The sequence below is a fragment of the Crocuta crocuta genome, unplaced genomic scaffold (genome assembly GCF_008692635.1).
Source record: "Crocuta crocuta isolate KB4526 unplaced genomic scaffold, BGI_CrCroc_1.0 scaffold211, whole genome shotgun sequence".
Taxonomy (NCBI): Eukaryota; Metazoa; Chordata; class Mammalia; order Carnivora; family Hyaenidae; genus Crocuta; species Crocuta crocuta.
The window spans coordinates 1,659,542-1,731,630 of NW_027527939.1; the positions used below are offsets into that span (position 1 = coordinate 1,659,542).

Consider the following 72,089-nt stretch of genomic DNA (forward strand, 5'->3'; position numbering starts at 1 on the left):
CTCCATGGATTAATCTCTTGTTGAACACAGAAATGTATGTCAAATCACAAGAGAGTATATGCTAGCTTTAAATATTCTAATAATGGTATTTTTGAAGTCATTTAATAGCCTAAGTAGGAGACAGGTGTCAGATAATATCTATTAATTATAATGAAAATAAAGAAGGAAAAAACTTGGAATTTCAACTGAAATAGGCTTAAGTTGACTTACTTTGAGTGGTGATAAAAATGTAGCTGAGTTGAAGATATATCCAGGAGATGTGTAATGAGGAGGATATAAATTTGGGGCCAGTGTATGTTGGTGAGAGACTAATAATCGTTATTATTTCAATACATATATATTAGGCATACACTATATGGTATAACCTAAGAACTAGTAACTAGTGACACAAAAATGAAGAAAAGAGATAAAAATTCCCCTTTGTGGATCTTGTGTTCTATTGGGACCTATGGAGAAAAGTTGTGTGTAAGAAGATTTTGTAGTTGAGTGCTGACAAAGCAGGCATACAGTAAAATGGAAACAGTACTATGGATTCATTGAATTATGGAAACAGTACTATGAACCAGAGAATTTTAAATTAATTTGGTAATCTTAACAGGAAGTACAGGAAAAGATAGTGTAGAGTCTGTTTGCAAACACCTAACAAAAAGGTAAGAAAACAATGAAAAACATTTGATACACTCAAACTACCATTTTTCTTTCACACATAACATTAAAATCTTCCCTCAGGGTATAAGAGCATTTTGATGGTATTATTGAAAAATTGAAATAATTCTAATTGTAATGAGTATTTTTTTTTTTGTCTGCAGGTCTGTATACTAACAAAATGTTTGAGAAGTCATGTAGAGAATTAAACTAATTTATAAATGCTCTAGTCAGTAGGAAAAAAAATAAAAATTAGGTCTCAACTTCTAGAGAAAATTCTCACACTACATAAATATGTCATGTATATTCTCTTTACACACTATTTTAATATTTTATGTATAGAATGAAAAATCTAGTATTTTCAGCAAAAATAAATTCATTTTACAAATATGAACTAGAAAAAACACAACTCTGAAATAATAAGACATCTGTTATACTATTTGTTTTCTCATTACATTCCTTTTTAAAAAGTTAACTGCAAAATTTTACATATTTGATACAACAAAATTCATCATGTGTAATTACTTTAATATTTTACTGAATTCTACTACAGCTTTAGTATGGATGCTAACTTTTGAACTTGAGAACAGGGTAAGTGAATCATTGGTATTTTATAAAAATAAACAACTATTATTTACCTATATTCAATCTACTTTTTCATCTTTGAATAAAGATGTGCTAAACACGTATTCATACCAACCCTTATATTCATATCAATCATTCTCTGCTGTGTAATACTATTTCTTACACTTTATTTTTTTTTTAAGTTTATTTATTTATTGAGAGAGAGTGAGCATGGGTGAGGAAGAGGGAGAATCCCAAGCAGGTTCTACGTGTTCAGCCCAATGTGGGGCTCAATCCCATGAAACATGAGATCATGACCAGAGCCATGATCAAGAGTCTAATGCTTAACTGACTGAGTGACCTAGGCACCCCAACTATGGCTTACACTTTAAGTTACAAACATATTGATATATTTATTTTTATGTACAGACTATCATCTTCCAGAGGGCAAAAAGCATATCTTTTTTTTTTTTTTAATGTTTTATTTATTTCTAGGAGAGAGAAAGACAGCGTGAGCAGGGCTGGGTCAGAGAGAGAGGGAGTAACAGGCTGAAACAGGCTCCAGGCTCTGAGCTGGCAGTCAGCACAGAGCCCGATGCGGGGCTCGAACCCACGAACCGCAAGATCATGACCTAAGCGAAAGCCAGACGCTCAACCGACTAAGCCACCCAGGCGCCCCAAAAAAGCTTATCTTTTAAGTCATTTTTTATTAGTTGAACTTTTTATTGGTTGAACGTTTGAACGTTCTTCCTTTAAAATTGCTATAAATTTGTTTTGGCATCTTTTGAAAATGAACAAAATATTTGAGAAAACCTCAGCTACTCTCCTGTGAGTGCAGGGAAGCAACTGCTAGATTTTGTTGTTACGAAGGATCAGATTTTTATTTTTTTTTTATTTATTTTTTTTTGCAGAGCATAATGCACCTTTTTAATTTTTTTAAATTAATTATTTTTTTATTTACTTTTGAGAGAGAGAGAGAGAGACAGCATGAACAGGGGAGGGTCAGAGAGAAAGGGAGACACAGAATCTGAAGACAGACTCCAGGCTCTGAGTTGTCAGCACAGAGCCCGACGCAGGGCTCGAACCCACAAACCGCAAGATCGTGACCTGAGCCTATGTCAGATGTTCAGCCAACTGAGCTACCCAGGTACCCAATTTTCTTTAAATTGAAATTTAAGTTAGTTAACATACAGTGTAGTCTTGGCTTCAGTGATTCATCTCTTACATATGATACCCAGTGCTCATTCCAAAAAGTACCCTCCTTAATGCCCATCATCCTTTTAAAGCATCCCCAGACCTACTTCTCCTCTAGCAATCCTCAATTTGTTCTCTGTATTTAAGAGTCTCTTATGGTTTGTCTCCCTCTCTATTTTTATCTTATGTTTCCTTCCATTCCCTTATGTTCATCTGTTGAATTTCTCAAATTCCACACGAGTGAAATCACATATTTGACTTTCTCTGACTGAAATATTACACTTAGCATAATACCATCTAGTTCCATCCACATTGTTGCAAGTGGCAAGTGCTATCAACACTGTGGTGTATGTGCCCCTTCGAATTAGCGTTTTGTATCCTTTGGATAAATACAAGTAGTACAGTTGCTGGGTTGTACGGTAGTTCTATTTTTAATTTTTTGAGGAACCTCCACACTGTTTTCCTGACTGGCTGCACCAGTTTGTATTCCTACCAACAGAATAAAAGGGTTCCCCTTTCTCTGCATCCTAGCCAACATCTGTGGTTTCCTGAGTTGATTAAGGGTAGCATCCAAAATCCATAAAGAACTTACCAAACTCAACACCCCCAAAACCAATAATCCAATGGGCAGAAGACAACTCTTAACATTTAATTTACTCTTGAAAAAATATAGTTTTCTTATTTTGACTATTCCAGCTTGTAAAATGAGCTTATTTATCTTGTATAAGAAAGAATAACAATATACATTTTTATTTTTTAAACTTTAATATGCTAATTTTAATATAATATTTTTATAGATCGCTTCTTAAAATGACTACAGGAAAGTTCCTATTCAGAATGAATGTTCATTTATTTGACCAGAATTCTAAAGTCAGCTTCTTACTCAAATTTAATCCCCAAGCAGTAGTTTTCAGTGCCTCCTGGATAAAGATTTAAGATGACACTTCCATTGTTTGTAAGGTAATATTATACTAAAATTTATGCTCAAACTAATGGGCTTCTTTTCTTTTACTTTACTCAGCATTTACTCTAATGAAGCTACTACTCCATATTATTGTGTCTTGGGCATTTTGAAGAACATCAGACAATAAATGGGAAGAGAAACTATTATCTTTATATTTTATCATTCTAATGTTCATAGTTTATGTCTTGTCCTACCTAATCGCAGTTTAATCCATACTGTAACCCTATGAACCACATTTCCAAATTAAGAAAATATTAAGTTTACAGTGCCCGATATTAACTTAAAGAAATCTAATACTGAACCTAAATACACTCAGATGGGTAGAAATCTTTTAAATGGTTACTCCCTTTATTCTCCTCATAGAATATCCTCAAGGCAGAGTAGTTTTGAAGGATCTACAATGGACTCTAACAAGAATGAGCTTTTCTAAATCAAAGGATCACACCTTTACTTAAAATCTTCCCATTGCCCTCACTTAGCTATTGGAGCATAAGAAATCTTCCCTGCTATCATTATGTTACATTGGCTTCCATAATTTGTTCATCACTAACAACATCAAGTGAAGCAGAAAATACCATTTAAAGTTATTAATAATATTGATAAATTATAAGGAATTTAACCCATTTGCTGTTCAAGTTGCAGTTATTTACTTATTCACACACCCAACTATCTAAAAGGAAAGGCACTGCCATACATAAATTTTTGCTTTAATAAAAGTCTTGATTCAGGAGAGATGGGCCTGAAAAGAACACCAAGCTCATTATTTTTCTTTTACACATGAGAACACTGAAGCCAAGATTAGTGCCTTGTCTATTTCTCATGTAGGGTGATGGAGACACTAAATAGGTGGTATATAACTCCTTGAATCCCATGACAACATAATATTCAGTTTTCACAAAGGTCACTCTTTTGTCTTGTTATATTTCTAAACTGTGCACTTGCCCCCTCCACTGCCATCACCTAAATTCTTCTTTACATACAGACATTATCCCAAATTTACTCCTATCTAAGTCACTTCATCTTTCAACACCTTTTCTCTTCTTAAAGTTGTTCCACATAAAACTACTTTTTTTGCTCCTTGATTTTCTTATACTTCTATGGCCTTATAGATGGTCATATACTTTTTATCACTTGACAACCAGATTAAATTTTAACTTTCTGTAACACATTACTTTCTGGATTCTCTGGGCAGGATTGGTTCTCTGTGATCACATAATCTCTCAGATTTGTTTCCACAAACGAAAAATTATGATTTATATGCACAGTGGTTAAAAGAACTAATTCCAGAGCCATACTACCTAGGTAAAACCCCTCAAAACCTCTGAAATTTAATTAAATGTTGCCCTTAAGAATCAGGATAATAAGAATAACAATGAAAACTCTTTTGTTAAGAGAATTATAAGAAAATTTAAAGTAAATTTTTGATGATTTTTATTTTTACTTTTATCATATTTCTCTTATATTTGTTTGAAATTACTTGATCCCATATTTCTCTATATTAATATATTGAAGGAAACAAAATTCTTCTGTTTGCATATTGTAAATAATATAATTCCTGATAAGCAACTGAAATTTAATAAATACGTGTTGTATGAGTAACTGGACCTATGTAATACTATGACAACTGATCTAGCCAAAGTGGTTTCTCTAGAATCCTATGTTCAGAAATACTATGTTTTGACACTGACAGTATAAAAAATGCCTGGGTTTGACAGATAAAATCATTTATCTTCAAGGCAGTGTATTTTGTTCTATCATTGTCATTTATATCCGTTTTTCTGTACTTGGCATAGCAAAAAAAAATTTTGCATATGTTATATTTTGCATGTTTAAACATCCCTTTCACTAACCATTTAATTACTGTCACTCAGGTAAATTCCCAAAAAATACATTTGTAAAGGGAAAAAGATAGTGAAGCTAACAAATTTGCAGCCAAACACAAAGGAAGAAAAGCAATCTTCTAACTATGCAGTCTAGTTAATTTTCCAAGCCAAAAAATGATTTATGGATAAATGTCATTGATGACAAACTGTTTATCCAATAGCATTTTCATTCTCTTGGGTTTTCACAGAAACATGAAATCTAGTATAAAATGTATTAAAAGATGAACTAAGAATTCTTATCCATGTTTTTATTTTCCTAGATTACTCCTTATGGAAAGTATCTGCAAATGATGAATAAATTTTATATGCAGACTTTTAATACAGAAGGAAGATATTTTCATTTTTCTACAAAAAAAGACAATGTGATTTGTCAGACTAATAGATGTTTACATATGGTAATAATGACTCACTCTACTCTAACAACGTCCTAAAACAAAATTTAATAATCATTATGAATTTATCAAGTCATATCATAACAAGAGTTTTTTCAACATGGTCCCCTGACCAGAAAGAAGCATTATATCCATCTGAGAAATTGTTAGAAATGCAAACTAACAAGCCTATTAAAGAATCATCAAATGAGAAACTCTGGAGTTGAGTCCCAACAATTAGTATTTAATAGGTTCTCAAAGTGATTCCACATATGCTAAAGAAATATTTCCGAACAGAAAGATGCATATTAGTAACAAGCATTAAATGGGGGAGAGGAGCTACATTAATTCTTGAGTTTAATGGAGTACAGCAAATCACTGGTTTAGACATCTAAGGTTCTTAGAGATAGTATAAATTTGTTGAATCACTATGCATCATTGTATGTAAACTATACTTCAATAAAAAAGTCCTTAGAGATTATCAATAATTTTGTCTATATTTACTGATAAAATTTTGAGAACAAGAATGGTTAGATTTTTTCTATACTGATACAGGTTAATCAGTATTTTGGAAATACATTTTCTATGGCAATAACTTTATTCTTTCAATATGTCAAAATTCATCATGCCTAAAAACACTCAATCTAACTTTATTAATACACATATGTTTTATGAGACTACTTTGACACTCAACTTTGCAGACATTTGGACAAGGGGGTGATAAGCCCACACTAACTGCCTCTTTCAAAACGTTAAGTTGTGTTTCCAAGAAGACACTGGTAAAGACCCTAGCACTTATTTACTTGATCCTGTTTATTTGATTTCTAATTATTAACTTATTCAAAAAATAGTTTTTAATCATGTATTTTCTTCCAGGCAGCAGGTAAGAGGCAGACCTCTCTTGATTCTTCCTAAATAGGTGACATCAGCTTAAAGAAAGGAAATTCTGAGTGTCACAGAGAGGCCACCTGTTAAATTCCCTTAATCCCTGTAGACTATAATCAGGTAGTTTCTTAAATGGATCTGAGGTATCTTCAGATTTTAAATATAGAGCTACTGATGATTCACAAATATATAAGAAGCTGTGAAGTTTGTCTGCATCCGTCATTATAGGAAGCAGGAAAATACTTCTGTTTCAACTCACTGAGAATCCCTCCATATTTACATATTCATATTTGATGTGAAAATTCAGAGGTTACTTCATTAGTTAAGTCAAGGTCTACCTTCAAATCCACAGATGCCTTTAGAAACATATAACCTGTGGTAGGCAGTGAACGGAGCACATGACAATAAAATCTCTAATAATTTATCAATACATAGAAATATTAAACAAATATATTTAAATGGACACATAGTCATGCTTGAAACCAAAGCACCTTTTTATGATCCAGGCATGTCTTCAAAGAAGACATAAAGATGGCCATCAAACACATGAAAAAATGTTCAACATCACTTCTCATCAGAGAAACATAAATCAAAACCACACTGAACTATCATCTCACACCAGTCAAAATGGCTAAAAAAGAAAACACAAGAAACAACAAATGGTAACAACGATGTAGAGAAAAAGGAACAGTCATGCACAGCTGGTAGCAATGCAAACTGGTACACCCACTGTGGATAACAGTATAGAAATAGAATTACCTTATGGCCCAGTAATTCCAATGCTGGGTATTTACCCAATATAAATGAAAACCACTAATTCCTAAAGATATATGCATCCATGTTTATTAATGAATTGCTTACAATAGCCAAAGAATGAAAGCAATCCAAGTGTTCATTGAGAGATGAATGGATAAAATAGATTTAAGATACACACACACACACACACACACACACACACACACACACACACACAGGAATATTAGCCATAAAAAAGGCACTTAACCAACTGTGCCACCCAGGTGCCCTTAGGTAATGTTCTGAATCCTTGGTTGTATCTTGATCTGATACCTACACTGTATAATGGCAATAGAGTCATTCCAACTTCTAGTTATTATCTATTTTTAAAATATTTTTTAATGTTTATTTTTTTAGAGAGTGGCTGAGCATGAGCAGGGGCGGGGCAGAAAGAGATGTTGAAAGAGAGAATCCCAAGCAGGCTCTGTACTGATGCAGAGCTTGATCCTGCAAACAGTGAGATCATGACCTAAACCAAAATCAAGTGGTAGACACTTACCTGACTGAACCATCCATGAGCCCATTCTAATTATTATTTCAATATGTTATATATATTTCTCTTTTGCTTTTAATACATCTATGGCTTACATAATTTTTTAATGAAAAGTTTGCTATAATTCTTATTTTTCTCCTTTGGCAGATTATGTGTTGTTGTTGTTTTCCCTAAACCTGCTCTTTCACCAGTGTTCCTAATCATTAATAATCAGGAAAATGCAATTTAAAACAACAGTGATATATAATCACATGCCTTCAAAGTAGCTAAAATTAAAATAATTCATAAAAACCACTGTTGAGAGGATGTGGATAAACAGGAGATCTCATATATTGCCAGTGATATAGACACTTTGGGAAATTATTTGGCATTGTCTAAAGTTGAGCATCAATAACTCCACCATCAAATATGTTTATAAATGATATATATCAACATAAACATGTGATCATGTCTGCCAAAATACATATGAAAAATTGTCCATAAAAAAATAGTTAAAATTAGATGTAAAATAAATTCATCAATTTTAGAATGTATAAACAATGTTATACACATATAATGCTATAATACACAAGTAATTACACTTACAGAAAAATTATGAACTACAAATATATGCAACTTATGTAAATGAATTTAAAGTATATACTGAAAGAATCCACATTAAAGAAAGTACATATTACATATTATTATACAGATTCCAAAAACAGACAAATTAATAGTGTAATAGTTATAATAGTTATGATAGTGGTGGTCACCTTTGGGGAGGGCATAAGGTTAACAAATTGAATAGATCATAATCTATTTGTAACTGAGATCATTGCTAAAAACTTTGTTCATTTTACAATATTTTATCATGCTGATCACTTAAGATTTAGGTACATTTAAACATAATAAAAAAATTAGATATTTACACAATTTTGTGATTTTTACAATGATAGAAACTACTATATACAAAACAAATTGTATATAATAATTTTATATTTACATTTATATACCGTTAGGTGTCTTAAATCTTTTAAGCAATGCAGAAATAAAGAAGTTGATGATACATGGATGGATACATAAATAAGTTAATAAATCATATATATCTATATATGTATGCATACATACATAATTATACGAACCTTTGAAACCATCACAAACCTGAAGAATCTATCTATATTTTATGGGCAAAATTATATAACCCTGCTTTTACATTGGTAAGCTATTATAGAATCTTGGGAAATACCTTAAATATCACGGACCAACTGTTCCTACTTTATACTGTATTATTATGAGAAAAAAGGGGTTAAAATACACAAATTATTTCATGACCTATAAAACACTTAAAATATATATATTTATACTTTAATATTTTTATTTCACACATACAGTTTTTAAGTACAATATTTATATTTGAGGATATACTTACTAAGCTGAATGGCCTTTTAAAAAACAACAATAAAATTCTTGTATGTAATCACAGTGCTGCTGGATAAACCTTGGCAAAATCTTAGGACATAAAAATAATATATATGAGGCTGATATATTTCTCATAAGCCTCAAATAAAATAAGGCTTTAGTCTAATTTTGGCTTTATGGTAGGCCGAATTCGAAGAATGACCCCCAAATGAACCTTCATATTGAGCATAGCATTCACTCTTATGAATATGAAGAGATATTATCCCTAGGGTTATGGTACGTTATGAGGGACAGGTGACCTTCAGAGATATTTACAGGGGCCTAATGTACCCAATAAGCTGTTTAGAAGATAAAATTTTCCTCATCTGGTAGCAGTGGAAAATGGAGAAAAAGAACACAGATTATGAACTCAGAGGAGGACTTGAAACAGCTGGTTTGAAGCGGGAGGAGATCATCTGAGAAGGAATGTAGGCAGCTTCTAGAAGCAAATAGTAGCTGACAGTGATAACACACAAGAAAACACAGACATCAGAACCAGCCACTGAAACTGAATTCTGCCAACTAGAATGTTACTTGGAAATAGATTCTTTCTCAGAGCCTCCAGATAAGAGACTAGTCAACAAATTGAATTCAGCCTATAAGACACTGAGAAGAGGAACCAACTGAATTTTCCTGAGATCTGAACTACAGAATTATGAGATTATAAATGTGTTTAATGCTCATTTTTAAAGACAGAGTGGGGGGAGAGGCAGAGAGAGAGAGGGACAGAGAGAGACAGAGAGGGTGACACAGAATCTGAAGCAGGCTACAGGCTCTGAGCTGTCAGATCAGACCCCATATGGGGCTCAACTCATGAACCGTGGGATCATGAACAGAGCCGAAGTCAGAAGCTTAGTCAAATGAGCCACTTGGGTGCCCCCAGAATTAAGGATTATAAATGTGTTTTGTTATTATAACACTAAGTTTGTGGTAATTTTTATATAGCAATAGAAAATTAATGCAAGCTTACAATAAAAAGATCATTAGCTCTCTGAGATCTTAAAAGCTCACACACAGTTAAAATGACAGTGAGAGATTAATTCAAGAGGTCGGTCATGGTGCAGAAGGCAAGCATTGTTGGCTGCCCAGTCATGATCTGGACCTTACCACATGCTGACAGAAGAAATGCACTGGATATATATACTTTCATAACCAGGTACTTATTATAAAATTTTAATAAAATATTGTGGATTTAAAAATCATACTGTTTGCTAATCATCATTTGCCAGAAAACAACAGCATTAATAGTGTAAGTTGGTAGATAATGAAGAAATTAAATCAGAGAAACCTGAATTATTAAATATTGTTATGGAGAAGTGCCTGGGTGGTTTAGTCAGTTAAGCGTCTGACTTCACCTCAGGTCATGATCTAATGGTTCTTGGGTTTGAGCCCGTGTCTGGCTCTGTGCTGACAGCCTGGAGCCTGGAGTCTGCTTTGGACTCTGTGTCTCCTTCTCTCTCTGCCCTCCCTTGCTTGCTTACTCTCTCTCAAAAATAAACATTAAAAATATTTTAATCTTGTTCTGGAAACCTCCTACCTCAACCACTCTAGAATTTACCATGGTCTGAGATATAAGATAAAAACTTTCACTGAGTTAAAACCACTGAGAGTTTTGTAGTTGATCTCCTACAGTAGCTGAAGTTTAATGAAACTATTCCTTAAGAGGAAAAAAAAAATCAGCTAAAATTTCCTAAATGGAGCTCGATAATGACAGCATGTTCAAATACTACTCGTATTTGCATTCATCTGTTAATGGGGTGGAGTAGTGGGTATAGTAAAAATGACCTAACTCAGATCTATCAGTAACTTGATAATTAAATAAAATTTTTTCTGGTTTATTTTGAGAGAAAGAGAGAAAGAAGTAGGAAGGGGTAGAGAAAAGGAATCCCAAGCAGGCTTCACACTGCCAGCACAGAGTCCAAGGCTCGTGAACTATGAGATCATGATATGAGCCAAAATCAAAAGTCAGACACTTAACTGACTGAGCTACTGAGATGCCCCTAAGTTGATAATTTTAATAAACACCTAGCCTTCTTTAAAATCTCATATCTATGAGCAATTCATGTGTTTAAGACGGGAAAAGGTAAAAGGCACAAAGTTATGCAAAGAATTTAACAAAATACATATGAATATCAGGGAAGTTAGGATTACAATTTATTTTAACAGATACTCAAATTCATCTTTTATGTTGTATCAGTCAATAAATAAAAAGTACATGAAAAATTGAAATAAGAATTTTAGTAAGATGTAAAACCAACTGGTTATTTTTCAACCATCAGGTGTAGTCTCATAGTAACAATGAAATAAAGAAAACACAAAACTTAGACCGAATATTAAAGAACATAATATATGTCAAAGTGATAGCTCGTTTCCCCCTTAACTCCCAGTGCTCTTGGTCTCTTTATGATGTCACCTCTCAACATCACTATTTTGAACCTAGAGTGCTTACTTAAGTCCTGGCAAATCATAGGTGGGGGAAATGTCTGTTCCAAGATTGTAAGTCCTCTTGTCAAATTTTATGTTTTAAAATAACTGAAATGCTCTAGTTAGCTTTATATTTATTCTCTAGTGTAAAGAGATGCCCATCATTATTCTTGTTTATTATTATAAACAAGAGAGTATGTGTTTAGCAGACACATACATTCTCAAGCAACATCATAGGCTGCTTTGATCCAAGACTTATTTGATTCATTTCAGTGAAATATATGCATAGTTTTGGATAAGTCTTTTTGAAAGTGATCCTTACTTCATTTTTTATCATATTGTATTTCGTAACATACAGAATAAAATAATTCGTGGTTCTCATTCAGGGAATTATCACCTCCTTGAAGACTATTTGGAAATCTATAGGAACTTTTTTTGTTTTGTTTTGGTTTGGTTTTCTGTTTCTTTTTTTTTTTAACTTTAGTTTTGACAGAAAGAGTGTGTGAGTGAGGGAGGGGCACTGTAGAGAGGGAGAGAGAGTCCCATGCAAGCTCCTCACTGCCACCACAGAGCTTGATGTGGGGTTCAAGCTCATAAACCATGTGATCGTGACCTGAGCTCAAATCAAGAGTCAGCTGCTCAACTGACTAAGCCACTCAGGCTCTCCTTGTTTTTGTTTTTTAATGTCACAATGACTGAGGAGTCTACTGGCTTTTTGAGGGCATGGATCAAGGATGCTAAACCTTTGGTAATAAGTGGGGCATCCCAATAGAAATAAGACCAATTAAATACTAACTGTATTCCCCTTGAGAAATACTGAGTATGCAAAAATACTTTGTAATGAAAAGCAGATTATCCAGACATGGGAAGTTTGATGATAGCAGTTTCCTTATGCTTAATTTCTGTTGTGTTACAATAATGTAAGGAAAGAAGACCTTCCATTATGTAAGCCTTTTAACTACATAGGCTCGGAACAAAGGCCAAGGTGTGGAACTATGAAATAGAAAGGAGAGTGTAACTGGTTTTTCTTCTGGACAGTACTTTTGAAGGAAAAATAAAATATGACTCTTGAAAAGAAACACAACTGGTTTTAAAAGTTTCTAGTGCTTACTACATATAATTCAATCACGACTTTAAAGGAATACCATGAGTAAAAGAGTTCAATGTATTTGTAATAATTAAAGGGTGGAGGATTACAGAGCAATCTTTACTTTGGGCACATAATATGACAGAATTACACCATATAATAATTACTTTAAAATGTTGAAGCACAATAAATTATTGATGGCATTACTATTATCATGAGCAGTGCGTGACTTTCAGAGAACTTCATGCAAAAGTTAAAAACTTATTTTTAGTTTTATGACTATTTCTTTATATTGTTTTCTGGTATAATCCTAAAGCTCTCATGTATCATAGAAGGAAAGTGTGGTTAAATTAATAATCAAATAACTTCATTGTTAGCTAATGAAGCACATATAAATTCTTAATAACAAATTCTCATATTTCCTTGGGTTCTAGTGGCTACTTTCAACTCAGTTAAAAGAGAATCTGAGATGCAGAAGACAATTTTCCTCTGAAGTCTATGACAGAACCTTAATTTTGGACTTATATTTCTGTGTCATGGCTATCAACTTATGGTTGATAAAGGGAATTTTCTTCTTTGAGTTCAGTTTTTCCTCTCCCCACTTACTACTCTTTAATACCCTTGTTCATCCAAACCTCAACAGCACCATTCAAGTGTTTCTCCTCTTCTTGCCTTTTCCTCCAACTCACATTGTGTCAGTCAACTCAATCCTTCCATTTCTAATACTGAATAGACCTAAGGTTTCTAAAGGAAGTGAGGGAGATTTTCACAAAGAGTGGGGCTATCTAAAACTCTGAACTTCTTAAACTTCCAGTGTTAACTTCTGGATCCCATATCAACGATATATTTTATTTTTTTCGTCCCTTGAGTTGCATTAATAAGGTCCTCCCCTACCATCTTGCCTAGGAATTATTCTTGCCTAGGAACTCACCTTTATATAAAACAAGGTTTATAAATCTTAGCAGTATTCACATTTTAGGAAGGATAAGTCCTTATTGGAGTTGAGGAGTTGAGGACTGGGCAGGGGGCAGGGAGGTACTCTGCAGTGTAAGCAGCTAGCAGCATCCCTGGTTTCTACCCACTAGGTGTCACTATCAGCACTGTGTGTATACTGTCCACACTACCTACCCCCGACCCCCCTAATACCAAAAGATACACACAACTGTGATAAAAATATCTCAGACATTGCAAATGTCCACTGGGGCAAGGCAGTAATAAGTTAAGAAACACTACTCTAGAAAATGTTAGGAAAAAGACAGCAAATTTCACCATACTACACCTAGAGCCATCCTTCACCAAGAAAATAACCATGTGGCAATTGAGCTTTGCCTTAAAAAAGAGACCTCTAGAGCAAATACAAGAGTGACTCAGACGCAGTCAGTCCCTGAAAAACTTTCTGCCAAGTACTTTATGGCCTTCTCATACATCTGACGCAGAATACAAAAATCAAGTAAGTTGGCAGGATATTTTGTGATACTCACATGGAATGACTGTAGCCATTTCAAATTAAACTAAAGAAGATATCACAAAACTGAGAGCCCTTATTCTCTGAATTTGTTAGACATTTTAAAGACATACCAGAGATACAGTTAAAGGCAAGAATAAGAGCAGGTTTATTGTATACCAAGATTAAAAATTTTCAGACTAAGAAGAAAAAAAATCCCACAAATGCAGTTAAATGTTTACTCCTTTACAAGGCAAAAAATACCCACAATCTATTTCCAGTGGTAATATAAAAACAGATTTTTGTTGTAAAAAATAAAGTTCCACATGTCTCCTACTTTGGGGTCTCAGTTTTTTATTTAGAAAAACCTAAACCCAGCTTCCCTTTCTAAGTCATGAATACAGAAGTTCCACAATGCTAACAGTGGGTACCTTCTTTACTTAAAGCTCACACACACGTAGAATCTAAAACAAAATGCAGAATCAGACCTATAAATACAGAGAACAAACTGATGGTTTTCAGAGGGAAGGAGGATTGTGGGGATGGGCAATGGATGAAGGAGATTTCTTCAGATAATGACTATTTTGGGGTACTATAAACTCTTCCCAGTGAAAACAAAAGAGAACTAAATTTATTTGTCACCTACCCTAACCTAACCAACCTTAAGAAACAGGAATTTTCAACCTCACCATTAAGTTACATTGTGTCACTTTCCATTCAATCCACTCTGCCCCACCCCCACAAAGGGCTGTTAAATTACAATAGAGAGGCTTGCCTAGGCTTGAAAATTCATACAAATGACATCATACAGTATATATGTTTCTGGATTTTTTCTTTCAGTATAATTTCTTTTTGATTCATTCATGTTGCATATTATCAGCAGTACATTCCTTTACATTGCAAGCAGTGTCACATTACATGAATATGCCACACCTAGTTTTTCTATTCTCCTGTTGATGGATTTTTGAGTTACTTTAGTTTTGGGTTATTATGAATAAAGCTGCTATACATATTTTGTTCAGGTCTTTCTGTAAATTTATCTTGGGTAATCTATACTGGAAATGTTGAGTCATACATATAGCATGTGTATGTTTAGCTTTATTTTACAAATATCAAGTGGTATTCCAAAGTAGTTGTACCATTTTATATCACCACCAATGCTGAACATGTCTGATGCTCTACACTGTTGCTGACTATTTATGTCATTAATTTTTTATTTTATCTGTTCTAGTAGGTAGAAAATACAAAGGATGTTCTGAATAAGAAATATTATATATTATATATATGAATAAAAATATAGGTTTATATATATGCATATACACACACACACACACACAAAATTTTCCTGAAAGATTCCTGAGGAACATTTTTAGTTTTCTTCTTTAATTCTTTCTTATTTTTTATTTTTCTTATAATTTTTTAAAATGTTTTATTTATTTCTGAGAGAGAGAGAGAGAGAGAGAGCGCGCACATGAGCAGGGAAGGGTCAGAGAGACAGGGAAACACAGAATCCGAAACAGGCTCCAGGCTCTGAGCTAGCCGTCGGCACAGAGCCCTACAGCAGGGCTCAAACGCAGGAACTGCAAGATCATGACCTGAGCCGAAGTCAGACGCTTAACCAACTGAGCCACCCAGGTGCCCCTAATGTTTATTTTTGAGAGAGAGAGAGACAGAGAGACAGACAGAGACAGAGAGCACAGGTGAGAGAGATGCAGAGAGAGAGAGAGAGAGAGAGAGCGCGAGAGCGAGAGAGAGAGAATCTGAAGCAATACCCAGGCTCCGAGCTGTCAGCACAGAGCCCCATGATCTCACAGACTGAGAGATCATGACCTGAGCCAAATTTGGATGCTTTACCGACGGAGCGACCCAGGCACCCCTTTTAATGTTTATTTTTGAGAGAGCAAGTGAGTGAGAGCGAGCATGAGAAGGGGAGGCAGAAAGGAGACAGAGGATCTCAAGCAGGCTATATGCTGACAGCAGAGAGCCTGATGCAAGGCTCGAACTTGTGAACTATGAGATCATGACCTGAGACAAAGTCAGACATTTAACCGACTGAGCTACCCAAATGCCCCTTAGTTTTCTTGCAAATATTTCAATAAATTTACTTCTAAATAGTTTTTTATGTTATTGAAAATTACAGTTTTCTTAAATTTATACTTTCTAATGTTTTTAGTTATAAAAATATATTTTTATTTATTAATTTTATTTAAATCTAAGTTAGTTAACAAAGAGTGTAATAATGGTTTCAAAAGAATAATTTAGTGATTCATCACTTACATATAACACTCAGTGCTCATCCCAACAAGTGCCGTCCTTAATTCTCATCACCCATTTTGGCCATTCCCCCACCCAACATCCCTCCAGCAATCTTCAGTTTGTTCTCTGTATTTAAGGGTCTCTTATGGTTTGCCTCCGTTTTTTTCTTATTTTCCCTTCCCTTCCCCTATGTTCATCTGGTCTGTTTCTTAAATTCCACATATGAGTGAAAGCATATTGTATTTGTCTTTCTCTGACTTTTTTTGGTTAGCATAAAACATTCAATTTCATCCATGTTGTTATAAATGACAAGATTTCATAATTTATGTAATTGGAGACTGTATCATATAATCTTATTACGTTTACTTAANACCCAGGCGCCCCATCATTATTTAAAATTTTTTAAACATTTGTTTATGTTTGAGAGACAGAGACAGAGCACCAGTGGGGGAGGGGCAGGAAGAGAGGGAGACACAGAATCTGAGGCAGGCTCCAGGCCCTGAGCCTTCAGTACAAAGCCTGATGCAGGGCTTGAACTCAAGAACCATGAGGTCATGACCTGAGCCCAAGTTGGACACTTAACTGACTGAGCCACCCAGGTACCCTAGTTTATTTCTTATGAGAGAGAGAGAGATCACAAGCAGGGAAAGGGGAGAGAGAGAGAGACAGAGAATCCCAAGGAGGCTCTGTATTGTCAGCATAGAGGCCAACATGGGACTTGAGCTCAAGAACTGTTAGATCATGACCTGAACTGAAACCAAGAATCAACCAAAAGTCAGATGTTTAACTAAGCCATCCAGGTGCCCCCTCCTACATAATTCTTTTTGTATGTGTTACTGGATCGTCCACTCAATCATGTCCTTTGTGAACAAGGACAATTTTACTTCTTCCTTACCAATCTTAATGTTTTATTGTCTTATGGAACAAAATAGTCTGGATTTCTAGGTTGATTAGAAAGAGTGAGCATCTTTGCCTTATATCTGGTTTCTAGAGAAAAGATAGTCAACATTCCACAATTAAGTTTGATTTTAGAAATGAGTATTGTCTGGAGACATTTTATACATTTGAGGAAAGTTTCTTCTATTTCTACTTTTCTCAGAGTTTTAAATTATGAATTTTTTTTTCAAAAATTCTGCGGGGCGCCTGGTGGCTCAGTCGCTTAAGCATCCGAGTCACAAAAACGGTCTCTCTCTGTGCCCTACCCTGCTGTGCTCTTCCTCTCTCTGCCCTACCCCACTGATGCTCTCTCTCTCTTAAAAATAATAAACATTAAAAAAATTCTTCAATATATCTTGAAATTACTAGATGAATTTTCTTTTCTTTTTTTTTTTTTTTTACAAATAGTTTATTGTTTATTGTCAAATTAGTTTCCACATAATACTCAGTGCTCATCCCCACAAGGGTCCTCCTCTATGCCCATCCCCCCNATGAATTTTCTTATGTGCTATTTGTAGTGACTGTCTGGGTGGATTTATTCCTGTCAAACAAACCTTATATTCATCAAGTAAATTTCAATGACCATGATGTAGTTGTCATTTTATCTATGTTCACTAAGATTGGTTAAAAAATTGTTAAGGAATTTCTGTGTTGGTGTTAAGGCAAGATATTGATCTATATACTCTTTTATCATAATGTCTTTAAGAAGTTTTAGTGTCAAGGTTATTTATACTGGTGTCAAAAAATGGGTTTCCCTTTCCTCTTGTTTCTTAAAACCTGTGTAGAGTTAGTATTTTTACTAAATTTTTTTTAAATCAGAGTTTAGGTCTGTGCTTTCCTTTCTTGGAAGGTTTTTGATAATGGATTCAATTTACTTATTATGAAGCCATTCACATATTTATTATTTAATCATATGTCTGTTTTGCTAAATTAATTTTACAAGGTGCTCATCTATATTGCTTAAGGTGCTGGATATTTTGCTATAAAATTTTAAATAATATTCCCCATTATCCTTTAAAATCTATATAGTTAAAAAACTTGCATCAATCCTGATTTTGGTAATTTGTTTTTTCTCTTTGTATTGTCAATTTTAGTAATTTTTCAAAAAAAGCAAATTTTTTTGGATTTTTTAATTTGTTCTAATTTTTGTTTACTTTGTTTCCGGCTTTATTATTTACTCCCTCTAACTTTGAATTTGATTTCATAATTTCCTAATTATATTGATTTTTTCATATTTTCATAATTTTAAGTTAGGGATTTAAAACATTGTTTTAAACTATTTTCTAATACAATGCATTAAAACTATAAATTCTCCTTTGTGAACAGTAGTCCACAATTGTTGATACTATGTTATTGTTGTTAGTTGCTTCTTTTTCTAAGTATCCATTGTGATTTCTGTTTGATCATAGGTTATTTAGAAGAACAATTTTTAAAAGAATTATGTATTTTCTATATATAAGGATTATGATTTCTAATTCAATTGCTGGGTGATTAAAGAAATTACTCTAGAAATTATACAAATAATTAATGGATCATTCCTATGTACAATTTTTAAATTGCAAATTTAATAATACTGTTTCATGAACCTGAAATATTTTCTCTTTTAGAGTATTTAAAACAGAGATATTCATAACCATGGCTGAACATTAAAATTTCTTCAACAATGTATAAATGTACATTGGCTAGATTTAAACCTAGTGATTCAGATTGGCTAAATCCAAACCTAGAGGTTCAGATATGGTGGGGCAAGTGATTTTAATGCATGTCTTCAGTTAAAAAGAAAAGCCACCACCACCAACAAAACCCAATTATGTGGATGGAGCTACAGAGTATTATGCTAAGCAAAATGAGTCAGAGAAAACAAATACCATACGATTTCACTGATATGTGGAATTTAAGAAACAAATGAACAAATGTTAAAGAAAGAGAGAGAGAGGTAAACCAAGAAACAGACTCTTAACTACAGAGAACAAATTGATGGTTGCCAGCAGGGAGATGGGTGGTGGTGTAGGTTAAATACGTGATGGGAGTTAAGGAGTGCACTTATGATGAGCACTGAGTGATGTCTGGAAGTGTGGAAGCACTATATTGTATCATGAAATTAATATTACATTGTATGTTAACTGGAATTTAAATAAAAGCTTAAAAACAACACTAGACTAGGTAACTTACTGGTTAATACATCCTAAATTGTATTCAGTTAATATCATGTAAATGTTTATAGAGTAACAAAAATGTGACAAGTTTTGTACTGGGAAATAGAGTCTAAATAAAGATATCAAGATATTTACTTTAATGTACTTTATTCTTCAATTTTTTGAGTATAGCTGACATGCAATGTTATGTGAATTTCAGGTACAACATAGGTATTAGACTTCTCTACACATTATGTTATCCTTATCCCAAGTGTAGCTACCATCTGTCACCATATAACATTATTATAGTATCACTGCCTATATTCTCTATACTGTGCCTTTTGTTCTCTTTTATTCTAGTGACTTAGTCATTCCATAACTGGAAGTCCGTATTTCCCATTCCCCTTCACCCATTTTGCTCTCTCCTGCAAACCATCAGTTTGTTCTATTTTGGAAACGGTTCTGCTTTTTGTTTATTCACTTTATTTGTTTGTTTTGTCTTTTAGATTCTACAATGTACTTTATTCTTAATATCTATATAATTTCAAAATAAGTAAGATCCTATGTATGCGTGCTTGTGTGTGTGTGTGTGTGTGTGTGTGTGTGCACCCGAAACTCACACAGGATCAACAATGGCCTTATTTCTGTAATGCAATGAGATGTGGTAAAATAACATTTTTATATTAGATATTAATGTAACCCTCCCATACAAATAAATAAAAATTAGATAATAAAATCCCCATTTATGGGAACAAACATGCTCATATAGTACTAAAACACATGGAAACTTTGAAGTGAAATATACTTTGCAACATAGTTTTATATCACAGATATTCCTAAAGATCAAAATTTTAAAAAATAAGACTCCATATCGATACTTATAGTGCATACTGACACACTGAGAGACACACATTCACAGACATACAACTATGTCATTGAATGATTCAAATTGGCTTAAGTTCTGAGAATATTTTGAGCTGATTTTGCTTAAGTAATGCTTTTAAAATGACATAATTGCTAAAATTAAATTGCAAGAGAATTTGGAGCATGAGATAGAGAAAAATAATTCAACTTTGAAGTCACAGTTTTTAAAAAGTTTATATTTCAGATACAACAATTTGGTAATGTTTAAAACTGTTTTTATCTACTTCGTTTTAGTTATGTTAAAGTTTGTGCAAAAGACACACATTTACTCATCTCTATTTCTTCTAGGATGAAGTAATCTTACATATTAGTAGAGATCTGAGAATGCACAATATTTCTAGCTGACAAGTTCTTATGCATAATAATGATCATTAAATAGTGATTAAACATAAATTAATTAAAAACTTTCTCTCTTATTTTAATAGCCAAAAAATAAACTTTGGAACATATGATAACTACATTCCAGGTAAGATAGAATATTTATTATTGAAACATTAATTTTAGGATTATGATGACTTCTTTTTTTAATAGTTTATTGTCAAGTTGGTTTCCATATAACACCCAGTGCTCATCCTCACAAGTGCCCTCCTCCATGCCCATCACCCCCTTTCCCCTCTCCCCTACCCCCATCAGCCCTCAGTTTGTTCTCAGCATTCAAGAGTCTCTCATGGTTTGCCTCCCTCCCTCTCCCCAACTATTTTTCCCCTTCTTCTCCCCCATGGTCCTCCATAAAGTTCCTCCTAATCCACCTATATGTGCAAACATATGGTATCTGTCCTTCTCTGTCTGATTTATTTCTCTCAGCATAACAGCCTCAAGTTCCATCCATGTTGCTACAAATGGCCAGATTTAGATTATGATTACTTCTGAGAATAAGTGATTACTATCCTCTATTCAGAGTGATAAAGCAAGAGCTTTTACAAAATATTATTAAAAATCAACCATTTTACATATAAGGCACCTTACTCATAGACTCAGCAAAAACTTTCCAAGATATTGTTTTTATTTTTTTATTTTTTTTTAAATTTTTAATGTTTTTTATTTATTTCTAGGAGAGAGAGAGAGAGAGACAGCGTGGGCAGGGGAGGGTCAGAGAAAGAGGGAGTCACAGACTGAAAGAGGCTCCAGGCTCTGAGCTGGCAGTCAGCACAGAGCCCGACGCGGGGCTCGAACCACGAACCGCGAGATCATGACCTAAGCGAAAGTCGGACGCTTAACTGACTAAGCCACCCAGGCGCCCCAAAGATATTTTGTTTTTAAATCAAAGTTTAAGCAAATATGTTCAACAACATAAAGGTGTTAGATTAGAAATCATATGTATTAGAAATCATGAATCAGATAATCTTACAGTTGAAAAGTAGTGCAGAAATTATATAAACAACTGACCAGTGTCTACAATGACTTATACTACCTTCCTGCTAGACTACATCCCTCTAATATGCCAAAAACTCAACAATCTGATGTTGAAGGATTTCATATATCAAATGATTTTCCCTCATATATTGAGCTTAAATATGCCTTTAATTCTGTATAATTTCTCACTGATCCTGTTTTCAGGAGACTCGTGGGAAAAGTATAATTTCTCTTACACAAAGCACTACTGCACATGTTTAAATGTAGTGAAAAATCTCTCACTAGTTTCATTTGTACCTTAAATGTCTCCCACCATTCTCTCATAGTTTCCAAGTGACTTTTCACTTACAGTCACAATTTTGTAGGTGCTCGTAATTTATTAGATTTTTTCATTAATGTGTCACTTATACTTTTCAAAATTTTATTTAATTTCTAGTTGGTTAACATATAGTGTAATACTGGTTTCAGGAGTAGAATTTAGCAATTCATCACTTATTTATAATACCCAGTACAAGTTCAAACAAACGCCCTCTTTAATACCCATCACTCAATAACAACAATGCTGTTATTAAGTGTATAACATTTACTCTTGTAGCTTGGAAAATGATTACTAACTAAAGGAATCTTAAGCATTAGATTCAATCATATATTTACTAGATATTTTATAACAAGTACTGTGCTAAGTACTTTGGAAGCTACAGAAGTAGTTATCATATTTTCTAATCTTGATAAAATTTATTCTAAACAAAAGAGTCTAAAGCAAGAATCTAGACTTGGAAAGACAGAAAGATTACAAGAAAGCAGAAAAGATGTTTCTTTACATTTATATCACAGACTATATTAGTTTTACACTGACTAGTTACCTGTGAAACTGATCAAAATACAGAAATAAATTTTTACTTTTATATATTAATAGGAGAGAATTCTAAGTATAAATAAATGAAACCACTGTTTATTCATGAAATCTATTATCTTACTGCTGTTTTAGTTGTGATGATATTCTACTTACTTTAAAACGTTAGTTTAATGTTTTCTTATTTTAGTCAGTGAATTAAGCAAAAAGTCATGGAATCAGCAGCACTTTGCCCTGGCATTTCCCAAACCACCACGGCCAGGGAAAAAAAGGAGATCAATACCATCCCAACTACGAGACAATACAGTTCCTGTGAGTACTGAATAGATCATATAATCTTACTAGTGATAAATGTGTGAAATCATGTATAGTTATATGTGTTATAGATCAGTGCTGACCAATGGGATTTCTGTGATGATGGAAATATTTTATGCTTTTGCATTCCAATTTAGCTACTGAACATTAATTTTAAGAGGCTAGTGCAACTGAGGAATTGAATTTTACATTTCAATTCAATTCATTTCACTTGTGGCTTAAATACCATATTGGACAGCACAGTTAAAGGTAATTCAAATCTACTACTTGAAGAAAGTAGATATATTTTATTTGTATTTCACTGTATAAATATCGCCCCCTTATTTCATATTAACTATTTCTTTAGTAACACCACACTATAGAAAATATGTGTTCAAGAAGCACAAAAATCTGGTGATCCTAATGCTGCAGTTAATATGAACATTCAGAAAATGTTCCCTAACTAGAGAAACTCCCTCACTGGAATCATGGGGACATATTATACCTTGATGAACTTTTAATATTTCTTCACTGTAGAATTCAGAATTATGAATATTGGAAGATAAATATTTCTTAATGTGTCTGGAGTCATCATGGGATGAGAAATGCAAAAAAAAAAAAAGCATTCACAAGATAAATGTATCATCAACTCTTGTTTGTTTTAAGGAGTGTTTTCAATCAGTACTGATTCTAGCTTACTCTGTCAACTCACACTCTTTGCTCTTCCTTTCTTTCATTATTCTATTTATTTTTCTATGATTTGTTAACATTACTTGCAAAGGTTTTTGTTTTTGTTTTTTTGCAATTAAGATTTTGAAAATACTTGGTTAGGAGCTGAAAATAAAACGTACCATTCTGCACAAGTTTACTTGCACTTAATGTTACAGCTTTTATTATTGTGGTTGCCTATCTGAAAGATATCAATTTATATCTTGCCAAGCAGTAGGAGTTTTAGGCATTTACTTTTAACCACATGTAGAATTCCAAATTCCAGAGGCACTGAATGTGATAATACAAACAAGGATATGGCTGAACATGAAACTATTAGATATTAGAGAATAGTTTATGAGTTAGCCTAGGAATGGAAAGTGGGCAGAATATTCTAAGAATTCTCCAGAACACTTGGGGTACGGGGAAGGCCTCCCTGATTGTGAAGAGAAATTCTGATATGCCATTCGTCAGTGGAGGTCTCTACCAATTTTAACATAATATTTTGAGGAATTATGAAATTCCTCTAAATTGAAATAAGGCCCACAATGAGACATGACTATCAATTAGTCCAAGCAAGAATGGAATTAGAAAAGTAAAATAAACTATTATATCTGCAATTTATCTGCTTATCAAAATCTAAAATCTTTCAATAGCTGAAGTTAAAATGCTTTTGATATCAGGAATAAAGGCTATGTAACTCATACACAAGTTGTTCATCATTATTCTAACCAATATTTCAGAAACATGAAGAAGGGAAATTAAAAGAAAGTCCTAAACGACCATTATGGATGCACAGTTCTCTAATGAGAATTTCTGAGAGACCATCTGATTATTTAGCTGCCAGGATGCGGGCTCCACATAAACCAACCCATCACTCCAAGGGGGATGCTAAAGCAGCACATGCACACAAACCTGCACCTCCAGCAATAGGTAAGAAAGATAAAGAAGACAAGAAAGCACACAAGAGAGACCAATCAGAATCAGAAACAGAATCCACAGTTTCAATGGGGCCACAAATAACTAGGAAGGAATCAAAAATACATAAGGATATAGGAACAGGAACTAAAGGTGAAAAAGATGTTGCAAAAACAGATGCCAAGAAGGAGAAGAAAGGTACCAAGATGGCTAAGGAGTCAGGTACATCTATGGAATCTGAAGAGGAAAAGAAAGCTGCAAAAAAAGATACCAAAAAAGAAAGAAAAGACTCAAAGAAGGGTAAGGAGTCAGGTATAGAATCTGAAGGTGAAAAGAAAGGGGACAAGAAAGAAAGAAAAGATTCAAAGAAGATCAAGGAGTCCTCAGCTACAGAATCTGAAGGTGAAAAGAAAGATGTTAAGAAAGGTTCCAAGAAGGATAAGAAAGATTCAAAGGACAAGAGGTCAGGAACAGAATCTGAAGGTGAAAAGAAGGAGGCCAAGAAGGAAAGGAAAGATTCAAAGAAGATCAAGGAGTCCTCAGCTACAGAATCTGAAGGTGAAAAGAAAGATGTCAAGAAAGGTTCCAAGAAGGATAAGAAAGATTCAAAGGACAAGGGGTCAGGAACAGAATCTGAAGATGAAAAGAAGGACGCCAACAAGGAAAGGAAAGATTCAAAAAAGATCAAGGAGTCCTCAGCTACAGAATCTGAAGGTGAAAAGAAAAATGCCAAGAAAGGTGCCAAGAATGATAAGAAAGATTCAAAGGACAAGGAGTCAGGAATAGAATCTGAAGGTGAAAAAAAGAATTTAAAGCAAGATGCCAAAAAAGATAAAGATTCAAAGAGCAAAGGATCAAGTATAGAATCTGAAGATGAAAAGAAGGCTGCCAAGAAGGATGAGAAAAAGGATTTAAAGAAACCAGGAGAGAAAGGTGATGAAACAAGAAACAAGAAAGAATCCAAGAAAGATGCAAAGACAAAGGGAAGTAAAAAAGATAAGAAAGATGAAAAGAAGTCCAGTAAGACAGATATTGAATCAAAGGATGATACCAAGAAAGACACCAAGAAGAATTCCAAGAAAGATGCAAAGAAAGATACTGACACAGAGTCTCCTGATTCAAAGAAGGATGCAAAGGATGCAAAGAAGGATACAAACAAGGATACAAAGAAGGATGCAAAGAAGGATGCAAAGAAGGATGCAAAGCAAGGCAAGTAGGCCTTGGAAAATAATTCAAAAGCATGTTCAATAAAACAATTTTAGCAAACCTATGACAGGAGGCCTCAAAGAATCCAATAATTTTTAAAATAGGGCAAGTAAGAAGACAAAGAAAGACTCATAAAATCATCATAAAAATATAAGGAACATAAGAAAAAATAAGAAATGGTTCATTGAAGGACTTGGAGGATACTTATGCTAAGTTCGGGGACATGAAGGGTTCAATGAAAGATCCCTAGAAAGGGTTCAAAGAATATTAAAATCAGGATGTAGAAGTTAATGACATTGGATGCATGGATAAAAAAAATTAAGACTTCAAAAAAAAAAAAAAAGGAGGTAAACATTCAATCTATTGAATCAAAGAGTCTGAAGTTTCATCCACAGATTTAAATAAAGAACTATAGGAGTATCAGAAGAAGTAAAAAAAAATCAGAAAGTCTACTTTCAAATAAATACAAATTACAAGTTATATTCGAAAGAAGGAAGGATGGAGTGAAGGAAGGAAGGAAGGGAGAGAGAAAGAGTGCTTCCTCATGAACCTATATCGCCATCCCTGAAGTGTAAACAGCCACAGCCAGGTTGATGGACGTTAAATTCCACTTCAAAGCCAACATAAACACACTTGGTAAGTTAGTTTTGTTTTTTTAAGCCAAACTGGATTAAACAATAATTGAATCAATTTAAAGTTTGAATTGAAATATACTAGTCTTATAAAAAATCTGTGTCATCTGCTGAGTATGCTTTTACTGGAATTTGGTAGAATTTAATAGAAATTACTTTGGATTTTTTCATTATAGAAATTAGTGATGAATTTGGTGAGACTAACACAGGAATCAAGGCTTTAAAAGCATCAACGAAAAGGTTAAGTAGAATTATTTATCATGAGAGAGGAGACTGGTTTGTGATATGTGGAAACTTTAACAATTACTACGAGGTTTTTTTTGTCTTTCTTTAAATAGAATATAGTAGCCAACTACTCTCTATTTAAAAGACAGGAAAATAAAAATTTTCCAAATTACCAACGTAAGTAAATTTATTTTTTATTTTATTTATTTAATTTTTTGGTGTGTGGGGGGAAGGAACAAAGGGAGGGAAGGAGGGAGGGAGAGAAGGGGAGAGAGAGAGAGAGGGAGAGGGAAAGAGAAAGAGAGAGAATGAATGAATCACAAGCAGGCTCCATGCTCAGCACAGAGCCCAACATGGGGCTCAACCCCACAACCGTGAGATAATGACCTGATCTGAGATCAAGAGTCAGACGTTCAACAAACTGAGCCACCCAGGTGCACAACCAAAATAAGTAATTGTAAACAAGGCATATTTAGGACATGCCTGATAAATTGCTAATACTTACACAAAATCAAATTATCCAGAAGTCAACAGAGTCTAACAGAGTGAAAGCATTTACGTATTCTTTAGATGGGACAACAATTAACTTTGTATTTTTATAACTATGTTAAACTTTCTTGTGATCTGTAAGTCCTATAAATGTGATGAAAAATAATTAAAAAAAAAGTAATCTAGAGCAGAATGCAAAACTCTTTGAATGCCCAGTTAGTGGCAATTAAATTTCTTCAACATTCTCAGATAAACTCAACATTGTTGCAGGACTTGCTAAGTGATTTTCTCTCACTTTTATCCATCCCAATATAAATTCTGAATGCAAAGTAAAGCTTCACCTTGATATTCCTATTCCACATACTTTCAAGAGCTAGCTTTCTATGAATAGAAGTATAATTATGTTGCCTGGTCTTTAAACATTGGCCTTTGTTCCCCCACACTAACTATTCAAGGATTCATGGCTATTGTAATTTATGGTCTTCCAGGCTGCCCTACCGACCTTGCAGATCTGACTCAGCTGTAATGACAAGGAGTCAAATCCTGCCCCACTATTCTCCTCTCTCTCTCCCAGGAAAATCATTCTTCCTCTCCCTGTGCTTATAGTAAAATGCTATAGTCAGATTTTCAAAATTTTTTGAAAATGTTAGCATCTCTCTGAGGATTTAAGGAATTATTTAAAATCCCCTAGGGGAACCTAGGTGTCTCAGTAGGTTAAGCTTCCAACTTCAACTTTGGCTCAGGTTATGATCTCATGGTTCATGAGTTTGAGCCCCACATCGGGCCCTGTGCTGACCGCTCAGAGTTCAGAGCCTAGAGCCTGCTTCTGATTCTGTGTCTCCCTCTCTCTCTCTGCCAATCCTCCCCCACTCGTGCTTTCTCTCCTTCTCTCTCTATCAAAAATAAACATTAAAATGTTTTTTTAAAATCCCCTATTCCTTAAAAAATAAACCCCTTATTGTTTAACATTGTATTCAAAAGTTAGGTTTTAGGTTAAAATTTAATGTATAGTATAAGAAGAATTGAGCTCTTGTCTTTGCCATCATACTGAAATGCATGAAGGTCCCCCAAGAACCTCTTGGAATTCCAGTTACAATGTCTTTTTATCCTAGCCCCTCTTTTCTGTCTATATGTTTGTCTACATTTATTTTATCCATTCCCATGGCTTTATATGTCATTCTTATTCTGTTGAATCCTTCATTTTATTTTTTTAAGTTTATTTATTTTTGAGAGAGAGACAGACAGACAGAGTGACCGGGATAGGGGCAGAGAGAGAGATGGAGAAAGAGAATCCCAAGAAGGCTCTGCACTGTTAGTACGGAACCTGATGAAGGGCATGGACTCATGAACCATGAGATCATGACCTGAGATGAAACTAAGAGTCAGATGCTTAAACCGACTGAACCACCCAGGTGCCGTGAATCCTGCATTTTAAATCTAGTATTGACCTTTCCATTTAGTTCCAAAATCATGTGTCTAAATGTTAAGTTAAAGCATATACTTTACTGTCTTCTAGACATGTCAAAATTAACATGTCCCAAAGAGAACTCAACACCGCTCCACCCAAACTTGTTTTCCCCAGGTTTTCACCAACTTAGTAAATGAGGAGTTCTGACTCATCAAAAATTGGTGGGTCATTCATAACTGTTATTATTATTTACCATGCTTATCTATTATTAAGTCCTACCTGGCTACCATCAATATTTAAATTGTTCTACTTCCCTCCATTTCTATCACTTCTACTTTATTTTTTTTTATTTTTATTTTTTTAATTTTTTTTTCTTTTTTATTTCTAGGAGAGAGAGAGAGAGCGTGAGCAGGGGAGGGTCAGAGAGAGAGGGAGTCACAGACTGAAACAGGCTCCAGGCTCTGAGCTGGCAGTCAGCACAGAGCCCGACGCGGGGCTCGAACCCACGAACCGCGAGATCATGACCTAAGCGAAAGTCGGACGCTTAACCGACTAAGCCACCCAGGCGCCCCAATCACTTCTACTTTAGAAATCCAATCAGCCATTATATTTTCACTTGGAAATCCCAAAGCCCCCTAAATGTAGGTAAAACTGCCTACTTCAACTCTCATAACCACCCAGCATCTCATTCTCAACACAGAAATCATGTTCCTCCATTACTCTAAATCTTCCAGTATATTGATGTCATATTTAGCATAAGCTTTTCTTTGGCTCTAGCTTATAAAGCCTTTAATGATCTGGATTCTGACTACTTATCTGCCTTCATGTGGTAGCAAAACTGTATACCATGCTCTTGCCACACTGGATTTAGTTCTATATTTAACTATACAGATCATTACGCTTTCAAGGCTTCACACTGTTTCCTCTGCCTATAATACAATTCTTCTAGAACTTCACATTGCTGACTCCAGATTATCTATGCTTAGCTTAAACTTTACCTTTCCAAACATTTAAAGTATATTTAATTTTTAGATAATTTTTAGGTTTGCAGAAATATTGATGATAAGGGGCAGAGATTTCCCAGATATGCACCTATACATGCATAGCTTCCTCCATTTATCAACATCTGCCACCAATGTAGTATATTTGTTACAATTGATAAGCCTCCACTGACATCATTATCACCCAAAAACACATAATTTCCATTAGTGTTCACTCTCGGTGGTGTACATTCTATGAATTATTTTAAGCACATAATGACATATATCAACCAACAGTATCATAGAGTAATTTCATTGCCTTAAAAATCTATGTGCTCTACTGTTTCATCCCATCTTTCCCTTTTACGTCTGGCAACCACTGGTCTTATTACAGTCTTCATAGTCATATAGCTGAAATCATAGAATAGGTAGCTTTTTCAGGTGGCTTCTCTTATTTATTCATATGCATTTAACATTCTTCAATGTCTTTTCATGGCTTGAAAGCTCATTTCTTTTTAGCTTTGGGTAATATTACATTGCCTAGATATACCACATATTTTTTTATCTATTCACCTACCAAAGGACATTTTGACTCTAAATTTTGGCAATAATGAAAAAGATGCTACAAACATTTATGTGAATTTTTGTTTTATTATTTTTTTTAAAAAAATAATGTTTTATTTATTTCTGAGAGAGAGAGAGACGCAGTGTGAGCAGGGGAGGGTCAGAGAGAGAGGGAGACACAGAATCCGAAGCAGGCTCCAGGCTCTGAGCTGTCAGCACACAGCCCGACGCGGGGCTCGAACCCACGAACCGCGAGATCATGACCTGAGCGGAAGTTGGTCGCTTAACTGACTGAGCCACCCAAGCCCCCCATTTATGTGCATTTTTGCATGCACATATCTTTTCATCTTATTTGGGAAAATACCATGGGGTACAATTGCTGGGTTGCAGGATAAGGATATGTTTAGTTTTCTCACAATACAGTATTGTATGTATAAAAAATTGCTAGGAGGGGATCTTATGTTAGGTCTTCTTATCATACAGATGATGATAATAATTATTAAAAAAGGTAGGAGGAAACTTTTGGAGGTTATGGATAATACTTATGATATAGATTGTGTTGATAGTTTCATAGGTGTATATGTATCTCCAAAATCATCAAGTCATCAAGTTGTATACATTAAATTTGCACAGTTTTTAATATATATTGGCATGTTATGGTATAATACACACACACACACACACACATATATATACATACATACACACACACATATAATTCTGCAATTTATTTAGCTCAAAAGGATATGGATACGGCCCAATCTCATTTGACAAGACTCTTCTCAATGTAACTTTACTCCATTTCAAAGGGCCTTTTTTTATGTTTATTTATTTATTATTCTGAGAGAGAGAGACAAAGAGCACACAAGAGGGAGAGGGGCAGAAATAGATGGAAAGAGAGAGAATCCCAAGCAGGCTCTGCACTTTCAGTGAGAATCCCACTCACCAACTGTGAGATTATGATCTGAGTGGGAAGTCAGACACTTAACTGACTGAGCCAACCAGCCATCCCACTTTACTCCATTTCTAACGGTTAGCTCAACTTGGAAGTTGTGTCACCCAGTTTAGTACCCTTCTTCCAATTTATAGACTAGCATACGTAGACTTTTTGTTAAAATTTCCACTACATAAGAGAAATTAAGATTTTATACTCTCTAAAATCCATGGAGAAAGTACACATAGTTTTTTGAGTCTTTATATGTAGCTCTGATTTCTGACCTAAGTTACTTAATTCTTCCATAAGGACTACGAGGATGATCTTTAAATGACTTTATTAATCAACATATACCTTGACCTATGGCAAAGGATATTCTCAAATGTGGGTTATGAGCTGTCAGAAATACATGGAAATGATTACAGAAAAAAATGTATTGCCACTTAAATGAAATATAGAATTTTGGCCATTAAAATAAAAATATAATAAAGCAATATAAATATCCTCCTATCAATGAGAATTATACATGTCTCTAAGAAGTATCTAGTTTTCTCACTTTTAGTTATTTGCTAACTTTTCTTCACACATAAGGATGAGCAGCAGAGACAATTGATTGTCAGCTTCAGGTTGTATCTCTAACCCTCTTTACCCGGCCTCCTTAGTACTAAAGCCAAAAGTGGAAGTGAAACAAGGTAGGAAACCAGTTCAAAGGCAAAGATCCATGTACAGGACAACCTCTTACTCAACAACCCTGCCGTATGTTTCACTTCTCAATTTAGCCTTTTAATCACACAGTTTGTATATAGAAGATGTTTTTCCTCTTTTACCAATAAATTTTCCCTTGAGCTATAAAAGTGAAATACAAATATTAAAGAATTGGTAGCTGTGTGGGCTTGTTTTTCAGTGAATATATGATTCACTGCAAAGGCTTGGACTGATGGCTAAGGATTTTCAAATGTGACTAATACTACAGAAGAAATATCATTAAAAATAAGAAATACCATAAAACAAAAAAATCTTTCTTTAGAAATGTATATGTCCTGAAAGAAATATGTCAAACTTCTGGTCTCCTTATGTGAAAAAATAAAGTAGTTTAATAGATCATTAATTAGTCATGTCTGATTTTATAAAATTCTATAAATATTCCACATCATGACTTATCAACTGCAATGGTATGGTTATTTGCAAGGTGCTTTAGGTTTGAATTATTGTTCTCCTCTGTATGTGTATGTCTCTGTGTGTCTACGTAACATTGTCAGTAACACAGAAAAAGAAAGAAAAAACTGTTAAAAGTGAGTGCCATGAAAGATAAAATGACTGATGAATACTTTCTTTTTGAATACTTTTTAAGAACTCTGTTTTATGCAAGGGGAACAAACATCACATTATATCCAATTTTCTAAAATTGTAGGAAAATTTAGATATTATCAATTTTAATTCTAAAAAACCCACTATCAATAACTTTAAACATATAAATAGGAAATAAATACTAACATTAGTAACAATTTGTTTTGCACTCAAAACAATATTTTCTGCCTGTGTTTCACCGAACTAAAAGTACCACTTCTCTGTTTTATAGTAGAGAATACTTCAAGCCTGGTCCTGGACTTTTAAGATGCTACTCCAATTGAAAAAATTTAACTTATACCTTACAATCCACACTACAGCATGAAGTAGACATCTGGAGATTTAACATGACTTCTCCATAACATTCATTATCTCCTTTCAATTGCTAGTATTCATAAGCTTCAAAGCTTCACACTTTGTCCTTCCATGTCCTTAGTAATATCCACTTCGTAGTAGACATACTAGCTCCTTAAAAAATGTTGCTGTACTGCCCCTTCTGGAAAACAGTGTGGAGGTTCCTCAGGAAACTAACAATAGAACTCCCCTATGACCCAGCAATAGCACTGCTAGGAATTTACCCAAGGGATACAGAAATGCTGATGCATAGGAGCACATGTACCCCAATGTTCATAGCAGCACTCTCCACAATAGCTAAAACATGGAAAGAGCCTAAGTGTCCATCAACCAAGAAAAAAAAAAAGAAGATGTGGTTTATCTATACCATGGAATACTACATGGCAATGAGAAACAATGAAATCTGGCCATGTGTAGCAACATGGATGGACCTTGAGGGGGTTATGCTGAGCGAAAAAAGTCAGGCAGAGAAGGACAAATATCATATGTTTGCACGTATAGGAGGATTAGGAGGAACTTGACGGAGGAACAAGGGGGAGAAGAAGGGCGGAAATGGTGGGGGAAAGGGAGAGAGGCAAACCATGAGAGACTCTTGAATGCTGACAAAAACTGAGGACTGATGGATGTGGGGGGTAGGAGGGATAGGCATGGAGGAGGGCACTTGTGGGGATGAGCACTGAGTGTTATGTGGAAACTAATTTGACAATAAACTATTTTAAAAAAAAATGTTGCTGTACCGGCCGAGTCCCCCAGGCATCCCAAGTGACATAGCTTTAGAATGTGGGGCTGGCTTAGAAAGTAAGAACTCTTAATATTTTTCATATTATCAAAATCTATATATTCTAAAAGTTACTATGTTGCACCGACCAAGGAGATCTTTTATAATGGGGCAAAGCCAGATTTTAACTTGAAATTATAATATAACTACCCAAAGCAAGTATTTGTATGATATTTTTATGTTATAAAGTGCTTTCAATATATGATTTTTCCTTTCAAAAAAATGTTGCTGTAAAACTAATTAAATTAAAAACATTTTCTCCCATTCTACAAATTGCCTTTCACTCTGTTGATTGTTTTCTTTGCTGTGAAGACATCTTTTGAAGTAGTGCCACCTGTCTATATTTTGCTTTTATTGCCTATGCCTTTGTTGTCATTGTCTACACAAAAGTCATAAAGATTTTCCCCTAAATTTTCTTCTAGGTTTAAGTTTTAGGTTTTGCATTTTTAGACTTTAATTCATTTTACGTTGATATTTGCATACAGTGTAAGATAAGGTAATTGCCCATTTTCATTCTTTTGCATGTAAATGTTGTTTTCCTAACACCATTTGCTGAAGAGACCATCTTTTCTGCATTGTGTACTTTTGGCACCCTGTCAAAGCTCAGGTGACCATTATGTGTGGATTTATTTCTGGGCTCTTTATTCTGTTCCATTTGTCTATATGTCTGTTTTTATGTAAGTACCATACTATATATATTACTGTAGCTTTGTAATATATTTTGAAATCAGAATGTGGATTCCGTCAGATTTGTTCTTCTTATCAAGATGGTTTTGGCTACTTGGGGTCTTTTATGGTTACATACAGAATTGTTATAGTTTTGTTAAAATAAACAATGCTATTGAGATTTTGATAGGGATTGCACTGAATTTGGAAACTGCACTGTGTAGCATAGATATTTTAACAATATTAAGTCTTCAAATATATGAACACAGAATGATTTCCATTTGTTTCTAATTTCTTTCATCAACGTTTTATAGTTTCAGTATACATAATCTTTTACCTCCTTGATTAAGGTTATTTTTAAGTATTTTATTTTTTTATGCTATTGTAAATAGAATCATTTTCTTAATTTCCTTTTTTCACATAGTTTGTTATTACAAATGCACAACTATTTTTTTATTGAAGTATAATGGACAATGTTATACACTGTACAATATGTTTCAGTTGTACAACATATTGATTCAACAATTCTATACACTATTCAGTACTCACTATGATAAGTGTAGCTACTGTCACCAAACATTATAATATTGTTGACCAAAACCCATATGGTGTACTTTTCATCTTCATGAGTACTTATTTTATAACTGTAAATTATACCATTCTCTTTTTGTATTTCACTCATCCTCCTATCAACCTACCCTTGGGCAACCATAGTTCATTCTCTGTATTTAACAATGTCTGTGTGATAGAAATATTTCATATAATCTCATTTATATGTGGAATCTAAAAAAACAAATGAACTAAGAAGCAAAGAAACAAAACAAAGTAGCACAACTCTTTTTTGCATGTTGATTTCATATCTCACAAATTACTGAATTTGTCCATTAGGTTCTTTTTTTCTTTTTAAGTTTACAATAAGAGTATAATGTCTTTATTATTTGTAAATTGTGTAGTATATTATCTTATATATAAAATGTATACTAACCTTATGTATAAAACACATACATTTTTCCCTAGAGAGACAGTGGTTAAACATTTATCAACAAACCACTGCCTGAGCCTCGCTCTCATATAGGAAAGGGGGGATTTGTTTTGTTTTTACTCTTAGAGAAGATAATTATCTCTTTTTATTGAGAAATATCAAATTTCATATCTCTGCCTATTGGCCCTTTGTTGTTTTCTACAGTTTCAAAAGAGCTTGGCTTAAGGGCTACTACAAGGAAAAGAAGGCAGTAATTACATATTTTCTTTACAATCAAAAGTGGCTTTTAAGGATCAATGTAGTTGATCCTTGAAACACAGTTTGAACTATGTGGTCCACTTATATGCAGGTTTTTTACAGCACAGTTCTGTAAATATATTTTCTCTGCCTTATGTTTTTCATAATATTTTTTCTCTAGTTTACTTTTATATAACAACACAGTATGTAACACAAATAACATACAAAAATATGTGATAATTAACTACTTATGTTACTGGGAAGGTTTCCAGTCAATAGTAGCCTACTACTAGTTAAGTGTGGGGGGACTCGAAAGTTACACACAGATTTTCGACTATGCAGGGGATGGGTCAGAACTCCTAACCCCTGTATTGTTCAAGGGTTAACTATATGTATATATACACATGTATATATGTATGCATATTTATATATGTATATATGTGTGTATATATACATATATATATATACACTGCATTATCTTTGCTAATAATCAAGCTGATGCAAAATGTATTAGTTGTGTCTTTGAAATTATTTTTGAGTTGAAAAATTTATGTTTGTGATATTTGAAAGAAAACAACTTTTTTATTTTTTTACTTTTTAAAAAACCAGCCTGCACTCTGAGACCTGAGTACCTACATTTTATACCGGCAAACTATCAACTCTATTATTTGCTTGGATAACCTCCCTGTACTTAAGTTTCCGCATCTGTGAAATTGACACGATAATAGAATCTATGGCACAGGGTTGCTGTAATAATTAGTCAAGGTGCGTAAAGCATAAACAGTGCCTGCCTGGCACACAACAGAAGACTTGCCATTATCATTAACACTAATATTACTACTACCACAATTGCTGCTGCCCCACAAAGAAGTCAACTCACTGACATCTGTTTTGGGTTCTAATACTACAGATTGTATGATCTTTGGTAAGTCACTGTTTCTGCACCAACATGGATCTAAGATCAGGACTCTTTCTACAGTTTATTTTAATATCTGTAAGTCAGTGTGAGTTGACAACTTTGTTCCTTAGTTCCACTAGTTTTTTTGTGGAATCTTGAGTTTTCTACTTGCGTGTTCATGTCATTTACAAACAAAGATAATTTTGTTTCTGCCTTTCTGATTTTAATGCCTTTTATTTTTCTTGCCTGATTTCTCTAAGCCTTCTTTAAAATGTTGAATAGAAGTTGCTAGAGTGGGCATCCTGGCCTTGTTATCAGTCTTAGAGAAAAAGCTTTGGGTGTCAACATTAAGATATTAGTCATTGACTTTTCATATACGGCCTTTACTATGTTGGGGTAAATTCCTTCTATAATTAGTTTTCTAAGATTTTTTTAATCATGAAAACATGTTGAATGTTGTCACATGATTTTTCTACAGCTATTTAGATGATCATGTGATTTTCGCCATTCAGTCTGTTAGTGTTGTGTACCACATTACTTGTTTGTATACTTTGAACTATCCTTGCATTCCCAGAAATAAACCCAATGGATCATGTTATATGATCCTTCCAGTAATGTGTTGTTGAATTCAGGTTACTAGCACATTGTTGAGGAATTTTTCATCTATACTAAAAAGGAATATTGGCCTGTATTTTTTTCTTATAATATTTTTATCCAGTTTTGGTATCAAAGTAATGCTGGCCTCATAATATGAGTTTGCAAGTATTCTCTTCTTGAATATTTTTTTTGGAAGAGTTTGAGAAGAATTGTTACACAAATATTTGTTATAATTCACCAGACAAACTATCTGCTCCTGGACTTTTCTTTCCTTGAAGGTTTGTCATTATTGATTCACTCTCTTTACTCATTACTGATCTGTTCAGATTTTCTATTTTTTCATGACTCAGTCTTGGTAGGCTGTATGTTTCCAGGCATTTATCCACTCTTTCAGGTTATCTAATATGTTAGTGTATAAGCGTTCATAGTAGTCCCTTATGATCCTTTTTATTTTTGAAGCATCCCTTGTAAATGTCTCTTGTATTATTTTATGTTTTACCTTGTTTTCTTTCTTAGTCGAGCAAAATGTTTTTCAAGTCTGTTTATCTTTTCAAAAGTCAAGTCAGTTTTAATTTTTTTCTTTTATTTTTGTACTATATTTCATTTATTTCTGCTCTAACTTTATTATTTCTTTCTCCTGCTAGCTCTTGGCTTAGGTTGTTCTTTTTCTAGTTCCTTGAGTTGTAAAGTCAGGTTGTTTATTTAAAATCTTTGTTCTTTTTTAATGTACATGTTTACTGCTACAAGCTTTCTTTTTTGTATTGCTTTTGCTCCATCCCATATGTTTTGGAATTTTGCATTTTTTTAATGCTTATTTATTTTTGAGAGACATCACAAGTCGGGTAGGGACAGAGAGAGGGGGACAGAGGATCTGAAGCAGGTTCTGCATGGATAGCAATGAGCCTAATGTGGGACTTGAATTCACAAACCATGAGATCAATCATGACCTGAGCTGAAGTCAGACACTCAACTGACTGAGCCATTCAGGAGCTCTTGGTACCCTGTGTTTTCATTTATATTGAGATATTTTCATATTTCTCTTTTGATTTCTTCTTTGACTCATTGATTATTCAAGAGTATGTTGTTAAACTTCCACACATTTGTGAATAAACCCATACATATACAGTTAATTGATCTTTAACAAAGGTACCAAGAATAAACATAGGGAAATGATAGATTACCAAAAATGATGTTTTAAGAAACTGAATATACATATTCAAAAGAATGTTATATCTTATATCATATATAAAATATATACAATACATATATCATATTCAAAAATGAGCACAAAATGTATATAAGATCTGAAAGTGTGCAACTCCTATAAGAAAACATAGGGAAAACTCATGACATTGGTCTTGATAATAGTTTCTTAGATTTATCATCAAAATATAGTCAACCAAAGCAAAGAAAGACTATTTCAAAAACTCCTACAACTTAGCAACAGAAAATAAAATAACTTAAGAAATGGTACAAGCGGGGTGCCTGGGTGGCTCAGTCGGTTGAGCATCCAACTTCCGCTCAGGTCATGATCTTGTGGTTTGTGGGTTCGAGCCACGCGTCAGGCTCTGTGCTGACAGCTAGCTCAGAGCCTGAAGCCTGTTTCGGATTCAGTATCTCTCACTCTCTCTGACCCTCCCCTGCTCAGGCTGTCTCTTTCTCTCTCAGAAATAAATAAAAACATTAAAAAAAATAAAAAAGAAATGGTGCAAGGACTTGAAGAGGCATTTCTCCAAGAAAATACACAATGGCCAACAGACACTGGAAAATATCTTTGGCATCCTTAATCTCCTCCCAGAAAACCAAAGATAACAAGTGTGTGTGAGAACATGGGGAAATTAGAACCTATGTCCACTGTTGATATAAATGTAAGATAATGATGCCACTATCGAAATCAGTATGGAGAGTCTTCAAAATTTAAAAGTAGAACTACCAAGTGACCTAGCAATCCCACTTCTGGGTATATATCCAAAATAATTGATAACAGGATCTCAAAGAGATAACTGCACTCTCTTCTTCTCTGTAGAATTATTTAAAAAGCCAAAATATGAAAACAATCTAAATGTCCATCAATGATTGAGTGGATGAAGAAAACTGTCATATGCATATAATATTTGACCTAAAAACAGAAGGAAATGCTTTTATATGCAATTACATGATTGAACCTTGAGGTTAAGTGAAATAAATAAGTTACAGGACAAATATTGCATGATTCCATGTATGTTGGACATCTCAAATAGTGAAGCTCTCAGAAACAGTGTAGAATAGTAGCTTCCAGGGGATGGAGGGAGTGAGATATGGGGAGTTGTTCTTAAACAAGTATTAAGTTTCAGTTATACAAGATGTATACGTTATAGAGATCTACTCTACATCATATATTAACAATACTGTACTATGCACCTAAAAAATTAAGACAGTAGATTTCATGTTAAGTGTTTTTACCAAAATGAAAAAAAAAAAATTGAGTATCTAGGATTAGATAGCTAACCTTGAAAGTGCTACCTGCTCTACTACAGAATCTCTCATTGTACCTTTTACGTGGAAAATGCTTTTCTTGGTTTTTCAATCTTATAATACCCCTTTAAGATATATCACATTTTCTAAAATATTTAGATATTTTAACAGGTGAAATCTGGAAGGTTTACTCTAATACCCCCTTATTGAAGAGACTGAGGTCAAATGAGATTCAGTAATATACCAGTTTTTAAAGTGACATAATTTGCATAAGAATGCTGGTCTTCAAACTCCCATTCCACTGTTTCTGCTTATGCCTACTAAGGAAAGAGTATGATAACTAAATGTCTTTATTTTTCCTTCTCACAAAATCATCTCTAATCTAAGTTTTCTTTGGTAGCTTTATTTATTTTTTAATTTTTTAAAAATGTTTTATTTATTTCTAGGAGAGAGACAGCATGAGTAGGGGAGGGTCAGAGAGAGAGGGAGTCACAGACTGAAACAGGCTCCAGGCTCTGAGCTGGCAGTCAGCATAGAGCCCGACGTGGGGCTCGAACCCACGAACCGTGAGATCATGACCTAAGCGAAAGTCAGACGCTTAACCAACTAAGCCACCCAGGCGCCCCTGGTAGCTTTATTTAAAGGGAAAAATGGAAATACTATTTTTAGGCTGTATTGAAGAATAGAAAATTAATGTTCTAATAAAAACATAGATATATACTTATTGTAAATTCTCAGGTAAGTATATATTTCACAGGCAAAATATATCAATCATTTCCTAGTAACAATGGCTTTTATTTCATCATTAATATGGATTAATGTCCAAGAAAACTGACCTTATTATTTTTTTGCTTCATATAGAATTTTAGTCCTAAATAAATTCTCATAAATGGACATAGGGTGAAATTTTTTCAATAGAATATAAACAAAATATATAAATTCAAATAATCATTTAAACAATTTTAATTATAATAAATTAATCTTCAAATTTCAAGAGAAATGGATTTTCTTGCAACAAATTTGGATGAATGATACATTGCCTTGTTACTTGCAATAAAAATTTCAAATTTTAAGATAAAATGTTTTATGCTATTAGGTTTGATAATGATTATTTGCTACCAAAGAAGAAAAATTAAGCTCTATTATCACAACTTTTCTGAAGACTGAAATTATGACAAAATAAAAAGTTTAAAATTAGAAACTACTAAAAAGGAAAACATTCTGACTTAGGCATCATCACTATTAAAATGTTATATTCTTTCTATTTGAAAAAAATCTTAAGCTTAAGCATTATCTCATATACATGTATATATATACATATATATTCATATATACCCATACACATATATATATATACAAATATATATTATATACAAACATATATTTATAACAGATATATNNNTATATCTATGTGTTCATGTATATGTCTGTGTGTAATCAAATTAATTCTTCAGTATTTTTGTCAATTTTTGCTAATATCCATAAAATATTCACCATTCATGGATATCCTGTGACAAGGCCCTTAAATTAAAAAAAAAAATGGTTAAATGTGTGTGTGTGTGTGTGTGTGTGTGTGTGTGTGTGTGTGTGTGTGTGAAATATCAGTATATAGAATTACTGGAATAAAACTGGCTTGAATTCCTAAGTTCTATATTCAATGATAAATTTTCTTTACACTAAATTAATATGATTTTGTATTGCATAGACCCTGCTATGAAAGAAAACATTTGCAGTAGAGACACACTGTTTAGGAAGAGTGGAATAATGGCACCCAAGGTACATCAAGTTCTAAATTTAGAAAACTAGGTATAGTTTTTTGGAGTTATAAATTTTCATTTCATTAAACTCATCCCCAGAGGCAATCATTAATTCTGTCTTTGTAATGTTATATCATTTAGAGAATGTTATAAGAAAAGAAGATGCTAAACAGCATAGAGATAACTCTAAACATAAGCATGGAAAACCTAAGGAAAGATACACAGAAAAAGAACATTTATAAAAGTCTTTCTGGAAGTACAAGAGAATCTTGGTAATAAAGACTTTTCAAGGTTTTATTATTTAAGGTAAATGATATACTGAATTTTAATTTTGCTGAATTTAAATAATGTTTAATGGCAGGATGGTATACAAGAAACTATCATTTAGGTCATATGTGATTCTTGTCTGCTGGTCATTCAAATTTCACTCAAATATTCTCCGTCCTATATTTGTGTACAATGCATTAGTTTTTGCAATGAGTTTAAATTTCTTTAAATTATCATCAATTTGGTTTTCTAGATTTAAAAACATTTTTTATTATTGGCACTATAACATAATTTAAAATAGTAAACTTCTTGCATGGAAAAACTTAATAGGTTTTTAATTGTTTGCAATTAATTCGTATAACTATGTAGAACAGGAAATGGCCACATCATTTTCCCCATAAATATCTTGCTGTATATTCTAGAGAAACTAGAAGTTGCAAAGATATTAATAAACCTAGATTTCATTACCAGGCAATTGTAAGAATTTTGCTCCACTAATGAAAGAGGACCGACTCATACTTTCTGCCATTCTTGAATTGTATATATATTTCCTAAAAAAAAATGCATGAGTTTCCTCTATCCAAGTACTAATTAAACTTTATTTGTGCTTTTTGGTTAGGCAAATGTCACATAGAGAAAAAAGGAAATTATTTAGACTCTATTATTCTCTATTTTCATATTTCTATTTCTCACATTATTATACTATACAATAAGTATTAAACTATCAAAAGAATACATTTGATAATAAAATAACAAACTATTTCTTCTGTATATATTCAATACAGAAATTAATGTGAATCATTAAAGATATATTACATATGAAAGTAACCTTTCACATTCTGTTGGTATGAATAAACATTAGAATCTAGTTCGTTCAAAACCCTATTTATTTGCTCTATTAATTGAGTATTGGCAAATATTTAAGAAATCTGTTTTTATATGTTCCTAATTACATATCAGAAACAATAAATAATTTTATTATTATAGTAATAAAATAAAGAAAAAATATGGTCCTAATTACATATCAGAAACAAGAAATGATTTTATTATTATAGTATTAAAATAAAGAAAAATTTAAAAAATATTGGATATATTTAAAATATATGTCTGTATTTGTGTANATCTTATTTCTAGAAGGTATCAAGTACTGTTAATAAAAACAGCAAATAGTAAATCACTGAAAAGAGACAGAAAAGTTAGTAGATATCTATTAAGTGAGAAGTCATGTATCACATTACTGTACAAACAGGAAAATCTTTTAAAAACAATGGCAAAATACAAAAATATTTCAATATAATAATATTTAAAATCACCAAATAACAAAATCGTTCTAAACTGAAATAACAACAATAGCAAAATTATCTAATATTTATTTGCCACTAAAGATTTTCTAAACACTTTCCTTGTATTATCATTTAATCATCACAACAGTCCTAACATGTCATCTATGTTTAACTGTACATAGAGAAGTTAAGCTAACAAGAGGAAATTTTCAAAAATAATAGTAAAAGCAGGCTTTCAATCTGAATTTAAATCTCACAGGATACTAGGATTTGGAACAAGATTTTGTGGCATAATTGTTTTGGGATTTGGGTAATTTGTTCTTTAACACCTCAGCTTCAGTTTCTTCATACATCATTCTTTTATCTGCAAAAATGTATAGTTCTGTAAAAGTTACACAAGGTTACATCACATATGTAAAGTTTCTACTCTACAGTTTAAGAAAAGCAATTGTTCAATGCATAACTGCTTGGCTCCATTAGTCTCAAAAAAACCTGTTGTGCTACTACTCTTCCCGCTGTCGATAGCCTTTAGTGTGTCTCTTCATAAATACTGCACTCTGGTTAGTAAGTCACATGAGTTGTATTTGCAGCAATATGCTATAGAGAACAAAAATAAGGAAACTGAAAATACACATTTGAATCCTAGCTCAACCATTATGTCATCGTGATGAAGGGACAAGAATATAAAAAACTGAACTCAAAGCAGAATGGAAAAATAACATCTCACATCCAAATACCACTAACTGTAAAAAGCATCAGAAAAAATGAATTATGCCTGGAGAAAAGGTAAGGATTCATCTATTTATCTGTCTATGATACTATTAAGGTATCAGCTCTAGCTAATAGGGTATTTGACAAATATTTCATGTTTTCCTCTTATATTTATGTATGTCATCAAGAAATACTTCTATAACTCCTTTTTTTTTTTTTTTACTATTCAGTTAATCAGTTTACAGTACCTTAAATTCTGTTAAGAATTGAATAGAATAAGAGAAAACTGATATACCTAGTGTCAAATAAATCATATAATGGTGAGTATAAAGACCACTAGAAAATTGTTTCATACATGGTTTCTGAAAGTAGTGAATATTAATAGCAGGCAAATTGTTTTTGCGATTTTTACTTTGATACTGATCTTTAAAAAATATTTTGAGAGAGAGAGTGCAAGTGGGGGATAAGGGAAGAAGGAGGAGGAGAGCAAGAATCACAAGCAAGCTCTATCCTCAGCACAGAGCCAGACACGGGGCCTGATCTCATGACTGTGAGATGGTGCCTGACACCGCTATGAGATCATGAGCTGAGCCAAGGGTCTGTTGCTTAACTGGATGATCCACCCAAGTGCTGTACATTGATACTTTTTAAAAACAGTCATCCTCATATTTACAAAACGAGATTTCAGTGAATAAGAGTTGGAGATCAAATGATGTAATACTTACAAATCCATTAAAAAATCATGCTTGTACATTATTAAAATACCCTAGTCTAAATTAGAGTGACTTAGTTTGGTTAACTAGTAATCAGGTAAGTGGGGTTTAAGTGTAAGGTTAGTTTAGACAAGTAAACATTGAGTTTCAGTGTTTCTCAGTAGCATAAAGGCACTGAACCAAATTCTAATATCCCAACAGTTAAACTGTATGGTTTTAAAGTTCATTTGGGGCACCTGGGTGGCTCAGTCGTTTAAGCTCCCTACTTCGGCTCAGGTCATGATATAGCAGTCTGTGGGTTCAAGCCCCGCATCAGGTTCTGTGCTGGCAGCTCAGAGCCTGGAGCCTGTTTCAGTCTGTCCGTCTGTCTGTCTCTCTCTCTTTCTCTCTGCTCCTCCCCCACTCGTGCTCTGTCTCAAAAATAAACTAGAAAAAAATTTTTTAAACTCATTAATAAACTGAAAAAAATATTTTTAGTAATGGCAATTCATACAGACCAAAGTCAATATTGCATTTTATGTGTTATTTTAATCGATGGTAATATAAAATATTACAAGTGTCAGAGATATAAAATGAAGATAAGTGATTTCTTGTAATCCTTCATAATGCTCATGTCAACCACTGGGAATTATAAAACAAGTAGGAGTAAACACATTATTTCTGACAAAGAAACGTTTCAAATACTAGATATTTTGCAGCTCTGACATTTCAGAAAACTGATACTCAAGATTATATTTTTAAAGGCCAGCATGTTATTACTTTATGTGCTATGTGAATCTCGTTGCATGCATCCAAAAAAATTATGGAATTTAGCTTATCTTAAAACAGAGCATAATAAAATAATTATGTTAAAATTAAATTAAGAGGACTCTATGCTCCATGTTAGCACAAATATAGGGAAATACACTTTTCATTCATAATAATTTTAATATTTTAAATATTTTAATCATATGATTTTACTCTAATTCAAATACTTTTATGCATATTTACTGTCTTATTGTGAAGGCTATACATCTGAGGGCAATAGAAAGAATTCAGAATCGAGGTGTTACGTTATAGTATATGTATTGCCGAAGCGAACACAGGTGTTACATTATAGAAAAATAACCAATAAACTAAATTTTCTGCAGTAGATTCAAATGAACAATTCTACGATATATTAATGATAGTCACTAAAATCTCAATCTAGAAAATTGTATATTTGATTTGAAAAATAAACTGTAGATTTTAAATGTTATTCTTCCAGTGTTTCTTCCAAAATTTATTCTTCCAAAATTTATGATGGATTTAGCATACAACAGTCATGATACACAGAAATACTTATTAAATATTATATTGAACTTTTATTATAAAAGGATATAACTAATATTTTGTTTTACTTTTATGAAATGTAAGTTTAATGAAAGCTGATGGCATACGCAATAATAAACATTAGCATAATTTAGACAAGTCTATGTAAATTGAGTGTATATGTTTGTGTAATGTATATGTTAATGCATATGTAAGTACATATATGTGTTCTATTTCAGAAATGCTACATTAGAATTTTAGGTTGTTTCCTTGGAACTCTTTATTCTAGACATATATAAGTATCTCTAAAAATATTAAAGCATATTTAAATCGACTTCTGACTCAGGAGGTAAACTCTGGCAGAGGTAAAGATTTTCTACAGAAATTTCTAGTAAGCTAATAAGTACATACAGAGTAGATAAATCTGTCACCACTTAACGAGATAAAACTTCTCAGAATAAATTATGTTTAAGTACTATCCATAATTTCTTTAGAAGTCCATGATGTGGCACCCTTAACATCATTTGTTTTTGTGACCGAGTTACTTTTCTCAGGACACATGTTTGTTAAAATAATTCAAGACAAGCTGACAAACAGGAAGTGTGACAAACTTTAAAAATACTTTATGTAAAATTCCTTCTCACTCTTTCTCTTCTTCTCTTCGTATGCATGCACATACTTCTCTGTCATTCTATCTCCAACCCCCATTATTTTTTTTATAATAATTGTTATGGTTTGGTAAAGTCAGGGCAACATCTTTGAGTGGTTTGCTCTGTCTAGGAAATTACAACCTTGAACTCCAAAAGAATCAGGGTGACACATCTGAATTCCAGGAGCACATTCTAGTTTTCCTAACTTGATAATTATCAAATACAGTTTGATTTAAAAAAATATTCTGAAACTCAGGAAAGGCAGATACATTACATTTATACAAATATATTTCATACAAATGTTATATGTCACACTAAAAAAACCACCTGTTACAAATACTTTCCATATCAACAAAATACATCTAAAATTATCAATAAAATATCAAAATATGAAAATAATAATTATACAAAAATAACAGAGTAAAAAACTGTAGGGTAATACCAAAAGATCACTAGTATGGATATTTAGAAATCAATGAAAGAATCACTAATTAGGGAAATAAAAGTTTGAAATAAGAGTCACTACCAATAACATATGCTTTAATTCACCAGGAAAATTTGATGATTCTAATCTTTTATGCACCTAATTAAAAATATCTCAAAAATATAAAGCAAAAATTGACTGAAGTAAAAGGAGACCTAGTTCCACCATCCTACTGGAAAAATTTAACTCATTTCTCTCTGTAAATGATAAACATTAAATATCAGTAAAAATTTTAAAAGTTCAACATAAGGAACACCTAAATATACTAGATAAATCATGTAATTTTACATCTAATAACTAAGAAAATATATACCCTTTTCTCTACCATGCAAGGTCCACTCATGAAAACTGATCTCATTTAAATTTCTAAAGCAAGTCTCAAGAAATGAAAAAAAATCATTTGTTAAATTAAGTTAAAAGTAAAGAATACACATAATGTAGGAAGATTCCAATTGTTTAGAAATTAATAACTATTCCTTTAAAAGTATAGAACAAAATATTTTTAATAAAAGTAGAAAGATAAAATGATAAAATGATATAATAAAACTTGTGGATCTAATTAAAATTATAGTAGAGAACTTTCTATAATGAAACTTAGCAAGTTAGAAAAACTAAAACAGAATGTAATAAAATATCAAAGGACAAAGAAGAAATTATAAAAATAAAATTAAATATATATGATCAACATATCAAACAAATTGAGCTTCACAAAATAAGATTCATAAGCCTTTAAGATTTACAAACTAAGATCGATGAAGAAAGAGAGAAGGCAGAAAACAGACCATGTTAGGAAACTAAAATATGTGTAAAAACAGTAGACAGCAATATTTAAAAAATTACAGAAAAATTGTGAAATCTTTATCCCAATACATTTGAAAACTTATGCTTCCAAAAAAACATATTTGCCACAACTGACTCAGAACAAAAAACTTAAATAGTACTCTACCATCACAAAAACCAATATGGTTTTAAAAAATCATCTTACAAAAAAGGGCAGGTCTAGGCAGTCTTAACTACTAACATTCAAGGGACAAATAAATCAAATTTACCACAATTATTACAAAATCCAGAAAGAGAACACATCTATGTTACTTTAACCAAATCTCTTAACCTTGATACCAAGACTAATAAAGATAATTTTAAAGGTAGAATTATAAGCAAATATCACATATAAACATAGATGCAAATATCTTAGATATCTTCACACCAAATTAAGAACAAATTAAGGTGATAATATACCTTGAATAATTTAAACTTACCACAGGAATTTATTGTATTTTAGTAATAGAAAAAATAATATAAACTGACTAATTTATATATGAGAAAATCAAGGAATTATCCCAATGGTTACCAAAATGGATATTAAGGACTCAGAACCTGATTATGTTAAAAACATCTTACCAAAATAAACAGAAAATGGAGTGGTCTCAACGTGACAATTATTAACTATTATATAACTGGAAAAATACATATTATGAAATATTTAAAGTATTTACTTTATGACCAGAATCAAGCAAAAGGCATCCATTCTTACTGATGTCATTTCCTATTCTGCTTGAGACACTGTCCAATGCAATAAGTTGAAGAAAATTATTACGGGGATAGGAAAAAACAAGTCAGATCCATTTTACAGATGACATGGTAGAAAGAATCTACAAGTAGATTTGTAGAAATTTTAGATTGTGCAAATTATTAAAATTAACAACGGACATTTGTTTCTATACAAAATTAATATTTTATTGTACTTTTATGTTAAAACTACAAGTATTTTTAATATTTAATTAAAATATATCACTTAACATAGAGTCAAAAACTCTAATGTACCTAAGGGGTAAAATGTAAAACATACAAAAGTGTAAAATTGTTACAGAGCAAAATGCATTTATAATATTTATATATAGTTTATATTTTATGTCTAATTTATAGTATACATGAAATGTACTGATATAATTAGATAGAGATTAATAAATCAAGAAGAGATAGCACATACTCATAAATTAGAAAATTCAATATCACAAGATCCCACATTTATAAAAAATGAAATATAAATTCAATTTAATCCTAATCAAACTTTCAATAGGTTTTGGTGGAAATTAATAAACATAAATATTAAGTCATAAAATGCCAAGAATAATGAAGGAATTTCCAAACAGTAAGACTTATTTGCCAGATACTATCAAGTATTATTAAAATTTTTTTTTTTAATTTTTAAATTTATTTCTGAGAGAGAGAGAGAGACAGCATGAGTAGGGGAAGGTCAGAAAGAGAGGGAGATACAGAATCTGAAGCAGGCTCCAGGCTTGAGCTAGTTGTCAGCACAGAGCCCAATGAGGGGCTTGGACCCATGAACCGTGAGATCATGACCCGAGCTGAAGTCAGAGGCTTAACTGACAGAGCCACCCAGGCACCCCATATTTTTAAAGATGCCATATATGTCAGTGTTATATGACAGCACTTTAATCAATGATATTTTCAACCCATATGACTGCAGAATTCAGGGCTGAGATTATATATAGGATTCCTATAAACTTACAAAAAACCCATAAAGTATCCAGATGATAAATGGACATATACAGAGACAATTTACAAAGAAAGAGCCCAATAATTATTATTATGGTATTATGTATTTAAATGTCAAATACATGTAAAATGAAAGTATAGTTTTCAGGAATTCACACATATGTGATGACATTCTAAAGAAAGAAAAAAGATAAAACAAAATTGAAGCTAGTAGTCCTCTAGACAGAAGAAGAGGATGTTGATTTTTGTCAGTGAAAGGCCACTGGGAATTCTATGAAGACCAGAAAGTTCTGGATTAAAGGTGATTAGCGGGCTCACAGATATTTTTATTCTTTTTACTTATGTGTCAAATGTTTCATATATGTTTTTATGATATATTTTATATAAAATGCACAATTTAAGGAACATCATGGTAAATTACAAAAAAATTAAAAAGAATGCAGTATAAAAATTTCCAGAGAGATCTTGCTTCAGCAGCACATTAACACTAAAAGTGGAACGGCACAGAGAAGATTAGCATGGTCCCTGGACAAGGATGACGTGAAACATTTTCACTCATAACAAACACCATAAATAGTATCACAAGATTATCTACAAGGAATAACAATTGGGTTCACATCAGACTTACCCAGTGCAATCCTTAAGGTCACTAAATCAATACTAACCAAAACAGTCAGAACCTAGACTCATTCTCAACCACAGTAGTATATACTATGGAGAGCTAAATAAAATGATTTTCAGAAATGCAAGCACTAAAAACCTACCATGTAATGACATTCTAAGAGTGAATTACTCTTTAGTGTATTCTTGCACACTAATACATTCATCAGTAAAGACTTAAAAGGAAATAATGATCAGAAAGAAAACTGGTAAAATGTATAGTTAATTCTAATAATTATCAACTAAAAACAAAACCCAACAAAACAAAATTGGACCTTTCTCTGATTTTTTGTTCTGAATTGAAATAAATTTGATTCAAGAAAGAGCTAGGTGGTCCCAATTTAGTGGTTTCTTTTATGGCACAATATGTATTTTTTACTGAAGGTTCTGCCAGAGTCTTTCATTGGTGATAAAGAAAGATTGTTCAAATAAAACACACACAGCAATTGTGTGTGTCTGTGCACACACTATAGATCCAACAAATCCTAAAGAGAAGTAGACATAAGTAGAAAACTCCTTACCCTTCATACCAAGGTGATCTTACTAAGCTTCAGTAAGTACATGAAATATTTTTAATATTTGAAATCTAAATGCTACATGGGAAGATGAAGGGTTCTGTTGATCAAATTCTGTATCATCATTTTAATCATCATCCTTCCTTGCTTGGTTTTAGGATACACAGATTGATTATTAATGTAGTTTTGACTGTTGTACTCACTCACAAGATCACAACTAGGGTTAAAAAAATAAGAATCTTCATTTTTTATTTCAGAAATTTCAAGGTTATTATTTTGAGAATTCAGGCCTTCTCTAGGGCCAAGTAAGATGTATCTCACATCAAATTTATTGCACATGTGGCCTCTGGCATTAAGGGGAAGATAAGGTCCAGCAAGTCCACTGTATGAGATTTCCTTTGAAGTATTAGGTATCAGGTATTGGTAAATGGAAATCTGAATTATTTTTCTAGATGCTTTTCCTTTAATTCTTTCCCTCATGATGCTAGGACTCTGTTATTTAAGACTGCAACATGAAAATAAGAGCCAAAAATATATTCTGGTTGTTTTGGAGCAATGAATTTGAACTAAGGCCCAGTTTAGTTAAACATAAGGAAAATATGAAGATGGATAAAAATTCTGAGAAAGATAATAAAGCCCACTTTATATTAAATTCTGAACACTTAGGGAATGTGCCAACTGGAACTGAACTCATACCATAGAATAAATGTTGCATTATTGAATATCTGCTTATATATTTGTATCTTGTGAATATAATTTTGCTGTCATGTAACTATGCCTTCATATGCTTAATAAAAAATCATCTCACTTGGAAGATGAGCCAGTATTGAGCTGTTGCACATAGAAGCTAGAGTGTAGGTTGACACAAAGAAAGGGATTATGAAGTTTAAATCTGAGGTAAAAGAGGGAAGCTTCTCTTCTGCCCTCAGCCCTCCCCATGTTTTCTACCCACGTAATTTTTTCAAATTCTTGCCAAAATTATTTTAAATTGATTCTTGATTTCCTTATCTAGTAATCTATGTATGTAATGCTTACTGGACATAATCCTGTATAAGAGGAGGGGTCAGTGGCAGAATACATTAATTCTGATAAATGTGCTCTAGAAAATTTTTCCAATTCTTCTCTGGTCATGACTGTTGATTACCCCATGAAGAAATACACTCTGCAAGCCTGGCAATTCTGTGACTCATGCTATACCACCCTGTTCTATTCCTATCTTGAGGAAAGGGCATGGCTCTCTGTATATCCAAAGGAGTCTTAGTTTCCCCTGGTTCTCCCCAAGGAGACTGCATCTTCAACTCAGCTGGGCTACTCCTTTGACACTGATTCCAATTGAGAATTTTTCAAAAATAGGATGCTTATACATTTTGATTTGATGCTGCTGCCAGATTTTGTTTATGCCAATATTACTGGAAGAAAAAAAGGACAGTGGTACCACTAATTTCTAATTGCTATTCTGAGATATATGCCCAGAGCCATATCACTCTCCTTCCATTGGAACCGCTTATGATTTTATACTTCCCTAAAACCTGGACTTGATATAGGAGAAGATGTTTACTCTTGTAATCCAGATGTTTGCCTCATATTTTGCTCTATTTTCCAGGATGACCAAGAGCAGGGACATCCATTCTCTTATGAAAATCCTTTACCTCAATGTTTGAGCCCATTTATAAGATTCCAATAGGAAAAAGTATAATTTTTAATGTGGTATATACATGTATATACATACACATACAGACATATACATATATGTATGTGTGTGTATAAAGTATAGTCTATCATTGTCAGAAAATAAAAATTTAAGTTAGCTATATCAATAAAAATGGCAATAATTAGAAGGATTTAGACATATTGCTCAGCATCCAAGAAAAGAAATGTAGCAAGAATCCATGAGGCTCTGGAATCAGGAAACAGAATGTTGAAAATTCAAGCCATAACATGATGACAGATGTTTAGGGATTATAGCTTTGGATAGTGGAACCTCATTAATATTGAATCATAAATAGATCAGTTCTTGATGAATTAGAAAACAATATACAAATGAGGTGAGTCTGTCATATAGGGTAGCATATTAAATGAAAAGACAGAAATGAGACTACCTTTTAATTATCCAAGGATGTTCTCTAACCCCTCCTACAGAGGATTTTTTTGGTATTCATTCATGTATTGAAGGATTGACATTTAATGCTAAAACTATCCATATATGTACACATGTACCCCTATACATAACTAATTGATTACATTTTTCGTTTTCCTGCTCATTGTTTTTACATATAAACAAAACCTGAATTTCTTCTACATTTTTTGCTTCTATAAAGTTGAAAGTTGTTGGATTTTCTTCTTTTAAGTTCCTATATAACTTTGATAATGTAGGCTTTTCAAGTACTACAAGACATGAACTAGTTATATATTATTTCTACAAAAAATGCTTCATGTTTGACATTGTCACATTGGTTTGATGGCTAAGTCACTTACTATTGAACTTTGGTACTTCAAGTTAAGGGAACTTAAGATTTTTTTATAGAAGAGGTGACAGTCATTCTTAGTGGTTCTTGAAAGATGATGAAATCACCTAAGAGACAAAAATGGGGTCTAGTTGAACCTAACCAATTTTGAGAACTGAGGGAAGGGAGGACGGCTAAGTGGATAAACCATTATTAATACAGTTCTAAGTAGTGCTCAATTTCACAGGAGATGTCAGAAAACCAAAACCACTACTCTGTGGGTTTACAGTGTAAGGTTTTCTAAAGTTTCTTCCTGAAGTATACAAAAAGTTTGCCTCCCAAGAAGATGGTATTAACCTAAGGCCCATAAACATCCAAAATTTTATGCAAGTTTTGTGGATATCTGCATTATTTTTTTACACAAAGTTTGGTCTCTATGAGAAAGTGTTAAATCCAGAGAATATATGAAAGTAATTCTTAAGAAACATTACTCAAATTCCCTTGGCAACATATATCTTTGTTAAGTCACAAAGAAATAATTTGCTAAATCTTGGATTATTCTTTTAAAATGAGAGGGGAATAATCATTTTAAGAATTGCTCAAAAGCTTATTAATAATGTGGAATATATGTCTATTTCTCCTGTTTTTTTTCAGTAATTTTAGTATTTTTGCATCATGCCCTGTCAGATCTATTTTTAATCTACTGGACAATAATTCATTAGAAATTTGGAATAATTCTGGTGTTTTGCTCTTAAATATGGCATCTGGAGAGATCTAATAATTTCTAAGAAAACACAACTTCCATTTCAAGCTTCTCCTTGTTAAATAATTCATTATGTTTTTAAATTTTTAATCATTTTTTTATTTGATAGAGAAAGCGTGCACGCTAGTGAGCAGGGAGGACCAGAGAGAGAGGGAGTGAGAGGATTCCAAGCAGCCTCTGTGCTGATAGCCGGGCTCAAACTCAGGAATCATGAGATCATGAAATGAGGAGTGGGACACTTAACCAACTGAATCAACCAGGTGCCTCTCCTTGTTAAATGATTTAAATAAAACTTGTACCTACTTCAGCCTAATCTGGAGCCTACTATGTGACAGAAACAAAATTGCCTATGGAAATAAATATGTTACAAATGAACAATATTTTTAGGAGAAAATATTGAGGGGAGTCACCAGAGTAACTCCTAATTTTCCTATTAGACAAAAGTATTAGAGAAAAAATAATAGGAAATATACTCAACGTACTGAATCTGTTCAAGAATTAATTTTATGGTTCTCAAAAAGTTATAAACTAAATCTGTACATTTGCTAAGTTATTATATGCAAAACGAAATAGTAGCCACAGTAATTACATTTCTAATTCCTATAGTTGGCAACAGCAAGAGAAAGAAGCTTCATGATATATAGAGAGGGTAAAAGAACATGGAATGGTGAATTTCAGCCTCAGAGTAAAGGAAGTTAAATTAAAACAATAATAAATGGGGGTGCCTGGGTGGCTCAGTGGGTTGAGCATCTGACTTCGGCTCAGGTCATGATCTCATGGTTTGTGATTTCAACCCCTGCGTCGGGCTCTGGGTTGACAGCTCAGAGCCTGGAGCCTGCTTCAGATTCTGTGTCTCCTCTTCTCTCTGCCCCTCCCAAGATCATGCTCTGTCTCTCGGTCTCTCAATGATAAATAAACGTTAAAAAAATTAAAGAAAAATAAATGCCTGGGCATTGGAAACATAAGGTGTGGTTTTTACTGATACCAAGATTAAGCACCACACAATATGTTCGAAAATCTAATGATATATCTAAATAAAAGAACCCTTAAGACAATTTCAACATAAATCATGTCCAAAATATTTCTCTTGAATGTTCCTTGGAATTTCTACGTGAGTATGTCAAGTGATATGGATCACTACTTTTCCAAGTATGTTTTTTTAATTTTTTTAATTGAAGCACAGCTGACATACGACTTTAATTTTATATCGGGTTCAAGTGTACAACGTGATGTTTCAACACAGAATAGGGCATTTTTGTCCTTGACTAGCTATGACTTTAAGAAGGTGCACAATTAACAATATCTCTTCAACTTTAAATGTATGCAAAACCAGAAAAAAATGGAAAGGTGGAAATTAATGCGTACTGTTGATTCCCTGCTCAAGCTCAGATCTGGAGATATGCATGAATGAATGTTAAAAGCTGATAAAGAACAGAAAATCTAGGTAGAGAGAGTTGCCTATGATTGAGGAAAAGCAGCAATCATTTACCACCATGGTCTATGCTAGCAGTTGTTTACCACCATGTTCAGAGAGTAGGCTATGGGACATTTTGTTTTTGTTTTTGTTTTTCTCTAACACACTGCCATGGGAAGATCACTGCAGAATCTGGGCAGAATAAAGATACGAAAGTATCATCATGCTAGCAGCAGAACTGTTGTGAGGTGCAGGTAGCAATTAATGCAGGATAATTATTATTCTCCTGACCTTTATTCAAGGATTACATCCAAACCAGGAGAACAGCTTTAATGGGAGTCATTCCCTAAACCATCTAATGAGAGTGAAACAAAGATGATGATCAAGATTATGACCCATCAGAAGCCTTACTGTGAATTGCATGCAGGTAAAGTGTATTAAATTTTTTTAAACACTGGCTTTTTCATGTATCAATTATTTTTTCTTTTATTCATGTTATTGCTTTATTGTTTTCTTTAGAATTTTAATAAATTCTCTGTGTGTGTATGCATAGCAGTAATCCAATCATTGTTACATTTTTTCCTATACTACTTCTAAGGACATTATAGAAGAATTTTATTTTTTTGGTTTGAATTATTTTATCTCTGATAGTTCCCTATTAGTTTCATATTGTTGTCTTACCTTCTCATTAATCATTGTTAAAAAGTAACAAAAAAGGAAAAGCTGCATGCCAGTTGATTTAGTTGATTTACCAGGGAAAGTAACTTCCTCTTTGGAAAAGCAATTCACTTTGTCTTAGGTAAAGGTAAAGTACCTTAACAGAATAATGGGATAGTTGAGCATGAAAGATGAGGCCTTCTAAGCATAACCAAGATAGAAGGTGTTTACTTTACAAAAAGTCAATTTCTTTACATAAGAAACAGATTTTTTGTGGAGGGGAGGAGAGGGAAGGTGACGGTTTATGCTGGACAAAGTTATCCTAAGAGGCAAGAGTAAGACACAAATAAAGGGTCAGGGAGAAATTATCTTTTATGTGAAATGGACATCTAATTTTAGGATAGTGATATTTAGAACATAAAGTTTTTCTTGCCACCTGTATTGTTATCATCTGCTGCTCCATACCTAAAAGACATTTACACCACTAGTTTTCTTTAATGGTATTTATGGAGAATAAATGATGTTTTATTGGGAAAATGGTAATTATGAAGAAGACAGAGAAGAAATTTCAAAAGGGGGCTTCAGATGAGCAGCACTTGTGAGACAAGCTTATAAATGAACTAACCATTAATATATATCTCCTATTAATACTGAATCCTCCTGAAATTCAAAATAATATTAGTCAGAAAATTTCAAAGAAAATTTCAAAGAGAAAAATTCAAAGATGATTTAAAGAGTTCTTATTTAGACATAAATGGCATCCATTAAAGGCTGAAAGCCTAGAATCATCTGGAATATATTTTATAAAGGGCTTTTTAATTTTCAAAGAAATAGAGTTTTTATTTGTTACCTCTAATTTAATGAACTGATCTGAAAAATGGCCATCAACTATATTCAGTACGTTCTGTTTATCTCTTCAGAAACTTCTCTTTCATGACGTTTCCCCCCCACCCCCGGCAGTGAAATATACAGTAAGTAGTCCCATCCGCCCCACCCATTCAAGGTTTTACTTTCCATAGCTTTAGTTACCCTTGGTCAGCCATAGTACAGAAGCAGATGTCCTCCTCTGACTTATTGTTAGAAGATCAATAATAGCCTAATGGTATGTCACAATGCCTACACATCATTCACCACACTTCCTCTAATCATGCAGGCATTTTTTTCATCTCACATCATCACAAGGATGAGGACAATACAATATTTTGGGAGGGAATACTATAGTTGAATGTAAGTATATTCAAAACATGTATTATACTAAACCTAGCATATAACTGGATATCAACTGAACACCCTTTAACCTTTTCTAGTTACAGTTCCTAAATCTTAGAATTTATGTAGGAGGGGCATATTTTTTTTTTAACATTTTCATAATAAATTGTCACAGACTGGATGGCCTAAACAACAAATTTATTTTTTCATACTTTTGGAAGATAGAAGTATAGGATCAAGATGTCTGCAGAGTTGATTTCTTCTGAGATGCCTGTTCTTGGATTGTAGATTAACTTTTTCCCTCTGTCTTCACCTGTTTTTCCTCCTTATGTCTGTGTCTTAATATATTCTTTTAGGGTACGTTACTCATATTGGTTTGGGACCCACCTTAATGACTTCATTTAACCATAATCACCTATGTAATGTACTTGTCTCCAAATACAGACACGTTCTGAGATACTGGGGGTTAGGATTTCAACATTTGAATTTGGAGGGACACAATTCTGCCTATGAAAAGGGGCATATGGAACTAGTTTATTTCACAGATTTAATCACTCAGGATCCTAAAGTGCTGGGATTGGAACTCACAGCTTCAGTAGAGGAATAGAGGAATTTTAGCAGCTGATGTGACTCTGATCTGATTATATTCTAGGACTACCATGAAGATACACTGAAATTTCTAACATCCTGAAGGAGCATGAGATCCCATTCAGCTGCAAATCTTCCTGTCATGGGATTTGCTTGCCAGCTCTAATTTTGAGTGGACACATTAAACACAATGGTGAAAATATCAATTAAAAAAATCTACTCTCCATACCACGTGTGTCTATTTCCATGTGTGCTCTGCCATAACTTACATTTCACCTTCGGTTTTAAAACATTGTTGGTTAAAATCATCTATTGTTTTTCCTACTATCCTTCCTTGACTATGTCTTCAGCTCTTGCTCCTTAAACATTGGGATATGGAGGGACACCTCTCCCCTTTACCACATAATTCTTTTGTCAGGAATTTCAGAATTTCCTCAAAGTTTGGAGTTAATTTTTTGATATTCTCTAACTTCAACATTGATGTTTTTCATTTTATATTCTCATATGTTTGTAATTTGGGTTGGTTCTTGTATGGACTTGAAAATTTACACTTGCTCTAGGCTATTATTCCCAAGAATACCCCCTTTACAAGGATTATATCTACCTGAATGCTCTAAAGATCCCCAAAATGTTAGTATTCAGGTTCCTAATTCCTAGTTTTCCCCATTTATAATACAGTTCTCCTTGACAGTTTGAAATTTAGCAAACAAGCTTTGTGAACATGAAGTAGGTTTGAGTTAATTCAAAATCACCATCAGGGAAGAAAATTCTTGTCAATAAAATTAAAATCTATGCCAATCAACACCAGTATATATCACTTCCCTTTAACAGATTGCTTTTGAATTTCAAACATATTTTTCAATTTAAATATTAAGTATTTACAATCAAGTGCTAACTTATTTTCATTCTTACTCCCACTATTTCCCCACCTTTCTTCTTTAATCCAATAATATATGTCAACATTGTTTTTCTTCCAAAACTTATTTTATCATTCCCTTCCCTGCTATTTTTATACTACTATTTACTTTATCTGGAATATCATTTTCTTTCATTGTATCTGCCAAACATTTTTATATCCCCCAATGTTCCTATTTAGGCAACTAGCCTTATGGCAAGTTTCCAGTCCATCTTCTACAATCTGAGTTAAAGATCTCAGTGGGCATTTACTAGAGAAATTTGAGCTCTCCTTAAGAATCAGCATTAAGTATGGACAGCAGTGTAATTCTTCCAAAGGAATTGTATTTGAACTCTTTATCAACTCCTCTAATCAGGATTGGCTCCACTGGTTAGTGAAGTCGCACAGCGAACTAATATATATATTCTCTTTTCATAGTCCATTACTCAGATACCATTTAGTCTCTGATAGGTTCCTAAATACCACCAAGCTTATATTCTGGGACATAAGTTTTGCTGGGAAGCTTGTTGAGGACTAGGATTAGCTTGTTTTTGTTTCCTTTTATTTTTTAAATATTTGGTAGTATGGGGCTGATGCAATAATTTTATTTCACATTAATTTCTATGAAAGTGATATTCATGAAAGACTTTGCACTGGATCTAAACAATTTCTGATATCCTAAATGACTTAGAATCATTCCATTGAAGAACACCTAAGATTGAAACTTCCATTTGAACCACAACTTTACCTATGTTCTGATCCAAATTTATCATATAAGAAAATAAAAGCCAGAACTTGCCCTACTAGACTAACATCATCAATTCAGTCCACCAGCCATTTGCTGAAGTTCCAGTATCATGTATTTTTATTGAGGCTTTCAGCACATGATGCCAATGCCAAAAATGTTCAGTTAAGCTGATGCCAAATTCTTGCACAGACATTGTGAAATGATGAATGTTCAGTGTAGTTTGAACCCTTTAAGAATTGGTATATTTTGTTATTCAGCAATAGTAAGTGAAGCACAGAACAAAGAATTTCATAAAAAGCTTTGGCTTGCAATCTTATATTCTGCTTTATTGAGCTAGCCTGAACCATCTTGCAAACTATTTTAACCACTCTTCAGGTCCTCAATTCTATGACAATGCAGTAAAAAGGCCTGCTATGATTCTAAACCCTTGTATCAGTCCTGGTTCTTAAAATCTGCATTGATTTAGAAAGGGAGAAACAACAAACAGGATCAAACCATTCTACTCAGAATCTACACTTATTCAACCCCAGTAAAAAGTGTTTTTGTTTGTTTGTTTGTTTACATTTTCTCACTGCTGTGAACAAGATATCTTATTACACATTATCCTTACTAACACTCTTGTTACAGAAAAAATCCATGATATTTGTGCACTTATTACACAACAAAAACTCCACTGAAACACTTATTATTTCTGATGCCTGTTTAGCTGATTATGTGCTTTTTAATGTAGATAATCCTATCACGTGTTGCATGGGAAAAACCTCTTCTACCACTTTTATGTAATTTTCCTCTAACTGCATTGACTAGTAATAAAAGAACATGTAAATAAGAATACAAATAAAACCTACACCTGAGAATAGTTTTGTTATAAACTTCAATGTGGGTACCTTTAAGGTCCATAGCTCAAGGCTTTATATACTTGTTTTGTTTTGTTTATGCCATGTGTCATTCATTTTTATAAGCTGCAATAAATAATCCCACTCCTATCATTTTATCAGTGGACTTTTCAAAGTGTTTGTTTTGCCAATCATTCCTTTTCCTATTAAGATGTTGTGGCTGGAAGAGTAAAATACATGGGACATCATACAGCATCTCCATTCTACAGGAAGTCAAGCCGTGCTTCTGACTATTCCGTTTCTGTTCTGATATAACCCTAATTTCACCCTGTCAAAGCAAAGTCAGCAATTGTGATGTGATACCTACTTTGGTTTTTATTTTATTCCAAATATTTTAGAAGACAAGTAATGAAAAACATAGAAAATGACATATTTTATACTGCAAGCCTCTTGTCTTTTTCATTGATATTTTAATAGGGGATTGCTAAAAATGTAAATGTATTATAAGTTGGATATTGCTCCAAAATCTCTTATTCCAAGATAGTAAGAATTTCCAAGTCACTAAACTACCCAAAGCTTTTCAGCTCCTGTATTACTTGGCCAGACAGTACCAATACTAATCATATCTTTCTAAAAGTACTCTCACCCTTAAACACTGTAAAACAATAGTATTGTGACATGCTTGTGCTACATGGGTTGTTTCTTTCCATTTCCATGGTCATCTTCTCTGTCAGCTGATCTTTAAAAGTTGAAAGATCTCTAGTCCTTTTTAATTCCCCCCATTTTCCTTTTCTTTTTCTTTTCTCTGTGTGCCTCATCCCCTAACCCAACTATATAAATATTTCTACAAGAAGAACCTATCTATTCCAATGGTTTGAACTCCATCACCACTATCTCTTTAATATCCACCTTAGGCTTTGAACTCTCTTGAACTACGATCCGAATACTCTACTAGTTCCTCCTACTCTTTAATTTGTCTCTTATAAGTACTCCAAAGTAAAAATGTCATAAGCTAAATTTTTTATGCTCCTTTCCAAAACTGGTCTTTTTCTTTTCTCAATATTCTATATCAGAAATTATGACTACTTTTCAATTAATGTTTAAACCAGCGATCTGAATGCCACTATTTCTTTTTTTTAAGCTCATTTTTCAAATATGCTCTCAAATACCTCTCAAATTTATTTATTTCCTTATAGACATATTGCTATCACCCTAGTCCATGAACCAATATGCAGGACACATGAACTATCAAAACAGATCACCTTCCTGCTTATACTCTAGTCCATTTCCCCACTATTCCCAGTGATAGGCAGAAATGTGTGGTACTTTTAGTGAAAATCTAATTGTCATTTTCATGATTAAATTACTTAATGTCTTACTTTTTACATGCTGAAAAAATAGGATTTTCAAGACCTCTCAAGTTCTTACACCTACATCTCTCTCAACAAACTCTTCACTTATCCACTACAATTCAACTATGGTGCACCACTTTTTTTTTTTTTAATATTTTATTTATTTTTGAGAGAGAGAGAGAGAGAGAGACAGCATGAGCAGGGGAGGGTCAGAGAGAGAGGGAGACACAGAATCTGAAGCAGGCTCCAGGCTCCGAAACAGCTGTCAGCACAGAGCCTGATGCGGGGCTCGAACCCATGAACCGTGAGATCATGACCTGAGCCGAAGTCAGACGCTTAACCGACTGAGCCACACAGGCGCCCCACCACTTTTTGTTTTCTGAATGCAACTACTCTCCCTCAAGGTTAAGATATGTTATCAAAGTGACCTACCCTAACATTTAACACTCATAGTTTCTGATATCTCTATTTTTATAATATTTTGGGTACTTTATTTAGTTATTTTTTTATCACTAATTGGATTTCATTCTACTATAATTTTAAGCATTTGACTTAATTTCCCACTTGCTATAGTTAAAATTGTGTTCCATTCTTCAAAGACAGTTTTGTAATTATTATTTTCACATACACAAACATGCATAGACACTCACTCCTATATGGCTTTAAAGACATTCACATATTAATTTTTACTACACTTGTTTCTTATGGCTTATACCAGCTTTTATAATAATATAGGACAAAATTAATAGCTAGATTCTAAGTATTAGAAATAGAATGATTCCCTGCCAAAATGCAAACTATTTTCTATGTTTAATGAGATCATCACACAAATGTCTCTGTTCTCTCTTTTGCCTGAGGTAAGTAGTAAACATCATGATGTTAGTTTTCATTATCATCTTTGTATCCTCTCCCTTAATTTTTGATGAGGTATTTTTGGCTACTGTCTTTTCTTTTTTTTAATTTTAAATAGTTTATTGTCTTTTTTTTAGAACGATTTTTTTGTTGTTAAAATATGTGTAATTTATCTACTGGTGAAACAGTTGGCATTGTTACAGTTGGGCTAGTATCAGAAACTTAGGCATTATTTGCCACTTAAATCTCTAAATCCATGGGGATAAGATGCATCTACTACTATGGGAACTGCTGAGGTACTAAAGATAATCACATTTCAAAAGCCATGTTCCAATCTCTAGAATATTTCGGTATCCCAAATCTATGCTATATTCTACTCCAAAGTTTTGGAAATTTGACACTTTTTTCCTTCAGGGTAAACTAACATTGGAAAAACAAAGTAGGTCTCCTAACATTTCAGAGATGTTTCTTCCAAAAAAGTCCTGTCACTGTTAGGTATGGGGTGTGTTTGCATGTGTGTGTGTGCACACACACACAAGCACAGGCGTTAATATATATCTATTTATATTACTGTTTTTCAAACACTTAACTGAAAATCCTATGAAGAAGTAAGACTTCCAGAATGACAGTTTGAAGAACTGGGGGAAACCTCTCCCACTATAAGGTACCTATTAAATTGCTAATAAAATTTACAATAATAATTATTGAAAGTCTTTGGAGATTTATTAAAGAACATAAGTAATTTCACAAAATTGGCAAAATTTAACAAAAGATTAATGGAGCTTAATATGCACAGACTTGGCACTTGAGTTAGAGGCTTCTACCATCCACTCACAGTTCTGCCAGTGACTGTCCTCCAGCTCCATAGGTGGAAAAGTTATTCTGGGTAGATTTGTCTGATGAACACCAGCATATCCCATTACTCTTTACATTCTCCTCACTGCAGAAGGCTTATGTCAAGTGGGTGGTAGCAGTGGAACAATGGTGCTATCATCCTATCTCCAAATTCTGGTATGGATCCAGTGAGGCAGCTGGTGCAAAGTAGAGTCTCCCTTTTCTGCTGACTTGTGTGTTGCAGGACAGTCGGTCTCATAATCTTGGCAGTCAAGTGTCAGTTCTAATCTCTTCTAGCTTCTTTAGGCAGAATAATTAATAAATTTGTCAGCCACTGAACACGGCAGATCCCATCCTCCCAGTTCTGCACTATAGGACGTCTACACTGGGCAGTCCTCCTTTCCACCCAGAAGCAGCTCCTCTCCATAGGAAAGAGATCTGTAAGGCAGCTGGGCAAGAACAAGTTCCTTCCTCTACCTCCCCAAACACGCGCCTTCGGCTGTATACTCAGAGGTTCTTCCCAGAGTGGGGTCTGAGCAAGCATCAAAAACTAGCAACTCCACAGATCTTACCAAGTGATTCAACTTTAATCGTATGAAGTTGTGAAACAATTTATACCCAAGACATGGTCCCTGACAATAATGCAATCAGCTAGCAATTAATGGAGGCTAACATCTGGGTTTGATACCATCAGATATAGATTTGCTGGAAGCTTAATTGGAGATCAGGAGAAAAGGCTGTCAGAGTGCTCAGCTAAACCCAAAATGAAATTAAGAAAGCAAACATATATACCATAATATTTTAAATGTTAAGTATAAATCGGACATAAAAAGTGCAAGAATTCTACACTAAAGTTACAAAACATTGTTGAAGGAAATAATAACTAGATAAATGGAATGATATCCTGTACACAAGATTAGAAGACTTACTATTGTCGACATGCTAACATTCCTCAAATTGATCTTCAGATTCAATGCAAAGTCTATTAAAACTTCAACTTGCTTTTTTGCAGAAATTGACAAGATGATACTTAAATTTACATGAAAATAAAGGGACTCAGTATAGCCAAAATAATTATTATAAAATTATGAAAATAATAAAATAATATTGAAAAAGAAGGAAAAAGAAGTACTCATGTTTCACAGTTTCAAAACTTACTACAAAGATATAATAATCAAGATAGTGAGTTACTGATTTAATGCTTAATATATAGATAGCAATGATAGTACTGGGAAAAAAATCTTAAACTTATGCTTCAGTGATTTTTGACATGAATGCCAAAATAATTCAATGTTTAAATATAGTTCTTTCAACAAACTTGGTTGGAACAAGATAACCAAGGCCAAAGTGAAGTTGGATGCACACCTTTTATCATATACAAAAATTAACCAAAATATGCCATAGGTCTAACAGCTAAAAAACTATAAAACTATAAAATTCTTAAGCAAACACCAAGGAATAAATCTCTGTGATTTGGATTAGGCAATGGTTTCTAAGATATGACATCAAAAGCACAAGCAACAGTAACAACAAAAACAGATAAACTGGATATCATAAACTTAAAAAAAAAAAAAAAAAAGACTTCTGTAGCTCAAAGAACATCACCATGAAAAAGAAAACCCACGGAAAGAAAATATTTGCCTTGAGTCTATATAAAGATGATTGACAACTCAATTAAGATAATAAATAATTTAAAAGGGACAAAAGTCTGAATAGACTTCTACAAAGATGATAGACAAGGGACCAATAAGCATATGAAAAGATGTTCAACATCATTAGTCACTAGGGAAATGCAATTCTAAACCACAGTGAAATGTCACTTCATGCCCACTATAATGGCTAAGACAAAACAAAGATGATAGCATGTGCTGACAAGGATATGGAGAAATTGGAATCACCATGTATTGTTGGGTAGTTATGTAAAATAACATAGCCACTAAAAACAAAACAAAACAAAAAAAAACCTCCTTGGATTCTGCATATAGGTAAATGTAGAGTCACCATATGTACAAGCAATTCCACTCGATGAGAAATGAAATCATGCAGCCATACCAAAACAAAAAAAAAGTATTTGTATGTTCACAGTATCATTCATAACAGCCAAAAAGTGAAAACAGCTCAAATGTCTATCAACTGATGAAAGGATTAGCAAAATATAGAATATCCACACAATGAATTATTATTTGACAATTCAAAGGAAGAAAAAAATGTTGCATGCTACTACATGGATGATAAGGATCAAGACACAAAGGGCAATATACTGTATGACACCATTTATATAAATTGCCCTATATAAGTAAATCTATAGAAACAGAGTGGATTAGTAGTTCTTTAGGACTAGGGTAGAAGTGGGAGTTTCTGGAAATGGGTAGTGAATGCTAATGGGTATTGGGTTTCTTTTGCGGGGTTATGAAAATATCAAAACCACTGTGGTGATAGGTACACAACTTAGAAATATACTAAAAGCATTAAACTGTATACTTATATGGATAAATTGCATGGTATTGAATTATATTTTAACAAAACTTAAAAATAGAAATATTATTACATTTTTAAATTATGACACATAACTGTTTGAATTTCCCATAGTTAGGATACATTTCAGAATTTTTAGGCCCAATTTTATAGTATTCAAATTTAGCTTTAAACCACTTAAATAATAATCCCTTATGTCTTTTGCATTCTCAAATTTTATTTTATCATCCTCTAGAATTTTAATTATAATTGATGTGTGAGCCACAAAGTACTTCTGTTTTTACTTATAGTGTTTTTCATAACTCTTTGCATATCCCATATTGCTAGGCAGTTGTTTTAGGTCTTCCAAAAGCAGAGAACATATAATTGATATTTGCTATTTTTGTTTCTGAAATATGAACTTTAAGAGAATAGTTTAACACACATATACTTATTATCCTAACACATCTTTCTCACTATATTTTTGTATTTCTCCCCCATCTTTCCTCTTCTTCTATCACCTTCTTCTACTCTTACTACTTTTGCCCCTTCTCCCATCCTTCCTCTTTTTCATCTTTGCCGCCTCCTTCTACAATTCCTACAGTTTTATGTTACATTTTTTTAAAAAATAAGATATTTCCAAAAGAGATCATTATTTTGTTCAGTGTTTTTAAAAAACGATTTGGAAGCCATATGGTGATTCATTACTTTTGTCCATTACACTTGAAGCCATATTTTCACACTTGAATCTCTTATTTCTCTAACTCATATTAATTTTTTATTGCCTTGTACTCAGTGAAGAAACACAACAGTATACTCCCATCCCCCTCCTTCATTGTTTCTAGTTGGTTAAATCTGGGATGGCTAATTTTCGCCTCAGTTTTTCCTATTTGTTCTCTTTTATTCTTCTAGGGCAATTATTATTATAGTTTACATATATTACATAAAACAAATATTTTGAATCTTATTAGGATTCTTATTTACACATAGTTCTGAGATTCCATAATTTGGCTTCTCAGAGTGTGTCATTTTAACTAATTATATTTTGATTTTTTATTCATTTCCTTATTGGCTTGTAAGCTTCTCTTTATGTAGACTTTCAGGGAAGTCATTTTAAGTGACACCCACTGATTTCAGTTCAATGACATTACTCCCTTTACAAATATATAAAGTATAGCATTTCAGGTCTTTCTCTCTTCTCATCCTCTCTAACTCCCCACCTTATTCTCCCCAACTCCTGAAGAATTTCTTGGTAGTTCATTATCTACTGACCTGTGACTGTGTTTCTATTATGTTCATTGGAGTGACATTACAGAATATCCCACTGGAAGACAGTATTAAGAGTGGACAAAGAAAGACATGAGGTTAAAAAAACAAAAACAAATCTTAAAAACACAAAAAAGCTAATTTCCTTGGAACAGACTTTTTCCTAGCATGTATCTAAAATTTTGACTGTTTCAATTAAGTCATTTATTCAATCCAAGAAAGGTTTTTTTCCTGATAAACCTGTGATTATTTAGAATTTTAATGTTCCTAAGACATATACAGGGATACTAAATTTCTATACTTTAAATCTGATCTTTCTATTACAAATATGTTTCCTCTCTAAATGCTTTAGAGATTTTTGCCATATTAATTTGCAATCTGACACAGTGGTTTTTCGAACTCAATATCACAGAAATTTTTTTGCAATGATGATTTCTCTACTCAGGGTTATTACTTTAGATGTAATTATATTATTGAATTCACAGACTCCTTACAGTACGTTATTTAATTCAGATCTACCTCATTTCTTCTACTTTTTTTCTGCAAGCCATTCTTCTATATAAATTACCTGATTTTATAAATCACTAATTTCTTAATACAGAAATAAGAAATACAATGTATATGGTACCTTAAATTTACTTTCTTATACTAATAACAGTAATTGATAATCAACTAGGAAAAGAGTCAATGAGGTGTAGTTGACATGAATAGCAGTAGCAATCAACCTGATATGATGCTTACAAGATTATCCACTAAGAACAGCAAAATTATTTTTTCAAGCTTACATAGAATATTCACCAAAATAGACCATATTCAAGTTCCCCAACATACCTTACAAAGACAATTTAAAAAAATAAATCATACAAAGTATGTTCTCCAATCACAAGAGAATTAAACTAGAAACAATAATGAAAAAATAGCAAGAAAAAAATCCAACATTTAGAAATTAACAAACATATAATGTGTACATCAGTCAAAAGAGAAGTTTTAAAAGAAATTTTAAAATATTCTGAATGAAGTGAAAATGAAAAATCAATTTACCAACATTTGTCATGAATGTAACATACAGAAGAAAAAAATAGGATTAAATGTATATATTAGAAAAGGAAGATCTAAAATCAATAACCTGAGCTTCCATGTTAGGCAACTGCTGAGAGAAGAACAATTTAAGCCTATGGCAGAAGAAAAGAAGTAATATAAAATTACAGGAAAAATCAGTAAAATTGACAAGAAAAAATGGAGAAAATCAGTAACAAACCAAAGATGTTTATTTGAAAAGATAAAAAAATATACCACAAATTAGCAAATCAGAAATAAAAAGGGGATCATCATTACTGATCCCAGAGACAGGAAAAGGAATATTACAGACCACTCTATGCCCCCAAATTTAGTAACTTTGATGAAATGGGCCAATTACCTGAAAGAAACTAAGACTTTTACCAAAAAGAAAAAAATAAATAATATGAATATCCCTGTATTAAAGAGAGATATTAAATCAGTTATTAATCTTTCCAAAAAAGATCAGGCCCCAACAGTTTCATTTTTTTTTATAAATAGTTTATTGTCAAGTTGGTTTCCATATAACACCCACTGCTCATCCCCACAAGTGCCCTCCTCCATGCCCATTTCCCCTCTCCCCCTCCACGCCCATCAGTCCTTAAATTTAAAAATAAAATTGTCTGAACAGTAAATTCTACCATTTAAGGATCTTTTCCAGAAAATCTTCTAATTCATTCAGTGAAGTCAGAATCACCTAAATGTCAAACCCAAATAAACACATTACAGTAAAGGAAAACTACAGACCACCACACTCATGAACATAAACACAGAACATCCTTCAAAAGTATTAGCAAATAGAATCCAACAACATATATGACGATTATAGAACACAATCACAACTATTCACCTTTTTGAAGGTGTGACAGGCTAGTTTGACATTTGAACATCAGTCAGTACAATTTATCACATTTCATAAACATATCAACTGACATAAGAAAAGTGCTTGACAAATCTAATACTCACTCATGAAAAAAAACTCAACTAATTAGCAAGAGAGAGTAACTTTGTCAATTTGATAAATAACATCTACAAAATATCTACAGTTAAAATCCCACCTGATTGTGAAAACTAGACACTTGTTCCCTAAGGAACAAGGAAGCAATGATGTGCTATTTCATTACTCCTATTGAACATGCCCCCATATGTTCTTGCTGGTGCAATAAGACAAGAAAAGTAATTTTGAGATGAACAGATTGGAAAGGAAAAAAAAAAATAAAACTGATTTCTATTTTCAAACAGTTGTATAAATATTTATTTATGTACAGAAAATCCTAAATAATTTATAAAAAATAATAATAACCTCCTAGGACTAAGTAAATATATATAGCAAGGTCACAGGATACAAAGTTGATACGCAAATCAGTTGCTTTCCTACATAACATCAATGAAAGGTAGGAGTTTGAAATTTGAAAACAACATTTAAAGTAGTATATCCTCTAAAGGTACTTATTTATACATATCTATTACTAGGTACAAATACAAGAAACTGTATAGGACCTCTATGCGGAAATCTTAAAACAAAGGAAACAATTATTATAATATCAAACAATATTTAAATATATGGAGGGATATATATCATGTTCACATACTAGCAGGTTCAACATTATTAAAATGTCAATTTTGATGTATGGATTTAACAACATTCCAATCAACATCCCAATAGTTGACCTAGAGCAGCCAATATAACACAGGAGAAGAACAAAGCTGGAGAACTCAAACTACTTTACTATAAAGCTGTACTTATTATAAAACTATCTTAAGGCAGTGTGGTATTGGCAAAAGATTAGACACATAAATTACAGTCTTTCCAACAAATGGTGCTGGAACAATTAAGTGTCCATATGCAAAACAAGCAAAATCATAGAAACTAACCTTACACCATATGCAATAATTAATTTTGGTTCATAGACTTAAATGTAAAACTGAAAACTAAAATAATTCTCAATAAATGATAGAATAAAACTTATATGACCTTGGATTTGGTGATGAATTTTAAAATACAACAGCACCATCATGAAAGAATAAATAAAATAAATGGATTTTACTAAAATTTAAATTTTCTGCTCTGTGAAAGATACTATGAACAGAGTGAAAAGACAAGCAATAGAATGCCATGAAATAGTTTCCAGTCACTTACCCAGTAAAGGGCTAGTATCCAAAATATTCAAAGAACTCTTAAGATTTAAAAGATCTAACTAGGGGGTGCCAGGGTGGCTCAGTCAGGTAAGCATCTGATTCTGGATTTCCACTCAGGTCACAATCTCACAGTTCCTGAGATCAAGCCCCACCCCCAGCTCTCACTGACAGCAAGAAGCCTGCTTGAGATTCTGTCTCTCCCTCTTTCTCTGCCCCTCCCCCACTCTCTCTCAAACATTTAAAAAAAAAATTTTTTTTAATGTTTTATTTATTTCTAGGAGAGAGACAGACAGACAGACAGCGTGAGCAGGGGAGGGTCAGAGAGAGAGGGAGTCACAGACTGAAACAGGCTGCAGGCTCTGAGCTCGCTGTCAGCACAGAGCCCGACGCGGGGCTTGAACCCACGAACCGCGAGATCATGACCTAAGCGGAAGTCGGACGCTTAACCGACTAAGCCACCCAGGCACCCCGCAAAATAAACATTTTTTTAAAAAGATCTAAGTAAAATAACATAGCTAACAACATCTCAAAAATTAAATTATAAAAATGGCAAAAATCTTGGGAAGGAATACTTATCATCTTGGGAAGAAGAACTTACAATTAAAACACCAGCAACAAATCACTACACAACCATCAGGGACATCTATAATACAAAGGAAGAGGAAGAGGAGGAGAAGACAGAAAATTAAGAGGAGGAAGAGGAGGAGGAAGAAAAGAAGAAGGTAATAATGTCAACTATCAACTACTGGCAAGGCTATGAGCAACAGGAATTCACATTCATTACTAATAGGAATGCAAAATGATAGGCAGTTTGATAGTTTCTTATCAAATTCTAAATAGTCTTTGCCATCTAATACTCACATACTGAACTGATTTCAAAAGTTATGCCTATACATTAAATCTGTATATAAATTTTTATAGAAGCTTTATTTATAATGTCAAAAACTGGAAACAACCACAAAGTCTTTCAAAATGTGAATGGACACACAAGCTTTAACACATCCATGTAATACTGTTCAGTGACAAAAAGAAACAAGATGTCAAGCCATAAGTAAATACAAAAGAACCTTAAATGCATATGATAATGGCTGGAGAATCTGCTCTAGGTCCTTGGATTCCTCAGATTTACAGTGGGAATCCACGCTCCAATAAAGGGCCAGAAGAAAAGTAGCAAGCACAAATTCATTAAAGCAAGAGTACACAATCAAGGTAGGAGAGCAGGCAGGTTCCACAAGGTGGAATGGCCTCTAGGTTGTTTTGGGATTGGATATTATTGGGTTTCTCTGGGCTGGGAGGAGCTGTGACCTATGAGAGGTGGTCTCTAAAGGAGGCTGCTGCCAGTCATTTGAGGAACTCCTCCCACAGGCTGGGAAGGGGAGTTTTTGATACTAGAAAGTTTGTACCAGAACTGTCATGGCAGCCTTTCTCCATGGTTGGCAGGGGGTGGNCAGAGGTGGAAGAAGACAGTGCATACTCTGCACCTGTGGCTCCTGATCTGTCAGCCCCAAAGGTCTTAGAAGCCGCAAGTTCTGGATGGTGTGCCACAGGGCTTTTAATGTGTGGCTTACTTATCACAGCCCTTTATTCCAGCTCACACTTCTATCTTTCTCCTTCAAGAACTTGGAACTTGCCTCAGGGTGTTCCTTCCACTGCTCATGTCTAACTTCTACCTAATACATATTGCAAAGTGAAAGAAGCTAGTCTGAAAAAGCTACATACTGAATTATTTCAAATATATGACATTCTGAAAAAGCTTCAAACTGGTAAAAAAAAAAAAAAATCAGTGGTTGCCAAAAGTTCAGGAATTCGTGAGAAGTATGAATATATGAGACATGGGTTTTTCAAGACTGTCAAACTATTTTGTATGGTACTCTAAGTAGAAAACATTATTAAACTTTTGTCAAAATCCACAGAATTTACAGTACATATAGTAAAACTATGTAAAACAATTAAAAAACTATTTAGGAGATTACGGGGTCACAGCATAGAATGTAGAATGTGGCAAAAGAGTTTCAGTATATACCAATGTATGAAAGAAACTCCATGAAGGAAATGAGAGAGTAAACTTCTGACCTAATAAATTCTGAAAATGAATGATATGAATAAGCTTAAAGACTACAGTTACTTTGCAGAAGCACTAATGATAAAGTTGTTCCTACATGGATATAGGTTAACAATCCTGATACCACTCTACATGTATACTTGAATAGTTAACTAAATGTCTGGCTTAATGATCTCACTATTCAAGTGAAGGGTACAGACAAGCAAAAGAAGTCACGTAGTAAAGGATTACAGTTGGAGACATTGCTATAGATGCATGCTTAACTTAAAATAATATATACATATTATTTACATATGATTACATGTACTTAACTTAAAATAATATATACATATTATTTACATATGGTTACATATGGA

General features: G+C 33.1%; 1 protein-coding gene, 1 long non-coding RNA gene and 1 other non-coding gene across 8 annotated transcripts; all 3 read left to right on the top strand.

Moving 5' to 3' along the window:
- Positions 1-11,666: 11,666 nt before the first annotated feature.
- CYLC2 (cylicin 2) lies at positions 11,667-43,331 on the top strand. 5 transcript variants are annotated; one of them, XM_077752252.1, is made up of 8 exons: positions 11,667-11,727; positions 20,863-20,903; positions 22,834-22,955; positions 24,389-26,405; positions 34,039-34,087; positions 41,020-41,090; positions 41,213-41,343; positions 43,268-43,331. In XM_077752252.1, the coding sequence occupies exons 1-4, from the start codon at positions 11,711-11,713 to the stop codon at positions 25,778-25,780; spliced, it is 1,572 nt and encodes a 523-aa protein (XP_077608378.1). In that variant the 5' UTR covers positions 11,667-11,710; the 3' UTR covers positions 25,781-26,405; positions 34,039-34,087; positions 41,020-41,090; positions 41,213-41,343; positions 43,268-43,331. The 5 variants fall into 5 exon arrangements, with proteins under 5 accessions (XP_077608378.1, XP_077608377.1, XP_077608380.1 ...); XM_077752251.1 differs by lacking the exon at positions 34,039-34,087; XM_077752254.1 differs by lacking the exons at positions 34,039-34,087; positions 41,020-41,090.
- Positions 43,332-49,454: 6,123 nt separating this feature from the next.
- LOC144221766 (U6 spliceosomal RNA) lies at positions 49,455-49,559 on the top strand. Its single transcript, XR_013332174.1, has one exon. It is a non-coding gene; the product is annotated as a U6 spliceosomal RNA (small nuclear RNA).
- A 543-nt stretch (positions 49,560-50,102) lies between these two features.
- On the top strand, positions 50,103-57,467 carry LOC144221735 (uncharacterized). Of its 2 annotated transcripts, none has more exons than XR_013332165.1 (4): positions 50,103-50,202; positions 55,088-55,212; positions 56,363-56,413; positions 57,304-57,467. It is a non-coding gene; the product is annotated as an uncharacterized LOC144221735 (long non-coding RNA). The 2 variants fall into 2 exon arrangements; XR_013332166.1 differs by lacking the exon at positions 50,103-50,202 and adding an exon at positions 53,562-53,631.
- The last annotated feature ends 14,622 nt before the right edge of the window (positions 57,468-72,089 follow it).

Excerpts from the sequence above, each read along its gene's own strand:
- CYLC2 (XM_077752252.1), top strand. Across the intron at positions 20,904-22,833 it reads ATATGATAACTACATTCCAG|TCAGTGAATTAAGCAAAAAG; the intron begins GTAAGATAGAAT and ends TTCTTATTTTAG. Across the intron at positions 22,956-24,388 it reads TACGAGACAATACAGTTCCT|AAACATGAAGAAGGGAAATT; the intron begins GTGAGTACTGAA and ends CCAATATTTCAG.